At 45.0% G+C, this 72,089-nt stretch overlaps 1 pseudogene; it reads right to left on the minus strand.

Moving 5' to 3' along the window:
- Positions 1 to 22,461: 22,461 nt before the first annotated feature.
- LOC123101279 (zinc finger protein 36-like) lies at positions 22,462 to 54,124 on the minus strand (annotated as a pseudogene).
- Positions 54,125 to 72,089: the final 17,965 nt, after the last annotated feature.

Raw genomic sequence — 72,089 nt, forward strand, 5'->3', positions numbered from 1 at the left:
AGCACTGGGCTGCAACTAAGCCCCCGAGTGGGAATCTGGCTCACCACTCGGTAGGGTTTTCATATACTTAGGCGAGTACTTGGACTGCACCTAAGCCCCCGAGTGGGAATCTGGCTCACCACTCGGTAGGGTTTTCATATACTTAGGCGAGTACTTGGACTGCAGCTAAGCCCCCGAGTGGGAGGTTTGCTCTCCACTCGGTAGGATTTTTATATACTTAGGCGAGCACTGGGCTGCAGCTAAGCCTCCGAGTGGGAATCTGGCTCACCACTCGGTAGGGTTTTCATATACTTAGGCGAGTACTTGGACTGCAGCTAAGCCCCCGAGTGGGAGGTTTGCTCTCCACTCGGTAGGATTTTTATATACTTAGGCGAGCACTGGGCTGCAGCTAAGCCTCCGAGTGGGAATCTGGCTCACCACTCGGTAGGGTTTTCATATACTTAGGCGAGCACTGGGCTGCAGCTAAGCCCCCGAGTGGGAGTCTGGCTCGCCACTCGGTAGGATTTTTTTTGCAAACTTAGGCGAAACGGATTCGCAGCTAAGCCGCCCACTGGGGGATTTCGTACGCAAACAAAAGTGACAGCAATTACAGGAAGAACTGGGACATTCTTGTCTTTGATAAAAATAAACTACAGAAGTTCTTCTTATTACACCTCATCCGAGTGAGAATTCAAGTGTAAAATGGGCGGAGTAGTTCCGCATTCCAAGCTCGTGGCTCGTCGATCCGGCGATCAACATTGTAGAGATGATATGCTCCATTGTGGAGGACTCTGGTGACGATGAAGGGGCCTTCCCAAGTAGGAGCAAGTTTGTGTGGTTTCTGTTGATCCACTCGGAGGACCAAATCTCCTTCTTGGAAGGCTCGGCTCTTCACATTTCTGGCATGGAATCGACGCAAGTCTTGCTGATAGATGGTCAATCTGATCATAGCCATTTCCCTCTCATCCTCTAGGAGGTCGACTGCGTCTTGCCGGGCTTGCTCTGCTTCGTCTTCGTTATAAAGCTCGACTCTGGGGGCGTTGTGAAGTAGATCACTCGGTAGGACGGCTTCGGCTCCGTAAACCAGAAAGAATGGCGTTCTTCCAGTCGACTGGTTCGGGGTGGTCCTCAGTCCCCACAAAACTGACGGAAGCTCGTCGACCCAAGCACCTGCTGCGTGCTTGAGATCACGCATCAGTCGAGGCTTCAGTCCTTTGAGAATCAGACCATTTGCTCTTTCAGCTTGTCCATTCGACTGGGGATGCGCGACCGACGCGTAGTCGACTCGTGTGCCTTGAGAGGCGCAAAAAGCTCTGAACTTGTCTGAATATCAACTCTCTGATGAAACTGATAGCAGTGCTAGCATCAAGATTTTTGATAGGCTTGGCTTCAATCCATTTGTGAACTTGTCGACTGCCACAAGCACATGTGTGAATCCGCTCCTGCCTGTTCTTAGTGGACCAACCATGTCCAGTCGCCAAACAGCGAAGGGCCAGATGAGTGGAATGGTCCTCAGAGCTGATGCTAGCTTGTGCGACATGTTGGAGTAGAACTGGCAGCCTTCACACTTGCTTTTTTCTTGTGCGACATGTTGGGAATGGCTTCTCTCTTGGAGCCTATCTTTGCCAGATCATCAGCTGCTTGATTTTTCAGTCGGGGGATGTGATGAAGCTCTAACCCCTCGAATTTCTTTTCTAGCTTTCTTACTGCGTTGCAGTAGCCAGTCATAGCTGGGCTTCTGACGTCCCACTCCTTCATCACCTGATTAACCACCAAATCTGAGTCGCCATAGACCATGAGGCGCCGGACGCCGAGTGAAATGGCCATGCGCAACCCATACAAGAGTGCTTCATATTCTGCTTCATTATTGGAGGAATCAAAGTGAATCTGGAGAACATATCTGAGCTTATCTCCTCGGGGGGATACCAATACTACCCCAGCACCAGAACCATTCAGCATCTTAGATCCATCGAAGAACATGGTCCAGTGCTCCGAGTGAACTTGAGTCGGAAGCTGCTGTTCAATCCACTCAGCGACGAAATCTGCAATTGCTTGGGACTTGATAGCCTTCTTTGCTTCAAACTTGATATCTAGGGGAAGGAGTTCAATCGCCCACTTCGCCACTCGACCAGTTGCATCTCTATTGTGCAAAATCTCTGACAGTGGAGCGTCGCTGACGACTGTAATGGAATGGTCAGAGAAGTAGTGTGCAACCTTCTTTGTGGTCATGTAAATCCCATATACAAGCTTCTGGTAATGGGGATATCTTTGCTTTGAAGGAGTCAAAACTTCAGACACATAATATACTGGGCGTTGAACTCTGAAGGACTTTCCTTCTTCTTCCCGCTCGACTGTAAGTACTGTACTGACAACTTGTCCCGTGGCCGCAATGTAAAGCAGCAGAGGCTCTTTACTGATTGGGGCAGCAAGCACCGGGAAGTAGTGTGCAACCTTCTTTGTGGTCATGTAAATCCCATATACAAGCTTCTGGTAATGGGGATATCTTTGCTTCGAAGGAGTCAAAACTTCAGACACATAATATATTGGGCGTTGAACTCTGAAGGCCTTTCCTTCTTCTTCCCGCTCGACCGTAAGTACTGTACAGACAACTTGTCCCGTGGCCGCAATGTAAAGCAGCAGAGGCTCTTTACTGATTGGGGCAGCAAGCACCGGCTGGGTTGAAAGCAGAGCTTTGAGCTCTGCAAACGCTGCATCAGCTTCTGGAGTCCACTCAAACTTGTCAGACTTCTTCATCAGTCGGTAAAGAGGCAACGCCTTTTCATCGAGACGAGAAATGAATCGACTTAGAGCGGCCAAGCAACCTGTAAGCTTCTGGACATCGTGCACACGCACAGGGCGCTTCATCCGGAATATGTTTCCAACTTTCTCGGGATTGGCGTCGATTCCTTGTTCGGAAACGAGAAAACCAAGTAACTTTCCACCTGGAACTCCGAATGTGCACTTTGATGGATTGAGCTTGATATCATATCCTCTGAGGTTAGCAAAGGTTTCGGCAAGGTCAGTCAGCAGGTCGGAACCTTTCCGTGACTTAACCACAATATCATCCATGTATGCTTCTATGTTCCGACTGATCTGAGTGAGAAAACACTTCTGAATCATCCTCATGAACGTGGCTCCAGCATTCTTGAGGCCAAAGGGCATGCTGACATAACAGAAGCACCCGAATGGGGTGATGAAAGCCGTTTTGATCTCGTCGGGTCCATACAGACGGATCTGATGGTACCCTGAATAAGCATCTAGAAAAGACAAATGCTCACACCCCGCGGTCGAGTCGACTACCTGGTCGATGCGGGGGAGAGGGAAATGATCTTTCGGGCAGGCCCGATTGATATGTTTAAAGTCAATGCACATGCGAAGTGACTTGTCCTTCTTGGGGACCATGACAACATTGGCGAGCCACTCGGAGTGGTAAATCTCTCGGATGAACTCCGCTGCTAAGAGCCGAGCCACCTCCTCGCCAATAGCTTTCCTCTTCTGGACGGCGGACCGTCGAAGATGTTCTTTCACAGGCTTGAACTTCGGGTCGACTCGTAGACGGTGCTTAGCCAGCCCCCTGGGAACTCCAGGCATGTCAGAAGGCTTCCATGCGAAGATGTCCCAGTTCTCACGGAGGAACTGGATGAGCGCTTCTTCCTATTTGGAGTCGAGCGCTGTTGAGATGTGAGTCGGAGTAGCATTGGGGTCGGTCGGGTGAATGTGAACTGGCTTAGTTTCACCGGACGACTGAAAAGCTGATTCTGAAGCAGGCTTCTTGGCTCGCAGCAATTCACTCGGATCAGCAGTCTTCTGGTACTCTTGCAGCTCGACTACTGACATCTGAGCATCAGCGATCTTTGATCCTTTCTGAAAACACTCCTCTGCTTTCTTCCGATTGCCTGTAACGGTGATCATACCTCTGGGGCCGGGCATCTTCAACTTGAGATACACATAGCACGGTCGAGCCATGAAGCGTGCATAAGCTGGCCGGCCCAGAATAGCTTGATAAGCACTTTGGAAGTCCACAACCTCAAATGTCAACTTTTCCTTGCGGTAATTCTTTGAATCACCGAAAACCACATCGAGAGCAATCTAGCCGAGTGACTCGGCTTTCTTTCCAGGAATGACTCCATGGAAACTCATGTTGCTGGCACTGAGCCTGGACATCGGAATGCCCATCCCTTTCAATGTTTCTGCATACAGTATGTTCGGGCCGCTGCCACCATCCATCAGGACTTTGGTCAGTCGAGTGCCTTCGACAACTGGATCGACCACCAGAGCTTGCCTCCCAGGGGTGGCAATGTGCGCAGGGTGGTCGGACTGGTCAAACGTGATGGCAGTCTGAGACCACTTCAGGTAGCTGGGTGTTGCCAGGGCAACCATATTCACTTCACGGTTAATGACTTTCAGTCGACTTTTGCTTTCGACATCAGCAAAGATCATCAAGGTGGAATTGACTTGGGGGTATCCATCGTCACTATCTTCTTTGTCCTCAACTCTGTCTGACTCTTTTTCCTTGTCTTTGGACTGCTTGCCCTGAAACTGCTGGATCAGGAGCCGGCACTGTCGAGTGGTATGCTTTGGGTAAATAAGATTACCCTCTTCATCTTTCTTGGTGTGGATGTGACATGGCAGATCCAAAACATCATTTCCATCTTGATCCTTGTCTTTCTTGGGGTTCCAAGGCCCCTTGGATTTTCCCTTGAATTTTCCCTGGGTTACGCCAGGGCCTCCCCAGGAGCGGCTGGCTCGGCCTTCCGCTTCTGCTTTCGACTGGAATTGCCTCTGGTTTCCTGGGTGACTGCTTTTTGCTTGCCACTCTGGAGTCGATCTTCATCTTCTCCATTAGCGTATTTGGTGGCAATTTCCATCATCCGATTCAGAGACATTTCTCCGGTCCGACCGAACTTCAGGTTCAACTCTCTGTTCTTGACGCCTTCTTTAAAGGCACAAACTGCTTGGTGATCTGGTACATTCTCAACTGTGTGATGCAAAGTGATCCACCTCTGGATGTAATCCCTCAGAGTTTCACTCGGTTTCTGCACGCAAGACCGCAATTCTGTAAGGCCTCCCAGTCGCTTGCATGTTCCTTCAAAGGTCATGACAAACACTCGAGAGAGATCCTCCCAAGTGTAGATGCTGCTGGATGCTAACTGATTCAGCCACGCTCTGGCTGAGCCCTCTAACAGGAGAGGCAAATGCTTCATAGCCACCTCATCATTACCGCCACCAATCTGGACAGCCACTCGGTAGTCTTCGAGCCAAGTGTCAGGCTTAGACTCGCCGGTGAACTTGCTGACTCCATTCGCCTACCGGAAGTTGGGAAGAATCACTGCGGCCCTGATGGCTCGACTGAAACACTCTGGCCTCGAAACACATACTCTGCTGCTGGCAGGCGCATCCCTGTCGTGGCCTTCTCGGTGAGCTCTATTCCTGTCAACCAGACCCTGAACGAGGATGGGTCTCGCATCAAAGCCTGGGTCCCTGGGGTCGACTGGAACTCTCCGCCCAACACTATGAGGGTGTCTGTCATCCTGCTGTCGAGGCGCATATGACCCACTCCTCGGGGGAGGGGTTGGCACTCGACGTCGATCGAACCGGTGATCATACTGCTCATTTCTTCTGTACTGATCATGCCGGTCTCCGCGTCCTTCACGCCTTGGGGGCGATCTTGGGCTGTGAGCCGACTGGACTGTATCCGTTGCAATGGATCGACTGTGGATCCTATTCCGCGACTGAGAAACAACGGAATTCTGGTTTCCCGCTGCCCGGAGCAACGCTCTGATTTGCAACAAGCCCCTGCCAGCCTCCGACTGGGAGGGCTGAATCGATTCTGCTATACGGGCCGCGACCGCCAAATTCTAAACTGGGGTTCGATATACCTGCGTAGGCGGGAAGAGCTGACGTCGACTGGACTCGGGAGCTCGCTGATGCGCTTGCTCGTCGAGTACTCGCTGCAGATTCTCCAGTCGAGTGCGCTTGGCCAAGTTAGCCAAGCGTGCGTCCTCCAAGGCCCGGGCCTCGGGGGTTTCTCCGACGATAGGAGTGTGGAGTGCATCCATGTTCCGGCGGCAAAGCTCCTCTCACTGCAATGACGTGAGAGGTTCGGGGAGATACTCATCGTGGGGATGCGACGGGTCGCCTCCACCCGTGCCTCCATCGGTGCGAGGGAACCCGGGAGGACTGTGTGTTCCATCGACCGCCAGAACCTTAGGCGCCGGGTCGCTGCTGTCGCACTCGGATGCGGTCTCCGCGGAGCCAGTCGACAGGTCGAACAGGCCGTAGAGGGATTCGTCGGGCTCGATTGCCGCGACTTGTGGGGCTGCCGACTTGCGGGCCACGGCATGCCTCACCCACCTCTGAAGTCTCGACCGGCCGGAGCGCTTGCGCCGGTGGGAGACAGGGCGGGAAGATGACACGGGAGCCGACCGATACTGGGTCGACGGCTGCCGCAGGAGGACGCCACGAACACATGCGCGGAAGTGCGTCGCACCACGGACGGGGAGGGCGTCGATGTCGAGTGGAGCCTCCTGAAGCCAAGCGGAGTTGTCGGCGATGAACGTGAGTGCGCCGAGACGGATCTCGTGGTCCTCCACCAAATCTCCGCACGAAAACATGATCAAAGGGATCGGAAAAATCGCAACTTCTCCAACTAGGCGCTAAGACTCCTGCCCCACGGTGGGCGACAACTGTCGTGGTTCTAACTCTGACAGTGAGGTAGGGGGGTATGTATGGAGAGGCGAGGTCTCAGCTATGGAGAAGTTGTAAATACACCAGGATGTATGAGTTCAGGCCCTTCGCGGAGGAAGTAACAGCCCTACGTCTTGGTGCCCGGAGGCGGTCGACTGGATTATGTGTGTATGAATTACAGGGGTGCCAACCCCTGCTACTGAGGAGGGGGGTGGCTTATATAGAGTTCGCTAGACCCCTTCGGTCCTCAGTAACACAGGGTTAAAATACATTAAGACTGGGCGTTACTGGTAACGTCCCTATTAAAGTGCTATGATGACCATAAAGACTACTTAATGGCCGACCATTTGCTCGTGGAGTGACTTTAGATCTCCTGTCAGTCGAGTGGTTGGCTTCGTAGTCGAGTGGTAGCTTCCTAGTCGAGTGTCTTGAATCCGTTGAGTGGGATACCTTCAAGTCGATTGAAAGGTCACTTCTTCCAGGGATGTCCTTGGGTAGGGCTCTTAGGACAGGTCCATGCCCCTACCCTAGGTACATAGCTTCATCAATACCCTCGAAGTCACTTCTATCTTTGCTTGCTAGTTGCTCGCTCTTCTGCTATGCCTATGCTGCGATACCTACCACTTTCTTATCTTGCCTCCCATATTGTTAAGCCAAGCCTCTAACCCACCTTGTCCTAGCAAACCGTTGTTTGGCTATGTTACCGCTTTGCTCAGCCCCTCTTATAGCGTTGTTAGTTGTAGGTGAAGATGAAGTTTGTTCCTTGTTGGAACATGGAGATGTTGTTCCTTGTTGGAACATGTTTACTTGTTGGGATATCACAATACCTTTTATTTAATTAATGCATCTATATACTTGATAAAGGGTGGAAGGCTCGGCCTTATGCCTGGTGTTTTGTTCCACTCTTGCCGCCCTAGTTTCCGTCATATCGGTGTTATGTTCCCGGATTTTGCGTTCCTTACGCGGTTGGGTTATAATGGGAACCCCTTGACAGTTCGCCTTGAATAAAACTCCTCCAGCATGGCCCAACATTGGTTTTACCATTCGCCACCTAGCCTTTTCTTTCCCTTGGGTTTTGCAGACTCAAGGGTCATCTTTATTTTAAACCCCTGGGCCAGTGCTCCTCTGAGTGTTGGTCCAAACTGAGCGATGTCTGGAGCTACCAGGTGCAACTCTGAGCTGGCCCACCCGACGTCTGGCTCATCCGCTGTGCCCTGAGAACGAGATATGTGCAGCTCCTATCGGGATTTGTCGGCACACCTGGGTGGCTTTGCTGGTCTTGTTTTACCATTATCGAAATGTCTTGTAACTGGGATTCCGAGCCTGATCGGGTCTTCCCGCTAGAAGGAATATCCTTCGTTGACCGTGAGAGCTTGTTATGGGCTAAGTTGGGACTCCCCTACAGGGTTTTGAACTTTCGAAAGCCGTGCCCGTGGTTATGGGCAGATGGGAATTTGTTAATGTCCGGTTGTAGAAAACCTGAAGTTGACCTTAATTAAAATACATCAACCGCGTTTGTAACCGTGATGGTCTCTTCCCGACGGGGTCCGGGAAGTGAACACGGTGTTGGAGTTATGCTTGACGTAGGTTGTTCTAGGATCACTTCTTGGTCATAGTTTCACGATCGTGCTTTGCCTTCTCTTCTCGCTTTATTTTGCGTATGTTAGCCACCATATATGCTAGTCACTTGCTGCAGCTTCACATCATACCTTTACCTTACCCATAAGATTAAATAGTCTTGACCGCGAGGGTGTGAGATTGCTGAGTCCCCGTGACTCACAGATACTTCCAAAACCAGCTTGCAGGTGCCGAGGTTACTGTGCAGCTGACACAACCAAGCTAAAGGAGGAGCTCAATGCAGATCTTGTCCTTTGTGTTGTTTCGTTCTAGTTGATCAGTAGTGGAGCCCAGTTGGGGTCGATCGGGGATCTGTGTAGCATTGGGGTAGTCTTATTTTATTTTGGTTCCGTAGTCGGACCTTGATTGTATCTGGTTGATGTAATGCTTTATTCATGTAATTGTGTGAAGTGGCGATTGTAAGACAACTATGTAATTGTTGTTGAGTCTACAAAAATGTTTTGAGTCATTTAGGAATTATATATCAAAGAGTTTAGGAATTCTTTTTACTCCCCAGTCCCTTGATCGCTCTGGTAAGGCATCCTGACATAGAGTTTTGACTCTTCTCTTCTCAAATTTCACTAAATTTTTTTAGGATCACGCGGGTATCTTGGAATCGTTCCGATCGATTTGTGATGAGAACATTGTTCTTGGTGCCTCCTGTCATTTAGGGGTTGTGGCAGTGTCCCGGGAAGTTGAGCTCTGAGGTGTTGTCATCACAATTTTATCGTTGTAGTTCTGGAATACCTGAGATAGTTTCGCCGACATCGAAAATCTCTTTTATGCAGTTGTTGGTGAGATAACCTCGACGCCACCCAGTATTGGGGCAGGAGTTCGGGAGTATTGCCATAACTCATATAACGGATGCTTTTCGAAGGTTGAGGTAGATGATTTCCGAAGGTTTCTTGGTTATGTGTTGAAGGATGGATACAGCTGGATGTAGGATTTGCTAGTTTTGAGTGAGATATTATGCTTCCCCTGTATCCCCAACACCTGATTGCATAACCGGAAAATTTCGGGAGTTTATAAGTAGGAATTCAAGTAGCTCTTAGGATATCTTTTTGATAGATGTATGATATGAAATTGGGGTTCTACGTCCAGTGGTTCGCCTATTCACGGTTGGTTTTACAGTGGTCTCGTTGTGTCTTAAGAGTCCTTGGCTATGTCGACTCGGGGACGCTTCGTATGTCATGTGCACTGCCTTGTACATGATGGTGCTGTACGATCGAGCCCGTGCAGGCCCCACCACGAAAACTTCAGACGAAATCTCTATCATATGTTTGTTCCGGCTTATTCTGCAAGCCAATCCTTTGTTTTGTTTTGAGTTATGGTATTCGAGTTGCTTCGAAGTCAAGTGTTGATTCCATATTTTTCCTAAACGGTGTTCTCATATTTCTATGTGAATACTAATCCTTCTCGATCATCGAGTTTGTCATGTCAATCCTTTTCACCGGTGTGCTTCTCTTTAAGTGGATCCAATCATTTCAACATCCACAAGATCAAGTATCAGTTTCTTCTGAACGGTGTTTGTTTCATCCGTCTCCAAGTTGCCTCTGTTTTTTTCCCGCCCTCCCACCCTTGTTTCTTCAAGGACTCAGATTTCTTAATCAAGTATCTTTTTATTGATGAGAAGTCTCTCCATTCTTTTCCGTCATTATTCATATCCGGTGATTCTCAAGAAGATTCTAACAGAGCTTCAAGTTCATCATTATTCGTTCTCTTTATTCTCCGGTGGATTCAATTCAAGCTTTGGTATTGAGTATAGTCCTTTCATTTTGGCCAATGCTTTTCTCATGTCGGTGCACCTCTTTATCATTCACTTCGCACTATTCTTTTGTTCCGGAGTGCTAAAGATATCTCAGAAGATTCGTGTTTCCACTCTTAATCCGTTCAAGCTATTTTGAGGATGTTATCTCATTCAAGCCTTTTAATTCAACCGGTGCAATCTATCTTCTAATCATTCTAACGGTGTTTTCTCTTGAGTGGTCCCTAACCCACAGGTTTTTTTCCCTAGGATCTTACCTGACTCTTCTATTTTCCCGGAGCTACCATCAAATTCTTTTCGAAGTTTGACGTAAGAATGAATTATCATCACTCTTATGTTTTTCTCCAAGATCGTCCACATTCTTTTCATTGTTGGCTCAACCTCTTCGCTTTTGATTCTTCCGGAGTGGCTCGACAATTCATGGTGGTGTTTCTCGTCGTCATTCTCGGATTTTGAAGACTGAAGAAGTGTTTTCCTCTAAATCTTGCTTCGTTCTCTTGAAGATTCATGGCTCTAGCTTGTTGCCATCCTCTCATAATTCTCTTCGGTTGTGAGATTTATTTTCACCTATCAGGAGCTATTCAAGAGTCTTCTCAGTTTGATTATCCGGAGTCCATCATTTCAGGTTTATTCATTCTCAGCTTTCAATTATCATTCTCCAATCTTACCGGTGCATCGTTCAAGTGATCTTTAATCGGTCCATGATCTATTCGCTTCACTTGGATCTAAATTCTCTCAAGCATCTTTGTTCATTTTATAATTCTTCCCGATGTTTCTTTATCTTCTCTTCGTTCATTTTCAATTCTTACGGTGGTTTCATCAAGATTCTTCTTCCTTCGTTATCATATCAATTCTTTCGTTCTTTCAAATCCTACCGGTGGATCATTGAAGGCCTCTTCAAGTTTGCGCAATATATATCTTAATCCTTTCTAAGAGAGTAATTAGTATGCCAAATCCATTGTTTGTCATCAATTTAATTGGTGAAGGATACGCATAACATAATTCTTATTCTTGTTTCATCCAAGTGATTAATTCCTTATTCCGGTGCCTCCTCAAAAGTCTTGATCTCAATTATTCATCTTTCTTTTCCAGGGTTCCAAGCTCTCTCAATTTATTTCATCGCGTAGATCCATCTAATCATTGCAAGGATTCACCTTGGGTTTTCAACTTCTCTTTCTTTTCATTCCTTTGTTTACCAGAGTTCTTCATGGAGGTTCTACATGATGGTTCATCAAGGATTTAATTCCTTCTCTAAGTTTTTCATCGAGATTCTCTTCTAAGAAGCTCAAGCTTTCTTCTTCTTGCAATCTGGAGTGCATTTGTTCTTTCTTATCTTCTTGAGATGGTATTATGTCATTCTTGATAAGTCGAGTTCATGTTTCATGATTCATAGGTTGTTAAGAATGGGATATATTAAATCCATCAACCTCTTTGTTGGAGATATCTTGGGTTATATTTCACCTAAAGCTTTCCCTAAAGATTGTTGTTATTTACGGTGCTTATAAATGATCCAAGTTCTTCTTTATCCTCCCGGTGAGATATTTTCTCGTCTCCTTGGTCATACCAATCCAATTCTTTTCCCGTGAGTGGCAGGTTGTCACCTCATAATTTGAGATGTATTCCATCAGACCATATCAAGCTTACTCTTTTCGTTGTTGGTTTTCCAACAACTCCGTTCGACACTTCTCCTAAGGATGCCTTTTCAAGCTCATTTGAGATAGAAGATCTTGTTTCCCTTCGTTCATTCCATTCCATTCTTTCTTTTGTTCCGGAGGCATTGTGATGTTGCTCTCTTCAACCCATCTTCTTATTTTGTCAGGATCGTGTTCTTTTCTTGGTTTATCCATTTAACCAGAGTGTTGTGTCCTCTGCTCAAGTTCTTTCCATGTTATCAAGTTTCATATCACTTTCCAACCGGAGTGCTGTCCGAATTCGTTCTTCCTTGTTACTCTTCCCTACCGGAGTGCTTTCAACTTTGTTCTTCTTTGTTGCATTCTTTCTTTCAATTTGTTCAACCTCTCAAGGTTCGTGGTTTCACTCGTTTGTCAAAGGAGCAACTTAGTTTTACCTCTTCTTTTTCTCTTCCGTTTTTCCCTCCGGTGCCATTCTAGATCTCGGGACGAGATCCTCTCGTAGTGGTGGAGTGTTGTGACGCCCCAAGACCGTTGCGCCAGGTGTCTTCCAGTTATTCGCTGTTGCCATGTCATTCGTTTGCGTGTTGCATCTTGTCATGTCATCATGTGCATTGCATCATCATGTTTTCAAAACTTGCATCCGTCCGGGTTTCCCCAGTTCCGTCCGTTGTCCGTTTTGAGCCCAACCACACTTGCACGCGCCCGCGGCATGTCCGAAATAATATTTTATAAGTGGCCGCAAAATGTTCTCGGAATGGGATGAAAGTTGGCGTGTGGTCTTATTATAGTGTAGATAGACCACCTGTCAAGTTTCATCGCATTCGGAGTTTGTTTGATAGCCCAACGGATAACTATAGCGACATTATAGTCGGTCTAATGTTGGACGTTTTCGGTCTCCGGAAACAGTCGCCGGGCCTCTCTGTCTTCTCTTCTCTCAGCTCGAGCCCTTATGCACAGTCCACTACCTACCGCCAGGCCCAACCTAACCCCTCTCGTCAGCCCGCGGACCTCCCCTCGCACGCGGCCGAAAGTTGTCCCGAACCCGACCCGGGCAGTCGTCACCGTTGGATCCGGATCATCCCCAAACGTCTACAAAATGTCTCCGTTTTGTTAATTGTACTCCCTAGCTATTTTATTCGCGATCGTCCGATTTTGATCGGAGGGACGAGTTAGCCCCTAACCAAAATTCATCGGTATAAATATCAGTCTAAACCCTAGCCCCTACCGGTCCAATACACCCATTCCCATCCCGCCGCCGCCAGCCAACCACCTCTTTCATGTCTTACTTGGGATCCCCTCCCACCAACCAGATCTCCCACCACCTCCCTCGTTCTGCGCGCCGCCCAAATCGCTGCAGCCTCGATCTCGAGCTCTTCGATTCGAAGCCACCAGAGAACCCCGCCGCCTTGATCGAGAGCCTCCTCCTCCCTCTTCGATCCAGAGGAGTGGAGCTCCTCTGTGCCCTCACCTGCGCCCCTTCCTCCTTCCCCGTGCTTTCCCCTCTCTCTTCATCGCTCCCTTGTCTCTATTCATCAACAGGAGACCCATGGGCGCCCGAACCACTTGAAGCTCCAAGCCCCGCCGCTGCTGCTTCCGTTTCGCCTGTCTCGCGCCCAATTCCCTCGCGGCTCTGTCGGAAGCTGCTCCATCGCCGCGCCAAGTCCCTTTGTAGGAGCCGCGCCTGTCCACTGCTGCTCCTCTTCGTCGCCCCACCAAGTTCGGACGCCATGGCCGCCGGAGTTCCTCCACGCCGGCCTGCTACCTCACTCCCCTGCCGTCTTCGGCACCGTGCCGGCGAGCGCCACCGTCGGAGCTTCTCCGTCCACCGCCCGCACCTACAAGGACCCCGTCGCCGGCGACCAATACCAGCGCCAAGGCCGTGCCCGGATTGTTTCTCCTTCTCTGCTATATTCTTCTCTGAATGTCTCCTCCTTGTTTTTTTCTTCCACAGGGAACCGCTGCCGCACAGGGCATCGCCTTCTTCTTCGAGCAGTGCCATCGCCGGAGTTTCTCATCGCCGGAAACCAGTGCCCCGACCCTTGTACTTCCCGAATCCGCCGCGCCCACTGGTCCCAGCCCCTCTAACGCGCCTCTGCTTCCATCCCCGTCGTCGCCAGCTGCGTCGAGTAGTAGCAACGAGCAGGTCGGCTCGCATTGACCAATCAAGGCAAGCACCAGGCCGAGCCTACTTCTTTGTCGGCCCAGCGCACCCCTCCTCACCAAGCCAACCTTCTTCCACTGAATCGGGCCAAAGCCCATGGGTGAGGCCTCCCCAGCGCCTCCTTTTTTTTATTGCTGTTTGGGCTAGAAAGACTCGGCCCGAGACACATTTTTTTCGCTGAACGTTTTTTTCTATTTAACCAGTGCATGGCATATTTACAAAACTGCCCCTATGTTAAACTACTAAGAACTTTTGAACCATGCATCCAAGTAAAACATGTTATATATGTAAAATGCTCAGAATTTTATCTACTTTCATAATCTGCCATTTTCATCTATGTTTAAAATGTTCAAACTGCTATTTGCATTAATTTTCTTAAATAACTTTTTAAAATGATTTATTTCATAACTATTTAACCGTAACTCAGAATTTAATAAACTTTATATGTAAATGGGGTAGATTTTTGCCTAGTTTAACTTGGTGGCATCTCTTTGCATGTTTAACAACTATAAAATATGGTTTAGGGCAGAACAGCACCAAACCTAATATATGCATATGGGGATTTACCGGAATTGTTGTTCGTTGCTTCCGGCCTCATTTAAACTTGACTAGATAGGTAGTTTTACTTTGCTTCACCCTGCTATCAACATTTAATCTTGTTGGGTACATAAACGAGATCGAACTAAGTAACTCGAATGTGGTGTTCCGTCAATATGCATCCTGTTGCATATTGAGCTCCACTTAATTTGTAGGATTGCTTGTGCATTTTGCCATGCCATGCCATGCCTCTTTAAACCGGACATGCATCATACTTGATTGTGCATCATGCCATGATTATGTAGTGGTTGTTTACTATGTTGTTTGCTTCTTTCCGGTGTTTCTTCTTCGGGTTGGTTCCGATAACGTCACATTTGTGAGGAACCGTTCGACTACGTCCGTTTGTCTTCTTCATGGACTCGTTCTTCTTCCTTGCGGGATCTCAGGCAAGATGACCATACCCTCGAAATCACTTATATCTTTGCTTGCTAGTTGCTCGCTCTTTTGCTATGCCTATGCTGCGATACCTACCACTTGGTTATCTTGCCTCCCATATTGTTAAGCCAAGCCTCTAACCCACCTTGTCTTAGCAAACCGTTGTTTGGCTATGTTACCGCTTTGCTCAGCCCCTCTTATAGCGTTGTTAGTAGCAGGTGAAGATGAAGTTTGTTCCTTGTTGGAACATGGAGATGTTGTTCCTTGTTGGGATATCACAATACCTTTTATTTAATTAATGCATCTATATACTTGGTAAAGGGTGGAAGGCTCGGCCTTATGCCTGGTGTTTTGTTCCACTCTTGCCACCCTAGTTTCTGTCATATCAGTGTTATGTTCCTGGATTTTGCGTTCCTCACGCGGTTGGGTTATAATGGGAACCCCTTGACAGTTCGCCTTGAATAAAACTCCTCCAGCATGGCCCAACATTGGTTTTACCATTCGCCACCTAGCCTTTTCTTTCCCTTGGGTTCTGCAGACTCAAGGGTCATCTTTATTTTAAACCCTCGGGTCAGTGCTCCTCTGAGTGTTGGTCCAAACTGAGCGATGTCCGGAGCTACCAGGGGCAACTCTGGGCTGGCCCACCTGAGGTCTGGCTCATCCGGCGTGCCCTGAGAACGAGATATGTGCAGCTCCTATCGGGATTTGTCGGCACACCTGGGTGGCTTTGCTGGTCTTGTTTTACCATTGTCGAAATGTCTTGTAACCGGGATTTCGAGCCTGATCGGGTCGTCCCACTAGAAGGAATATCCTTCGTTGACCATGAGAGCTTGTTATGGGCTAAGTTGGGACTCCCCTGTAGGGTTTTGAACTTTCGAAAGTCGTGCCCGCGGTTATGGGCAGATGGGAATTTGTTAATGTCTGGTTGTAGAAAACCTCAAGTTGACCTTAATTAAAATACATCAACCGCGGTTGTAACCGTGATGGTCTCTTCCCGGCGGGGTCCGGGAAGTGAACACGGTGTTGGAGTTATGCTTGACGTAGGTTGTTCTAGGATCACTTCTTGATCATAGTTTCACGATCGTGCTTTGCCTTCTCTTCTCGCTCTCTTTTGCGTATGTTAGCCACCATATATGCTAGTCGCTTGCTGCAGCTTCACATCATACCTTTACCTTACCCATAAGCTTAAATAGTCTTGATCGCGAGGGTGTGAGATTGCTGAGTCCCCGTGACTCACAGATACTTCCAAAACCAGCTTGTAGGTGCCGAGGTTACCGTGCAGCTGACGCAACCAAGCTAAAGGAGGAGCTCAATGCAGATCTTGTCCTTTGTGTTGTTTCGTTCTAGTTGATCAGTAGTGGAGCCCAGTTGGGGTCGATCGGGGATCTGTGTAGCATTGGGTTAGTCTTCTTTTATTTTGGTTCCATAGTCGGACCTTGATTGTATCTGGTTGATGTAATGCTTTATTCATGTAATTGTGTGAAGTGGCGATTGTAAGCCAACTATGTATCTCTTTCCCTTATATATTACATGGGTTATTTGAAGATTACCTCACTTGCGACATTGCTTTCAATGCGGTTATGCCTCTAAGTCGTGCTTCGACACGTGGGAGATATAGCCGCATCGAGGGCGTTATAGCCTTGGCCGCCTACTCATCCTCCACCTTGGCCGCCTACTCATCATGTGTCGGTCATTGGTATAGATTGCCATCATGATACTTGTATTGGGGGCTGGGGCTCATGTATTACTCCTAGGCAAGTTTAAAACTTCATGTACATTGACAATGAATAAGTTCAAGTATATTAATAATTAGAAGTTCAGGTATATGGAATCTGATGCTTGTTGTGTGCATACGAGGGCCAGTTCATCTATGTGTTTGTTGTTTGTCTGAAGCACATGTAAATTTAGTGTCATTGCTCAAATGCAGGATCAATTTTGTTGGTGTATGAATTTTCCATGACAATCTAGCAGAAAAATGAGTGAAGGGCACGCGTTTCTGAAAAAAATGTGTATGTTCAAAATGGGAGGCACAGTACATACGGATGTTGTCCATCATCATTGATTGATTAAATCACATGCGCGCACACACAAACATCATTGATAGAGCCTTTTTCTAATTCCCTCATACACGACGACCGTACAATGATAGAATAAAAATCAGTTCAAAAATATATATGCTGGAGGTTTGTTGGAATGAAAGAAAACATTAGTTCAATTTTTCTATACCATCGCTTTTGTTGCTATATGTTGTAATCACTTGTTTTCTTGATGCCATCAGGTGTTTGCTTAAATGCTTCAGTCCAACAAAAAGCTCCACAAAAGTTCATAGTTTGTTTTCAGAAAAGCTCCATGGTATTTCTTCGGCTGCAACATGTACATGCATCCCTAAAAAATGGGGAGCATGCCCCCAGTTGCACGCTGCTGCCCCCATGCGATGCATTTTTCTTCTTGGAGCCAAGCTATTGTTGCTAATGCATCTGGATTTGATAAACAAGATAGGAATAAAAGGGTCGGGTGAAGAGAGAGCAAGTAGAGGAGAAAAATTGTGGGAGCCAGGCTTCTTGAAATATTGCATCCGAGCTGATTCTGGCTACCTCACGAGTTAACAACTAACTTATTTTTGTGTGGTTTGTGCAGTCCTATAGGTGTTTATGTTCATGCCTACAAGCGATCTGTTGTGAAGTTAGGCAAGATGAAGCTGGGACAAGTCTGAATCGTGTGGCAGCGCCTCTTGTGATTACTACTACAAAGTAGAAAGGATCTCCGTAAGTTACTCCCTCTGTCTCATAATGTAAGACATTTTTTGACACTACACTAGAGTCAAAAAACGTCTTACATTATGGGACGGAGGGAGTAGTTAATAGCACCATGTCGTGCCTCTTGTGTTGCAAGACTACTAGTTCTTCAACTAAAAAATATATACGCTGCACTTCATCTTTACAGAGCCAAATCCCAGTGCGCCCAGCCGCTGCTCGTGAACCCCGCCTCCATCAGCTCCACTTCACCAGAGCCGTCAGTCCACAGGAATAGGGGTAGCGGATCCCCTATAGCGGCCAAATCCCGGTGCGACCAGCCGCTGCTCGTGAACCCCGCCTCCATCAGCTTCACTTCACCGGAGTCGTCAGTTCGCAGGAGTAGGGGTAGCAGGTTCACCCAACGTTCGACACCTTCTTCCACTCCAAAAATCCTATTTTTTGAGTTAAGTTCTTCGTCACATGTTTCACTAGCTAGAAATGCATGGTGTTCTGAAATTGCTTGCGGACCACTAGCTGAAATTGCTTGACAAACAGAGGAAACGTTGTATCTCCATCTACTATTTTTCAGATATTCATCATATGCACGAGCACGACTATATTTGCATGTTATGATCTAGTGGGCAGCATTAACGTTTTGGTAGTCCTTCTGCAGGGCCCAAACCCACTATCATGCGAGAAAAAGAAAGCACAACCCCAACCATCAACTGCTCAATCATCAGGTAATTAATCAGAAGTAAAACATACGTGTCTAATCCAATGTTGCGAAAGCAAGCTTGGAGTTGCCTAACTTATCTTTAGGTGTAGAACTGATAATAAGATGGAGAAGAGATAATTCAACAAAAAAATTAGATAGGGCAGTGAAGTCCATTTGCGCATTCTGATTTTTTGTAGCTCCAGACATCAATTGTATTGAGGCATGGATGGCTCTACACCTGAAGCACATATATCTGACAAGCATGATCACATGTTACCTTTAGGGTATGATGGCCGATGGAGGCGAAGCGAAAGACGGTTAGGAAGCGCAAGAGAATTGGAAAAGATAGCAGGTCCATGTGTATTTAATAGCAAGTCCATGTATTACTACATGAGAAGTACTGCTAGTGAGACTTCACTGCCCCATTTCAACAAACTTGTATACGCAATCCTGGTTTGACAAAGTACTCTACTGCTGGTTTCAGTTCCCTCACTGGATTTGCAGGCTCACGACCATCCTCTAACACCCTGTCCGTGCCACCGATTTAAAGGAGATCCATGAGCGTGTACTTCTCCTGGTATACAATTTCGTTCCTCCCTATATTGCAGTCATGTTGGTTAGTAAACTTGTATGGACGAAAAAGAATTGTGCCAGGAAGTTCATATCTTAAATCTAGATAAGTTCGAAAAACAAACCACGACCAGTTTGGAAAAGAACCACCCTTGTGCCACAGGCAGTTCACCTCCGGCACCACAGTCCATTCACCGCCGTCACCACAGTCCGTTCACTGGTCACACAGGGGCCGTTCAATGACGCAATGGTGAGGTCTGGCCTTTCCCCTTCCTCTTTTTATGTAGCCTCCGAGTCGAAGTTCACCTCCATGTGCTCCTCCACTCGTAGCTCCCAGCCTACCCTCGAGCAAGTTCGTACCGTGCACGAGATTAGTTCAACCTGTGCACTTGGTACATTTGTGGGAATGTCTGAGCAAAAAGAGAAACCATATATTTTTGTGCAACATTTTGACCCTACATCCCATGAGTTCCTGATTTATTTATTTTGTGCAACAGTTTGACCTTGACGCTTGTGGCAGTCCCACAAGGACGAGTGTGGTCTACGGTCGAGCAGTTGGTTCCCAAGCGAGTTCCTGGCTGAAGGTGGGCTTCCATGTTGAGGTGTGGAATGCAATGTACATGGAGATCCTAATGGAGTACGATGATGGCGATGTGGAACAGGTGGACCTCATGGAGTTTGGCTGGGCTGGCGGCGGTCGGCGGTGGACACAGGTGCATGAGTTGTGGGGCTCCATCTGCCGCTCGACCAGCGCTTACTCCCACTCTGTTCACTGGTTTTGTTTTCATTGTCACGCCTATTCCTCGTCAACCTGCAGCAGCAGGAGACACGAGATCACCTCCGACACCGCTAGTCACATGAAGGTCGCCAAAATGGTATATTCTACATAAAAATAGGTGTTTGCTTATATGTATTCTCTATTGTTGAATTATAGCACAAACATTTGCTGAAATGGGGTGCTCAGGACGTCTATTTTAATTCCTGAAACACAAACTAGGTGCTCTCAGTTTCAGTACGTGAACAATCATCAGCTCGTGAAAAAATACATATAACATGCCTTGTTGTGTGGGATTTGGGGGCTTCCTAGTCTGGCTAGAGTTTTCAAGTATAACAAGTGTGATAGTGGCAATTTTCAAAAACTTTAATAGTTCAAGTACATAACAAAACATAAGTCCACTCTGTAAAAACAATAGTAGACGTAGAAAGTTCAGTTTTCCTATATGTGTAATGCAGATGTGTTCTTTTGTGGTGAGGATTTTGGCACTATACAATGGAAACAATTTAAAAGTACTCAAGTCCAACTTGCAAACCCGTAGCAGTCCTATAGTGCAACATGCATCAAATTCACAAACAGTAAACCTGACTTGAAGCAAATTCGCATCTGGTTGTTTATTTTCTAGCTCATCGTTTCTAATATAAGCCAATGCTTCTATTCTAATCTAGTTGTTTATTTTGTATCTCACGTTTTCTAATATAATGTTAAAAAGTCCACTAGATGAAAAATTCGCTATGTTAGCTAGATCAGCACGAGTGCTCATTAGTAAGACAAAAGTAGCAGTACTGATCATTACGACTTACACAAATACTAGTACTGGTCAGTACTATATACAACCAAGCTTCACTATGGATATTACTGACCATAGGAATTTATTAGAATAATTTAATGTTTTTGTAGCTCACCTCTAATTTGTTTCAATCTACTGCTCTTTTCTCTCACTATTTTGTTTCTCTTTGTACTGTAGCACGAGAGAGGTTTGGACGGACGCTGATCACTAGCACACTATGACGCCGCCGATCACTAGAACGAAGGACACCAACAGGTTGAGGATGAAGTACATGACGTAGACAATGAGAACGATCGAAAAATGAAATATGTACACATAGCACTAATTGCAAATTCAAATTTTTTGTTAGATGATTTGATTGCTACTTCTTAAAGAAAGTGTACATAACAGTTAGATGTTTCTGCAAGAAAGGAAAATTTGTATGAATTAAAAACATTGATCAGTATGAATAAAAAACAATGATCAGTTTGATAGTGCTCTCTCCTGCCTATTTCGGTTGATGCCATGAATAGTGAAAAAATTGTATGGGAATGTTTAATTATTACTAGCATGTAAGTTCAAAAAATAAAACATAGTCAGTTTGTCTATGAAATTTGAGGAAGTCCGTCAATGGAACCAAGGAAATTATGCTCAAACAAAAAACACAACACATTTATTTGGGTAAAAAATTATTTTAGTTCAGCTACGCAAACCATGCAGGTTCGATAATGATGATACCATAAGTTCGGACAAGGAAATAAATATGAATTTAAAACCAAAAACATTCACTTCTGTAAGTTCAAGTGCTCATCCATACACGGTAATTCAAGTTGGTAAAAGTTCAAGTGGCAAAACAAAAGAAGTCCAGAACATCATTGCAAGAAATGTGAGTTAAAAAGAAACAAAACAATTTTCTTTTATAAAAATGTCATCAGTTTAACGATACAAATGATGCAAGTTCGGGGACGATGATATTGTAAACCGTTGAAAGGCATGTCATGCTACTGGCAGACGCCTTGGCTGAGTACCACTTCCCCTCCTACTTGCTCATGAGCGGCCACATTACACCCTAAGAGAGGACGACGCCGAAGAGGAGGGAGAGGTTGACGAGGTGCGAGCAGATCATCCCGGTGCCAACATACGTTAGGCTGAAGTCGAAGAAAAATTTGGCGACAGAATCATTGAGGATTTAAAATGCTTAACTCTCTCATGCATTTTCATTTTAACCACCGAAACTTAAAAATTGTTTAGCGAGAGAAAAAAAGAAGAAGTCATATAGGCGTCACGTTTACTTCCAGGCTTTTAGCCCGGAGGTGGGGAAATGGAGGAAGCCGCAGACGCCGCCGTCGGTGTAGAACTACTAGAAGAAGCTCCAGAAGAAGCTGATCCCAAAGTACTTGAGGAATCCCACGGACCTGCTGCCTGTTGCGATAAAGGTTGAAAGAAATTCTAAATCAGTCCGGGCCATCCGTTTCTAAAGCATTTTTACACAGTTAAAACATGATTTGATTCATCGTAGCTGGGAATAAGAAGATGTCCTTTTCACGCAAAGGAAATGAAAAATAAAAAGGGTCGGACCTTGCATTCTTATCTCCTTGAGGTGTGTGGAACCGTTTATGAGGATGGCAGTGGCAGTCCCACTTGGATAGATTAGCTTGTAGTTGATCATCAGTACCTAAAAGTGTTTAGTTTCACCACCAAATCGTCAATTAAATTGAAGACCGATTGCGACTACGAAATCAATTGTAAATATCTTTCTCATCAAGAACAAAAAAATGCAGACTAGCTAGGTTCAGTCAGTGACCGCAACCCTGGTGCTACAGTCTTGCGAGCAATGCCAAAGTTTCAGTTATTCTGATAGTACAGCAGCAACCCAGGAAAATCGGGAAGCGCGGCTCACCATGGACACAGAGAGATCAGAGAAGGGCGTTGGAGCATGGAAATGGAATTAAGCCCATAGTTTTAATTTCTTTGTGTCCTTATAAATACAACAAATCAACAAATCATGGTGATACCTAATCGAATTCAACAAATGAACAAATCAATCAAGGGGTGGTTGACCATTGGCCATCTCTCCTTCTTTTATAGCAAAAGACTCAGCTTCTTGGTGGGGAGAGGGCTCTGCACCTCCTCGTCCTCGTCCCACCTCTTCACCCCTATGTTCTCCGGCATCGACAACAGGTTTAGGTCGAAGTTCCTCAGCACGGCAGAGGATGCCGACACGGAGACGGACATGGACATGGAAACAGAGGTGCCATCCCAGTAGTGGCAGTGCTTGTGCCCTCTGAGCGCCTGCTCGGTCGTGAAGCCCCGCTCACAGACGAGCACTGATGCAGGCCGCCACTACTCTCGCCCGAGGACGCCACCGCGCTCGCCTCTGACCCACCGCCCATGGACGCCTGTGTGGCAATGCAGTACTCTCTGGTGGGCGGCGGCTTGCGGTGGCTAGACTTGTGCCCGTCGATCGTCTGGTACGATGCAAACTCCTTCCCGCAGACCGCGCAGCTGAACCGCAGCTCCTAAGCCCGGGTAGGGGACGGGTTCCACACGCTCGCCTGCTGCTCCTTGATGGTGGCGGCGAGCGCGGTGAGGCAGATGGCGAGGTAGTTGTCCTTGTTGAGCGCCGGCGTGGCGGTGGGAACCAGGGAAAGGGAGAGGGAGAGGTCGGTCTAGTCTGCCGCCCGCGAGGCCGCCATGCCGGACATGGAGTCGGCGCCCACGAAGGCCCTCAGGGCGAGCAGCTAGAGCTCCTCGACGGCGGCGGCAACTGTGGCGACTGCATTGCGGGGATGAAAATGCCATGAGTCTGGTAACATAGGTCCAAACCGAGTGCATCAGTTCATAAAGAAGGCGATCAGTTCGACAAAAATGAGAGCATCAGTTTGTAAGTGCATCTAGTGCCCCTTAGTGATTTTGGTGTATTGAAGACTTATCGGTTAAGGGACTAATGCGTTTGTGAGTGTACACAGGTCTATAAGTCCATGAGGAGTTTGATATTTACAGAGAAAGTCGACCCCTAAAATGAAGTTCTTTGACTGAAGGCTTTGGTATTCTGAAGACTTTCTGAAGACTTTGAAAGTGAAGAAATTGGTGTGACCTTGAAGACTTGGTATTCTTTCGAGGAACATGAAGCGTGAAGACTTTTGTTTTCGTAGTTTCATTTTCTCTTTCTTGAGTCATAGGAAACACCATATTGTTAAAGGGGGTCGAGGAAATACTAAGGAAAAATTTCCATGTGATGCTCAACTCAAAATCCTACACCTACCAATCCCTTCGAGTGAAGCCATTGGAAATCTCATACAGTTCAATCAATTTCTTCAGTGACAGAGACGAAGTTCTTCTGGTCTCTAAGGAATTTGTCCTGACTGAGGAGTTAGGAATTCGCCAGTGTGGATTACCTACACAGTGAGGAACATGATAGCCCTGAGGATTTTGCTACTCAAAATTCTGACCGTTGCCGTGCTATGCGCCAGCTATCCCAAAATATCAATCCACCTAATGGTCATATAATTGAAGGGCATTTATGTCTTATCATGTTGGGCTGCTCCCTAGGCTATAAATAGCCGCCCCCTACAACCACTAGCTGGTTGGCTGCTCCGAGAGAAACTGACACTTGTCATTTGAGAGCAACCCATCCTCCGAGGACTTTGAGAGAAAATCATCAAGTGAGGAAAAACCCAAACCCAAACACCTACAAACCCCAAGTGATTGAGCATCACTGAAGAGATTGATCCTGCGTGGATCCGACGCTTGTTACCTTTGAAGACTGTGCTTCTTCCTGACGGTTAGGCGTCATGGTCTAGAGCATCCAAGAGGAATTGTGGATCGCCGAGTGACCAAGTTTGTGAAGGTTCGGAAGTCACCTGAAGACTTACCACGAGTGATTGGACGAGGTCTATGTGACCTTAGTTCAAGGAGAATATGGTGAGGACTGGGTGTCCTGAGCTGCGTGTTCAGGACTGGGTGTCCGGGACTGTGTGTCCTCGAGTTTAAATACTCAGCCGCTCCAACCATACGTACAACTGAGAGAGCAGTTGGAACTGGTCTACCAAATCATTGTCTTCATCTAGCTTACTGGTTCTATTTCCTCAACTCTTTCATTTCCTCATAACTGTGTTGTGTGCTTGTTCATATCTATGCTTGAAGACTTTGACTAAAGACTTTCTCAATTTCCTCAGTTCAATTTCTTCAGTCTGTTTGTCTTCATCCTGTGTTATCATGTGCTTACGCTTCCTATACTTTGTGCCTGTCTTCATTTCATCATGATGACCATGCTTGTATTCTGTCATGTTTACTCTTGAGTACTTATTCCGTTGCTAGTAGTTCTTCGCTAAGGAATTTCCACACCGGCAAATTCCTTAGTGAAGAATTTCATAAAAATCTCCTATTCACCCCCCTCTAGTCGATATAACACACTTTCAATTGGTATCAGAGCAAGGTACTCCCTTGTTCTGTGTGATTTTGGTTTAACCGCCTGGAGTTTTAGTTATGTCGACTGCAGGTATGAAGAAAGTGACATGCCCCATCTTTGACGGTCACGAGTATCCCAAGTGGAAGGCCATGATGAAGAAGCGCCTCATGGCGATGAACATCGAGCTGTGGACCGTCACTGAGAGTGGTCTGACCGATCTATGCAAGATGGCGGACATTGATGATATTCGCAAGTACACTCGACTTGACATCATGGTGAAGGATATCATCTGTTCCTGCCTATCCAGAGATGAATTGAGGCGCATTATGCATCTTTGCAATGCGAAGCTTATCTGGGACCGAATCTCTGACGTCTATGAAGGTCATCAAACTTGTCATGATCCCTAGTTTGAGGATTTCAAGGAATCACTCAAAACGATGACTTTTGAACCCGAACCATTATCTTCTGCACCATGCCTCATGGCAAAAGGTGCCAAAGTAACCGAATGTTCCTCATCCGAGTCTAGTGATGACGAATCTGATGATGATTTTGAACCTAGCTATACAAAGCTTGTTTATATTGCCACTAAACAACAAAAGGCCTTAGAAAAGGTTCAAAACATGCTAGACAAAAGTGATGATATGTTGGGTGAAGAAATGGATCGCACTGAAACTTTGACTGAAAATCTTTAGAGACTTCAGTCCAAGCTTGACAAACTTCAAACTCATCATAACACTCTCTTATCGGATCATGAGAAGCTTTCTTATGAATTTCTTCAAAGAAAGCAAGACCATGAGAATGTAAGAGTGAGTTATGAAGATTTTTAGAAGGAGCGCGATTCATTACTTGCTCAACAAATCGGCGCTTCTCAGGAAGAATTTGTTCCTCCATGCTTGAAGTGCATTGAACGTGAATCTGCTAATTCTTCACCTGAATGTTCAAATGCTGCTAATGTTTCAAATTCTTCACATGCCTCTGCTATCACTAATTCCTCATCTGAGGACATTGCTAGTATCACTGACGATGCAGGGCTGAAGGAATTGTACATGACAGGCATGTACAAAAGCCTCAAAGGGCATCAGACTCTTTGTGATGTGCTTAAAAAGCAGATCCTCAACAGGAACCCTAGGAAAGAGGGTATTGCCTTTGAGAGGAAACTCAATGCTGATGGTACATATTGGAAGCCTGAGCAGTACCCCAAAACTACATGGGTTGCTGCAAAGGGACTTCCAGTTGATCCATCTAACTTATCTGGATTTGCATGTGAATCTCCTCATTCTGATGATGAGTCATTTGACTGCAACTCTAAAATGTTCAAAAATTAGAATGGTGAAGTATTTGCTAGATATGTTGGCACTAATTGCAGGAATGGCTCCCCTATGAAGAAAATCTGGGTTCCCAAAAGATGCCTTGAAAATCTTCAGGTGAATGTCATCATGACGCCACCTGTGAAGAATAGGAACCCAGATCAAATTCTTCATATGGACCAAATTCTTCATATGGATCCAAGTCCTCATACGGACCAAACTCCTCACATGGATCATATTCCTCATATGGATCAAAGTCCTCATATGAACATCATCATGCTAACCTGTATGTTTCGCAGGGAAGATCTAAGGATTATGGATATGTGCATTATTCTTCAAATCATTATGTCCATAAGTCCTCGAAGAATTTCTCTTCTTACTCTTATGCTTACTCTAACCCATCTTATGTGAAACGAAATGGACTGGCTTCTATGCCATCCTTCTCGTATGGAGCTCGCAGAATGATGAACTCTTTGCCACCCCTTCAGATGTGGGTGGTGAAGAAAAGGAACTAATCTCTTCTGCAGGGTTGGGTCTCCAAACGTACGTAATCGTCTGAAGAATTTGTTGGAGACCTGAGTATGCTTGAAAGGACGCAAGCTATTCATGAAGAAATGAATTTTCATTTCTCACGTCCTCATACTGCTTTATCTGTTCTATTATCAGATGAAATTGAGTATATCTTCACAAATTCTTCAAGAAGACAGCCTGTGAACTCCTCACTTATAAGAAACCGAATGTAAGTTATTTCGAAGTCTTCGGTGCTAAATGTTGGATTAGAGATCCTCATCACAACTCAAAATTTGCACCGAAAGCACATGAAGGTTTTATGCTTGGTTACAGAAAGGACTCGCACACCTACAGAGTCTTCAACAACGTTCTTCACAAGGTTGTCGAAACTGTAGATGTGCGGTTCGACGAAACTAATGGCTCGCAAAGAGAGCACCTACCTACTGTGATAGATGAACCAGCACCCGAGGAAACAATCAAGTTCAAGGCTACTGAGGATGTCATTCCTACTGAAGAATCTACTGAAGAATTCATTCCAGAACATGAAGAATGTCGAGCTAATGCGCCTGAAGAAAATGCTGAAGAAAATGGTGCTGAAGAAAACGCTGATCAAATTCTTCAACGGCAACCAACTCATCCTCGTATTGCAAAAGAAGTGCAAGTTGAAAAGATCACCAATGACATCAAAGCGCCAGGTCCTCTCACACGCTCAAAAGCTTCACATTTATCTAACTTTTGTGGTCACTATGCTTTTGTCTCTATTACAAAGCCCACTAAGGTAGATGAAGCATTTCTGGAGCCTGAGTGGATTTAGGCCATGCAAGAAGAATTACATCAGTTCGAGCTCAACAATGTCTGGGAACTGGTCAAACGTCCAGATCCTCGCAAGCACAATATCATTGGCACAAAGTGGATCTACCGCAACAAGCAAGATGAAAACGGCCTTGTGGTGAGGAATAAGGCACGGCTCGTAGCTCAAGGCTACACACAGGTTGAAGGAATTGATTTCGATGAAACTTTTGCACCTGTTGCTAGACTTGAGGCTATTCGCATATTACTTGCTTATGCTAACCATCATGATATCACTTTATATCAAATGGATGTGAAAAGTGCATTCCTCAATGGTAAGCTTGAGGAACAAGTATATGTTGCTCAACCCCCAGGTTTTGAAGATCCAAAGAATCCTGACAAAGTCTTCAGACTCAACAAGGCCCTCTATGGCCTCAAGCAGGCCCCACGGGCATGGTATGGTACTTTGAAGGAATTCCTCTTGACGAAAGGCTTCAAACCCGGTTCACTCAACCCTACTCTTTTCACTAAATCTTATGATGGTGAATTGTTTGTGTGCCAAATATATGTTGATGATATTATCTTTGGCTGTACTGACCAACGTTATAGTGATGAATTTGCCTATATGATGAGTGAAGAATATCAAATGTCTATGATGGGAGAGCTGAAATTCTTCTTAGGTCTTCAAATTCGTCAACAACGCAATGGCATATTCATATCTCAGGAGAAATACCTCAAGGATGTACTGAGGAAATTAGGCATGCAAGATTGCAAAGGCGTCAAAATTCCTATGCCCACAAATGGCCATCTGTGCACTGATGAAAATGGTATCGACTTCGATCATAAGGTATACCGCTCCATGATTGGCTCTTTATTGTACTTATCTGCATCTAGGCCAAATATAATTCTTAGTGTTTGCATGTGTGCCCGATTTCAAGCTGCACCGAAGGAATCACACCATAAGGCTGTGAAGCATATTCTTCGATATCTAGCTCACACACAAACACTTGGATTATGGTACCCCAAGGGCCCGGCTTTTGATCTCATTGGATATTCTGACTCTGACTATGCTGGTGATCGTGTGGACCGCAAGTCAACATCTGGTACATGTCATTTCCTCGGACGATCTTTGGTCTGTTGGTCCTCGAAGAAACAGAACTGCGTATCACTATCTACTGCTGAAGCTGAGTATATTGCCGCTGGTTCTTGCTGTGCTCAATTGCTATGGATGAAGCAAACTCTCAAGGACTACGACGTCAACATGAAGAATGTGCCTCTCTACTGGGACAATGAGAGTGCCATCAAGATTGCTCACAACCCAGTTCAACACTCGAAGACAAAGCACATTCAGATTCGTCATCATTTTCTTCGTGATCATGTGTTGGAGCGCGACATTTCTATTAAGCATGTGAAGACTGGAGAACAGCTAGCCGATATCTTCACAAAGCCCTTGGATGAGAAGAGATTTAGCAAGTTGCGGTGTGAGCTAAATATACTAGAATCTTCGAATGTTCTTTGAAAAGGACACTCATCCTAACACTTATGCAAAATTGATGACTTAGATGTGCAACACATGAAGAAACGTTTTTCTTCAATCAATGAAGAATAACACTCTTAGTGTGAAGAAATTAATGAAGAATTTGATTCTCAGAACCCTACGATAATTGTACGCGGTGTCTAAAATCATCATTCTTATACGGTGGGTCACGCCACCACCAAAAGTTGAAATTCCTCAATTGTTCATATTCTTCAACTTTGCATTGTCTTCACTATTTTCGACGTCTTTCTTCATTGACTATATATATATATGTGAGTTTATGTCCTCTACAACACTCACTTATTGCTAATTCTTCAAGTTGGTTTTTCTGCTAAGTGAATGTGATCGGACCCTTCCCCTCTATGCTATACTCAACCCAATATGTTCACAAATTCTTCATGTACATTCTATTTGAAACTAGTTCAAAATCTTCACTGTGTCCTTGACAGCTGAAGAAATTGCGAACGGAACTTTAAAAACTATCTTATCTAAATTTTCGGCTTTGCCGCTCAAACCGTTCCGCATCGCACGATATACTTATCCACTCACCCACGATCTAACACGATCTCCACCTCTCACTACGTGGGTGACACATGTCATGCAAATGAGAAAGGTCAGGGGCACGTTCGTCCAATTTCTTCAGGCGAGCAGTTTTTCACCGTGGCTATAAATACCCCTCCTTCCCTTCCTGACTTTCTTTACTCTGCTCGATCTCTCTCCAGCTCGAGCTTCTCAAACCCTAGCGCTGCTGCTACTTCATCGCCGCCGGTGAGGAAGAGCTTCACTGCCTCGACCTCATCGCCGACGTACTCGCGCCGACCGCGGAAATCTTCACTTCGCCGCCGCCGTAGCCGTCTTCCTCCGCCAAGTTAGGGCGTGGAAGATCTGCACAGACGAACTTCACATCTCCTCACTCCAGTTCATCGTGTTCTTCGTGCAGGGTAATTAAAAGTTACTTTTACTGCCCTCGTTGATTCGAATGATTATCTACAAAATCTTCAAAGTTGTTTTTCTTCATATCTTCACACACTGAAACACCTCACATATTATCCGTTCTTGATTCGTTTCTCTAAGCCATGTTTTTCTTCAAGATTCCTCAAATGTGTGGATTTTTAATCTACACATCTCTGGAACCTAAGACAAAGAACGCTTAGTGAAATTCTTCAAGACTCATCTGGTCAAATTCCTCAAACTTGTTCTTTTTACAAAACCTTCTGAGAATGCATATGACCTCTCCAAATTCCTCACAACTATACTCTGTTCACAGGTACTCATGTCAGCTGCTGAATCACTAGGTTCTCATCAACTTAACTCATTTGCAGCGTTCCTCGAAGAAAAGTTGCATTCTTCTTCAGAGAATTCGATTGTTCAAATTCATCAACTGAAGAAAATGGCTGATGGTAAAAGGCCACAGAAAGGAGGAAAGAAGCCTGAGGTCATGACTGCCTTTGAAATCCCTGCGGACATATACAAAGACTACTGCACTCCTGATGAGGCCAAGTTTGGAAAAGAGGACAAAAATCAGCGCAAGGTGCGCATACAGAGGATAGAAAGGAGATGGGCAAGAGAATGGAGGGAGTACAGATATGTAACTCCAAAGTACATGAAGAAATTCGCACTCAATCCTCCATGCCCAAGAGCTCCATTGGCACCTGGCCAAATAGCAGATCCCACCAGCCTCAAGCGCGGTGAGGACTATCCTGATGAATGGGCCAAGCGCCAAGCCAAGTTGGCTAAGCAAGCCAGAGAAGCAGTGAGGAAATTCAATGAAGACTCTGCTGCTGCTGCCTCTACTGAGGCCTCTGCTGTCAAGCCGAAGAAGGCTATGTCAAAGAAGCCTGCACGCAAGCCAAGTGCTTCTCCAACAGTGCCCTCAATGCCAAGTTCCTCACCAATGCCCTCACGGCCAGAATCCTCAAAGACCTCACGGCAAATTCCTCATGCTGCTCCTGTTCCTCAAAAGTCCTCAGCTCCTCCGCCAAAGTCCTCGGTAGCTCCGACTAAATCCTCAGCACCTGTGCATCTCGCCTCATGCCAAAGGATTGCAAGCATCTCCATTGCTTCAGGTGTCTCAGCTAGTACCTCGGCTGCACCAAGTTCCTCAGCTGGCCCCTCACTACTGAAGACGAAGGCCACTGCTGGACGAGGTCCTCGCCCAAGTCCTCAGAAAAGGCAAGTCGCTTTCCAAATGCCGTCTGATGAAGACGAAGCTAATGATGATGAACTTGCAGAAATCATCAGAGAGAGGCAAGTCAGGGCCTCTAGAGCCAAGGGAACAAATGTATCACTGCTTTTGGATCCCAAGTTGATCCTCGAGTACATTGATGCATGGCACAAGGACCCCAACACTCCCATGCCTGATTTCAAACTAATTCCTGGTCAAAGTCACATGCTGACGCATTTCATACAAGAAGAGAAATGGAAATTTGAACAGGGGAGGAGAGTGAAGAAAGCGCAGTACAAGAAAGAGCGTTTTCTGAAGCAAAACGTGCTGAAGCTTTCACCTGAAGAACTTGTCGCTCTCCAATCAGAAATCAAGAAACTGAGTGACGAATTTGATCGCTATTATGCTGACTGGCTGGGAGCCAAAGTCAGATTTGTGAAGATAACAGAACAGTTCACCACAAATGTTGCAGCCCCAACGCAACAAGAAATTCCTCAGGCTGAAGCATCTGCTCAGCCGACTGAAGAACATGCCAGCACCGCTGATGAAAATCAGGCTGCTGAAGAAAATGTGAGTTCTAGGGCTGATGACTGCATTCCAGCCACTGAAGAAATTGCCAGGGCACCCACTAGTGGTGCGCCTGAAGAAAATAAAGAAATCAGGGCAACTGCATCAATTGTGCCTAAATAAAATCAACCAGATTCCTTAGCTGCTCCTGCGCCAACTTCAACTCCAATCCTTTCATCTACATCAGATGTGAAGAAGACCAAGGCTGCAGAGCATGCTGCAGTGAAGAAAAGGAAAGCATTAGCTACTTTAGATTCTTCAGCTGCGAAGAAGATGAAGCCTATGACAAGTTCATTTGCAAATCCCATTGATGCTGTTCCCATCTCTACCAGGCCATCAAATGACCTTGTTCCTTTTGATGAAGAATATGTGATCCCCAGCGGATCTGATGAAGAAACTCCTTCTGCTGCTTCGTCAGAGCAGATTGATGAAGATATTGAAGTGGATGCGATCCCTTCAACACCTGTCATCTCCTCGCCCATGCCTCAGTTCACAGCTGAAGAGGCTGGCGTTGAAGAAATGGAAGATGAAGATGTGGATGTTGGCTGCTCCACACCAGTAATGAGTGATGAATTCTGGGAAAGTCAGCATCCAAACTCTCCAATGTTCACACCGCTGCAGCAAATACCTCAGTCGCCTGCACCAACTGTTCAAATGGGCTCTGAAGAAACTCACCCCACTGCATCTGTACATGAGGAAATTCCAGCCACTAGCGCTGAAGAAAATGCAGCTGTTGAACAACTAAAGACGCAGACTGCCACTGAGAAGGAACCAGAAATTCCTCAGCCTGAAGAACATGCGATTGAGATTCCTGAGGTCGTGATGCAACTCACTGACACTCCTCTACCAAAGCCAAATGATCCATTCTCACGCAAGCAAAAGTTCAAGGCTGATGATTTCTTCGGCGAGCACGTATTCTTCGAAGATTACAACCCATATAACTTTGCTCGCATTAGGAAGAGGCGTTTCTGGACTGCTAGTCAAGCCAATTTATATTCCTCAGTGCTTTTCAACAAAGAGAAAATCTTCTACCATGAGCACATTCCTCACGTGGATATGGAATCTCTGCCGTGCTTCGCACCAGTCCTCAGTGTTCTTCATGATGCTGGACTGCTAAACTTTTGCTCTGACATCTGCGATTGGAATGAAGAACTGATTCTTCAATTCTATGCAACGCTGCACATCACAGGTGATGCTGAAGATGTGAATTCATGGGTGCTAGACTGGATGCCTGAAAACACTCACTACACTGCACCAGCCTCTGAATTGCTTCCTGCTCTACCACTCAGTCCTCCCCTTGAAGAAGCTCGCTGCATCTACAGTGAACCTAAGCTCACACATCATTACATGCAGGTGCTGATGAAACCTTTGAAGTCAGGTCAAGCACCAAGAACCAAATTCCTCGTGAAGGAATTGCTTTATGTGCCAAGAACTGTCTATCGTATTCTTACGAGGACAATCAGTCCTATCAAAGGCCACGACTCATCTGATGAGGAAATTGTTGGCATCATGAAGAATCTGGTATTCAACATCGTTCATGGCATTCCTGTCAATTATCACGATTTCTTCATGAGGACTATGGCAAATGTTGCACTGTCTCTGTTTGAGCTGAAGCCTTATGCACCTTGGATTATGAGATTCCTCGGGACAAGGTCTTCACTCAACTACAAAGCTGATTTCCAGAATCACCTCAACTACTTGCCCCCAATTGAAGTCCTCAAGCAGACATATTCCTCAGTTGATGGAAAGGGCAAGCCACCAGCTATAATAGATGAAGGCATTCGTCCATTGGATGGTCAATTTCGCAAAGCTGCTTCTTATTCCACCAATGATAACTCTGCCACACATGACTCTGCCAATGCACCGAAGTCCACTCCTCAAGCCACTGCTCCGCGCGTGATGACTGATCGTGAACTTCTGCTTAGCCTTCACCAGAAGGTGGATTGAAATCACAAATGGGTTAAGCGTCAGTTTGGTTCACTTCTTCACAACATGACTGCCACACACAATGCAGTGAAGAAAAACCATTACTACCTCCATCAAGTCTTCGGTCGCACCTGGGCAATCCTGTCACATCTGTATGGTGAAGACGATCTGAAGCAAATGGGTCTCAGAGAAGATTTTGACTGGTCTGCACCTCCACCGAAGAAATTGAAGAAGGTCAAGGTTCCTTCTCTGGTGGCCAGCTCATATTCTTCATCGCGCGACGCTGATGAACATGAAGACTTGGACGACACTGCGGAAGGCCCTACTACAACAAACGACCCCAACAACGCTGGCGCTCCTTCATCAACTTCATATTCTTCAGGGGTGTTAGTCCTCATATTCGATCCTTTTGGTCATTTGATGACAAAGGGGGAGAATTTTGAGTTAGTCTTCAAGCGGGTCTTTCTATATGGGCGTGTTTTTGTTAAGTTACAACTCTCGTTCTTCTGAGACTTTATTGGATCGAGTTGTAAACTTAAACCCGATGGTGCTCTGATACTTTTGATATGTTTTTCTGCATGATTATTCCTCATATATGCTAATGCACGCATGCTGAATTACATCAGTCACCATATTTCATCATGCATTTCAAATTCTTCATTGTGATATGTCAAATGCGTGTATGAATTACAAGATATAGGGGGAGATCTCCATGATTCAACTCTTCAAGTGTGTATTGCTTCAAAAGCAAATTCCTCACTATGCACATCTTTAGGGGGAGTTCTTCTATATCTTGCAATCAAATTCCTCAGTAACAGTACTAACACTTCATATGTTTATCCCTGTTGAAAACTTAACCCATATTGTCATCAATCACCAAAAAGAGGGAGATTGTAAGTGCATCTAGTGCCCCTTAGTGATTTTGGTGTATTGAAGACTTATAGGTTAAGGGACTAATGCGTTTGTGAGTGTACACAGGTCTATAAGTCCATGAGGAGTTTGATATTTACAGAGAAAGTCGACCCCTAAAAATGAAGTTCTTCGACTGAAGACTTTGGTATTCTGAAGACTTTCTGAAGACTTTGAAAGTGAAGAAATTGGTGTGACCTTGAAGACCTGGTATTCTTTCGAGGAACATGAAGCGTGAAGACTTTTGTTTTCGTAGTTTCATTTTCTCTTTCTTGAGTCATAGGAAACACCGTACTGTTAAAGGGGGTCGAGAAAATACTAAGGAAAAATTTCCATGTGATGCTCAACTCAAAATCCTACACCTACCAATCCCTTCGAGTGAAGCCATTGGAAATCTCATATAGTTCAGTCAATTTCTTCAGTGACAGAGACGAAGTTCTTCTGGTCTCTGAGGAATTTGTCCTGACTGAGGAGTTAGGAATTCGCCAGTGTGGATTGCCTACACAGTGAGGAACATGATAGGCCTGAGGATTTTGCTACTCAAAATTCCGACCGTTGCTGTGCTATGAGCCAGCTGTCCCAAAATATCTATCCACCTAACGGTCATATCATTTAAGGGCATTTATGTCTTATCATGTCGGGCTGCTCCCTAGGCTATAAATAGCCGCCCCCTACAACCACTAGCTGGTTGGCTGCTCTGAGAGAAACTGACACTTGTCATTTGAGAGCAACCCATCCTCCGAGGACTTTGAGAGAAAATCATCAAGTGAGGAAAAACCCAAACCCAAACACCTACAAACCCCAAGTGATTGAGCATCACTGAAGTGATTGATCCTGCGTGGATCCGACGCTTGTTACCTTTGAAGTCTGTGCTTCTTCCGGACGGTTAGGCGTCATGGTCTAGAGCATCCAAGAGGAATTGTGGATCGCCGAGTGACCAAGTTTGGGAAGGTTCGGAAGTCACCTGAAGACTTGCCACGAGTGATTGGACGAGGTCTGTGTGACCTTAGTTCAAGGAGAATACGGTGAGGACTGGGTGTCCTGAGCTGCGTGTTCTGGACTGGGTGTCCTGGACTATGTGTCCTCGAGTTTAAATACTCAGCCGCTCCAACCAGACGTACAACTAAGACAACAGTTGGAACTGGTCTACCAAATCATTGTCTTCATCAAGCTTACTAGTTCTATTTCCTCCACTCTTTCATTTCCTCATAAATGTGTTGTGTGCTTGTTCATATCTGTGCTTGAATACTTTGACTGAAGACTTTCTCAATTTCCTCAGTTCAATTTCTTCAGTCTGTTTGTCTTCATCCTGTGTTATCCTATGCTTACGCTTCCTGTACTCTGTGCCTGTCTTCATTTCATCATGATGACAATTCTTGTATTCTGTCATGTTTACTCTTGAGTACTTATTCCTCTGCTAGTAGTTCTTCGCTAAGGAATTTCCTCATCAGCAAATTTCTCAGTGAAGAATTTCATAAAAATCGCCTATTCACCCCCCCTCTAGTCGATATAATGCACTTCCATAGTTCAACCCCTCGAATTCATCAGTTCAAGAAGGGTAACAGAATAATAGTAACAAAATAGCCCAGATGTATATATATATAGAAAGGGACAATACTACTATCCTTTTTCCACCCTTGTTCTTCAAAGTAGCACCATGATCTTCATGATAGAGAGTCTCCTATGTTATCACTTTCATATACTAGTGGGAATTTTCCATTATAGAACTTGGCTTGTATATTCCAATAATGGGCTTCTTCAAAATGCCCTAGGTCTTCGTGAGCAATTGAGTTGGATGCACACCCACCTAGTTCTTTTTGTTGAGCTTTCATATACTTATAGCTCTAGTGCATCCGTTGCATGGCAATCCCTACTCACTCACATTGATATCTATTAATGGGCATCTCCATAGCCCGTTGATACGCCTAGTTGATGTGAGACTATCTTCTCCCCTTTTGTCTTCTCCACAACCACCATTCTATTCCACATATAGTGCTATGTCCATGGCTCACGCTCATGTATTGCGTGAAGATTGAAAAATTTTGAGAACACCAAAAGTATGAAACAATTGCTTGGCTTGTTATCGGGTTTGTTCATGATTTAAATACTTTGTGTGGTGAAGATGGAGCATAGCCAAACTATATGATTTTGTAGGGATAACTTTCTTTAGACATGTTATTTTGAAGAGACATAATTGCTTAGTTAGTATGCTTGAAGTATTATTATGTCTATGTCAATATTGAACTTTTGTCTTGAATCTTTCGGATCTGAATATTCATACCACAATTAAGAGAATTACATGGAAATTATGCCAAGTAGCATTCCACATCAAAAATTATGTTTTTATCATTTACCTACTCGAGGATGAGCAGGAATTAAGCTTGGGGATGCTTGATACGTCTCCAACGTATCTATAATTTTTGATTGTTCCATGCTATATTATATCCTGTTTTGGACATTATTGGGCTTTATTATACACTTTTATATTATTTTTAGGACTAACCTATTAACCGGAGGCCCAGCCCAGAATTGTTGTTTTTTGCCTATTTCAGAGTTTGACAGAAAAAGAATATCAAACGGAGTCCAAACGGAATGAAACCTTCGGGAACATGATTTTCGGAATGAACATGATCCAGAGGACTTGGACCCTACGTCAAGAAAGCAACTAGGAGGGCACGAGGTAGGGGGCGCGCATACCCCCACCTAGGCGTGCCCTCCACCCTCGTGGGGCCCACGTTGACCCACCGACGTACTTCTTCCTCCTATATATACCTACGTACCCCCAAACTACCACATAGGGAGCCAAAAACCTAATTCCACCATCGTAACTTTATGTATCCGTGAGATCCCATCTTGGGGCCTTTTTCGGAGCTCCGCCGGAGGGGGCATCGATCATGGAGGGCTTATACATCAACACCATAGCCTCTTCGCTGAAGTGTGAGTAGTTTACTTCATACCTTCGGGTCCATAGTTATTAGCTAGATGGCTTCTTCTCTCTTTTTGGATATCAATACAAAGTTCTCCCCCTCTCTTGTGGAGATCTATTCGATGTAATCCTCTTTTGCAGTGTGTTTGTTGAGACCGATGAATTGTGGGTTTATGATCAAGTTTATCTATGAACAATATTTGAATCTTCTCCGAATTCTTTTATGTATGATTGGTTATCTTTGCAAGTCTCTTTGAATTATCAGTTTGGTTTGGCCTACTAGATTGATCTTTCTTGCAATGGGATAAGTGCTTAGCTTTGGGTTCAATCTTGCAGTGTCCTTTCCAAGTGACAGTAGGGGCAGCAAGGCACGTATTGTATTGTTGCCATCGAGGATAACTAGATGGGTTTTATTTCATCTTGCATGATTTTATCCCTCTACATCATGTCATCTTGCTTAAAGTGTCACTCTGTTGTTTTGAACTTAATACTCTAGATGCATGCTGGATAGCGGACGATGTGTGGAGTAATAGTAGTAGATGCAGGCAGGAGTCGGTCTACTTGTCTCGGACGTGATGTCTATATACATGATCATACCTATATATTCTCATAACTATGCTCATTTCTGTCAATTGCTCCACAGTAATTTGTTTACCCACCGTAATACTTATGCTCTCGAGAGAAGCCACTAGTGAAACCTATGGCCCCGGGTCTATTTTCCATCATATTAATCTTTTGTCAACAAGCTATTTCATTTTCTATTTATTTTGCTTTCTTTACTTTGCATCTTTATCATAAAAATACCAAAAATATTATATTATCATATCTATCAGATCTCACTTTCGTAAGTGACCGTGAAGGGATTGACAACCCCTTTATTGCGTTGCTTGCGAGGATTTTATTTGTTTGTGCAGGTGTGAGGGACTCATGCGTGGCCTCCTACTAGATTGATACCTTGGTTCCCAAAAACTGAGGAAAATACTTACGCTACTTTGCTGCATCACCCTTTCCTCTTCAAGGGAAAACCAATGCAGTGCTCAAGAGGTAGCAGCGCGTGGTTCAGCAACTCGCCGCTCCAGTTCAGCTCGATGAGGAGTAGCGAGTTGCTCCAAGCCGGCACAGCGGCGAGCACACCGGTACGGGCATCGTCGCTGTCGTGTCGTAGCGCGCCTCGCGTGCCTGCGGCAGTGCCATGCAGGCAGAGATAGAAGCCGAGTGCGTGGAGAGCGACGAGTCAGTGGCCAGCTTCGCTGTGTCCATCGCTATTATCGAGGAGAAGTAGAATACGGGAGGCTGCCGCCACTTGGGTCCCATGAAGGCCACCGCCGAGGCGACGACTGCGCATTCAGGTGATTTCTTTGCTTCTTTGTCTCTTCCGAGGACCTTCGTCGACCCCGCAAAGTGTCTGCCGGACATGAGGAAGACAAAGGGATCCGCGGGTGGCCATTTAGATTATGTACTCCCTCTCCAGCTGGCAGGAAATTTTTGTTCGAAGAATTGATAAATTGTATGTATCTATAACTAAAATAAGTCTAGAAACTAGAATTCTAGGACAAGTATTTCCGGACGAAGGGAGTATTAATTATACCAAGAGAGCCGGATTGGCACCGCTTAGTTCATGTAAATGTAATGAAATCCATCATGTGTATATGAAGATCCGGCTTTTTTATACAAAATCCTTCATGCTTATATGAAATCAGTCCGTGTTTGCACGAATTTCATCTGGTTGGTTAGAGTTGTGAAAATGTATGCTGTTGGCGTTTGATGTCGTCCTCCGCGGAAGGAAGTGGGAGGAAATTTGCCGGCTGCCGTTGGAGATGCTCTTATGCTGGAAATAATAGAGCGACATCCAATCCATTTGAGTTAATTGCGTGTATGATTTTCCCTCTATAAAAAGTTAATTGCATGTATAGTGTACACGTGACTTGCAGGGTGGCTACATCTTCGTACAGAAAGTTAAAAAGAAACAAGTCCATCCTTAATCTTGTATTCTAAGTACTCTATGGGTTCCACTGTCAGTACAGTAGCGAAAGAAGTATATATTAAATAAGTAACATATAATATAAAAATCTAAAGTTAAAGACAGAATTCGAACTCATGTCATCACATTGCGAGCATCCGACGCTAACCGGTCCAGCACATTTTTGTTGTAGACCATGCTGGAGATATATCTCCATGTCTACTCTTATACTCCATCTGTTCCTAAATATTTATCTTTTTCAGATTTCAAATAGACTACCACATATGGATGTGTATGTAGACATATTTTAGAGTGTAGATTCACTCATTTTGCTCCATATGTAGTCACTTGTTGAAATCTCTAAAAAGATAAATATTTAGGAACGGAGGGAGTAGAAAACAGAGTTGGTGATGATGGTGTGCGTGCCATCCTGCAATATAGGCCGTTGGATTCATATCTAACGGATAGGAAGAAAACTATGGCAATTTTGCAAAAATATACCCACACCCCTCTCCATGTTCGCAAATACGGCCTTCCCTCGTTCATTCTTTTCTCTCACAAGATAAACTACTCATAGAAATGCATCTTGATGTTCCGTGCAATGCACGGGCATCTAGCTAGTTTCTTTTAAAATAGTTACCGCGATAATTGGGTTGAAGTGATATATTTTATGTCTGCCCCAAATGATTTCAGATTCACTAGTAGTAACAAAGAAAAGGTTACTTTGTTAATTAACAGAAAATAGGGTGAAAACTATCACATGAGGCCGGTAAAAATGAGGCACACTGGGTTCAGTGTCATTGTTACTACAGCTGTGCGCGCGCGAGAAGTCTACATATCGAGGGGGCTACTGAGCGAGGCACAGAGACACAATGTTCGAGAGAGAAACCAATTGACAGATTACGATTAGATCGAGTTGTCACCCTTCTGCTGTCATTGTTGGGGTGGGGGGAGGGGGAGGGAGAGAAAGATGTATCGAGAGTGTGCGCGGTAGGCATAAAGGCACAACTAGCAAGTGTGTGTGTATGTGTGTGTGTGTGTTTGAAAGAGGAGTACATACATTACTATCAAGATCGAGGTGCCGCCCTACTCCTTAGGTGTCGGGTAGTGTGTGTGTGTGAGAGAGAAGCCATTCGATAGATTAGTATCAAGATCAAGGTGTCACCCTACTCCTTCGGTGTTGGGAAGTGTGTGTGTGTGTGTGTGGTTGTGTGGGTGTGGGTGTGTGTGTGTCGGGGGGGGGGGGGGCAGTGACACTCACATATCCCTACTCTGATAAAAAACAGAGTTGGTGATGATGGTGTTCCTTCAATCCTGCAATATAGGCCATCCGATTTATACCCGACGGATACGAAGGAAACTGTGGCAATTTTGCAAAAATATACCCACACCCTCTCCACATTTTCAAATAAGGCATTCCCTCGTTCATCCTTTTCTCCCACAAGATAAACTACTCATACAAATGCATCTTGATGTTCGGTGCAACGCATGGGCATCTTGCTAATATGGAGAAGGAGTTTTTGTGACACATATCTGGCTATATTAAGGGATAGGTAGATAGCATTTGTACGAAGCATACTTAAAGCATCACGAAGATAAACAAAATTGTGTGCATGCAAGTGCAGGAAAAAATGAAGCGAGAAACAATGTGTGTGTGCACGCGCGCGCGTGTGTGTGTGAGAGAGAGAGGGAGAGAGAGAGAGAGAGCGAAATCTCAAAACAAAAGGTGCTCTGCTGGAATCCCATTGTATGTATTCATATGGTTTCGGAACTCGAGTTAACCTTAGGCATATGTGTGAGAGACATTATTATACTTTGAGACATTAGTGGATGTGGGTGGGCGGAATTAAAGGGGTGGGCGTGTTCAACAGAGAGAGCGTGCGTGTTTCTGTGTGAGAGACTTGTAGGACGCGGTAGAAAGACGAATTCTAACCTTGACGGACACGTGTGTGATTCCGATGCCCACAGGGAAATGAGATATGTATGCGTGTGAGAGAGATTGCACAATTCATTCACGTATCACTATCTACGATCGTGGACGTGCATCGCTTGAACATAAATCAATATCTACTTCGTATCATGGCCAAAGGTACAATATCGATTCAACGCTACAAAGATTTAACACTCACGTTTCACATTTTTCTATTTAAATAAACCTTTTCAGTTGTGCATGCCAAAGTTACAGTGATGTTTCTTCAAACAACCAATGTAGCTATCATGTACATGCACCATTGTTACTCTTGCATTCAAAATCATTAGTCTTGGATGATTTAAGGTTCTATTATGAAGTAATATATGTAATATTCATATATGAATTCAATGGGTACACAATTTATGAAATGGAGGCTATGTAATCATATGAGGTAACACTTTTAAGTAGCGGACTACAATATCCATTTCTTTTTGTGCACCTCTACACTAACACGTCAATGCATTATCTTTAAAGTAAATAACCAATTGCACTAAATTATCTATTTACACGAGAACTACATAGGATGAGCGTTTGATCGCTTTTTTTGTGAATGCGCCACTACACCCGTACGATTGGCTGCGCCCGTGTGAACGTCCAAGTTATCTGTGCATCATCCTGAGTTATTGTCTTTTTTTCTGGGGTGGACTTCACACCATTTATTAACTGCTGACGCATGCCCCGTGTACACAGTCTCGCATGACCTTCCCGCTAGCACGGTCCAAAATTAGTTGAAACTGGATACGAACGATCCCGCGGGCGGCAAAATCTCCCGCCTCCTTCTAAAGTTTCCGCCACCTTAGTCTTTAGCATGCGAAATTCCCCTTTTCTCCTTGGTGCACGGAAACCAACAATTACAATACCGCCGTCATCTACATAATAGGTCGGGGCTGATTTGGTAACTTCCGATTCCCCCCACTACACGGCACCCCCATTTCCTCTCCCCTCCCGCAAAAATGACTAACTCCACAGCACCAGAGCATCTCACATCACGCCGTCCGTACTTCATCGACCTTTCTCCCCTCCCCTCTTCAAACCCTGGACTGCTCATCTACCGGCGTACCAGAGCCCATCCACTGCCAGCGGCGTCCACCTCGCCGGATCTGCTTCTGCGGCCGCATCTAACCTTCCCACCTCCCCTAGAAACAAGTAGACTGCTCATCCACCACTATACCACAGCCCAGTCTGTGTCGACCTTATCCATGGTGCCAGATCTGCTTCGTCGTTACTCTCGTCAACTGCAGCGCATCAGCAGCGGCTCATTCATACTCCCCACCGGAGACACTTCGTCCACCCCCCGGAGCCGCCCCACCGATGCCCTCGTCGACGGCCTCTGATCCTCTTCGCCGACACCTTCCTCAACCCTACCGGAGCCGCTTCACCGACACCATCTGGAGTAGCTTCGCCTATACCATTTTCAACTCTACCGGGGCTGCTTTGCCAACTCACAAGTCCACGGACTCAGATCCGCTTCCTCGCACCCTCATCCAACCTACCGGAGCAGCTTCTGACGCCCCGTCCACGGCCGCAGATCCGCATCATCGACACCATCCTTAACGCAACCACCGGAGCAGCTTCGCCTATGCCCTCGTCCACGGCCACAGATCCGCTTCGCCCACACCGTAGTCCACCCTACCGGAGCAGCTTCACCTACGCCCTACTCCACAGTTCTAGATCTCCTTACCGGACCCCGACAGCCAGCGCAGAGTCATCACCCTTGACGTTTCTAACCTGATTCCCACTGTCTGGCAAGATGCCAAGCACCCACCACGGCCTAGGTACTTGTCACCTTTAAACCCGTCCAGCATCACCTGCCCGATGTACTTCAAATATACTAACAGGTCGCTGTTACCTGTTATGCAGCTGGCAAAAACTACAAGGACGATGTTTCTTCTGGATCTAACAGCTTGGCCAACCAAGATCCTGGACCGAGGCATTGCTATGATCTAGTAAGCGTGTCTCTCTCTCTCTTGTATTGTTCTGTGCCTGCCAGCGTGCTTTGCTAGGATTTTCGACCAGTAATCGCTTTGTGCAGACAATGATATCTACTACTGGCTGCTAAATTAGATATGTAGATGCCATACATGATACTACCTCGTACCTCCGTTCCTAAATATAAGTCTTTCTAGAGATTCCACTATAGGCTACATACGGAGCAAAATGAGTGAATCTACACTCGAAAATGCATCTATATACATCTGTATGTGGTCCATACTAGAATCTCTACATAGACATATATTTAGGAACAGAGGCAGTACATTACACAAAATCGTAGGTGGCATGTAGGAATTCTAGTACACTACATTAGGCTCCCTTAGAGTGCTTGCTAGTCCAGCACACAGAGTCATGGCTAGTTTATGCTACACACACAATCATTAATTGGTGGTTTAAATATGCGCAAGGGATATGTATTATCATGTAGGGATATCTGAAATTAACCGTGTCAACTTGCGGATAGGGTTACACAATGAAAAAGTACAAGATGCATGTGGCAATTTCATGGAACATCGCAAAAAAAGGAGAGCCAGTGATGAGCCTATACAGTGTTCTATGGTACGCCACTCCTACAATGCAATCATCGTGACATGTTATTTGTATGTCAGTTCTATTGGCCAAGTTTCTTAGGGACAGTTATTACATGTTATCCTAAGAAAATAAGCACCTGTGAATATAAGCTCCATTTAATAAGCCAACCAGTTCTTTTCATTGTGTTTTCAGCTTATCTTTGGTATGATCAGTGAAAAGTCTAGATTGCATTATATTTTTTCATTTTGCTGCCCATATGAAAATTAATTTGACTTGCAAACATCACAAATTGAACCCAGTGCAGTAATTAATATGATAGGAAAACATACCTTCACTATTTGCTCAAAATGCAAATACAAAGATACCATCTACTTGGCACAATCTACTTTGGTCAATGTTTTCCATAGAGATCCCATTGCCTAATTTAAACAAAAAACGCATGGACCACATTTAAATGAAGAACAATAATTTATTGAAATTCAATGGTCCAAGTGGCTGGTTATTATCATATAGCAGCACCACCTGAAAGCATCATATAGCAGCAGCAGCTCATAGCAACTCATCATATAGCAGCAACAGCAGTGTGCAATTCATCATATACCAGCAGCAGCTCATAGCAATTCATCATATAGCAGCAGCAGGAGCAGCTCATAGCAATTCATCATATAGCAGCAGCATGAGCAGCTCATAGCAATTCATCATATAGCAGCAACAGGAGCAGCTCATAGCAATTCATCATATAGCACCAGCAGGAGCAGCTCATAGCAATTCATCGTACAGCAGCAGCAGGAGCAGCTTATAGCAACTCATCACATAGCAGCAGCAGCTCATAGCAATTCATCATATAGCAGCAGCAGCTCATAGCAATTCATCATATAGCAGCAGCAACTCATTGTAATTCATCATATAGCAGCAGCAGGAGCAGCTCATAGCAATGCATCATATAGCAGCAGCAGAAGCAGCTCATAGCAGTTCATCGTATAGTGGATCAGAATGAAAATTTGGCAAAAAATCAGAGGAGATCCTCACCTTGTTGGATGAGCTCGTCCTTCAACAACACCTCAAGGCCACGTCCTGGGAGGTGGGGAGGGTGAATAAGGTGCCTTCTGTCGTAGTGTGGCATCAACCGTAGTTGTGCAGCGCCTGCCGGAGTAGTGCGTTGGACGAACCACAGTGGAGCAGCTGCTGGAGACCATGAGAATGAGGGGCGGCACCAGAGGGAGGAGCAGCCAGGGAGATTTGCCCCTACCTGCCGGCCATATAGCCTAGCTGGACAGAGCATCGTCGAAGACCAGGCCAGATGGGACTAGTGGCGATGGCTTGCTGGAGGAACCCTAGTGTTGCAGGCAGGGTATCGAGGTAGAGGGAAAGGGGAGAGGAGATGCAAGCGGGCAGGGCAATGAATGCTTGCGTGTTTGTTTTTACTTGAGGGTGAGGTGTGACGCGGGTGTCACCAGTTGCATTTTGAGTGTAATATAGGCAGACAACATAGTCATTTCACTATTCCCCTTCCCTTCAATTTTTAGTGAGGTTCTACCCGAAACACCCCCCTCCAAAGCGAAATTAGTTAAGCCCAAGCCCATAACTCAAAAATGACTTCTTTACATCTTTTATGGCTTATTTTGACAATAAGCCCTGAAAAGGCGGAATAGAACTGGCCCTTGACCTGCAATTCAATTGTGCGTGGAATGATGAATCACTCCTGCCTGCTATAGTGTACATTTAGGCATCATCATACATGGCATAACCTAATACATGTGCATTCCATTGTAGAATCTGGAATATGCAATGTTTATGTTAGTTCATACGTTGCACATGATGTTTAAATGCCCCTTAAATCTGGTCAGTCAAGTGATGGTCTTTAAGCCTCATTTTTTGCTTCTTTTCTTGATATGTAAGATTTGCTCACACATCTGTTCAATTGCTTGTTTGCATCAGCCAGCCATACTAGGACTGTTTGCTTTGATTACTTGTTGTTCTTGACCTAACACTCTAACAGATCTTGTCAACGATTTAAACACTAAGGGCTGCTGTAGTGGAGCCTTTTCTAACTCATAGGTGGCATAAAGGTTTGGTTGTACACTAAAGTAGGCTCTCCAAGAGTACCTGGAGATCCAGTTCGAAGGTATGACTAGTTTTTACATAGTGCAGACATAGCAAATGCTCGTTTCATTGTGTGCAAGTGCAAGAGATGTGGCATGTTTCATTATGTAGTGTTGTTTTGTTATAATCTCATCCTTTTGTGTTCACAGACTGGAAAGTATGCATATTTATCTTCCAAGGAGACAAGTAACTAGTTTGTGTCACCTTGCGGAGGAGGTGCAATGAAGATAAGATTGAGGATTTACAAGTACAAGTTGTTAGGAAGGAGCCCTGCAAGAGAAGTAGGAGCTGTGCTGAGCCTCTTCAACCTGTTAAGGTAAGCCACTGTATCCAACTCAACAGTTCAATTCATTGTTTGTTTCAGGCATAGTTAATTTGCTCTTTTTAATTGCTTTATTTGTCCTCAGTAATGAGATGCCCAAAGAATGATGCCTGATGTTGGGTACTTGTATAACTATTAGTTGACATAATTAAAGGCCTTACCATTTAATTACTCTGCCGAAGTGTGCCTGAAGCTTTGAAGTCTATTAACCAACTATTATTGAATGTGGCTCACAATCTAGTTTATACTAGGCTAATGATTGCATAGTTTTGCTTGCTGTAGTATGTTTGTATGGAACCCTCTGCTGTTCATTATTCTTCCTAAGACATTAATTGAGCTACATAATGGCCAACTGCTTGCTTACTTCTACGCAACGTGTTGTCTAAATTTGTAACTTGTCTGTGTTTTGGATTGGGCCTCAACATCATGCTCCTCTGGTGAGCTAAGAGAGATTTCTGTATGCAGGCTACACAAACTACCTTTTTTATAATTTTTAAAATATCACCTGCTTATGCTTCATGATGTGTAACATTATTGTTAGTCCTGTTTTGCCATGTACAAAATAGTTTGTCTTACACGCTTCACTGTTGTAACTATATTTTTGCCCTAGTCATGTGTACTTACAGAAACATTTCAGGATGAAGTGACCTCAACACAAAGATCTGCGAGCAGTGCGGCATGGCCATTACCGAATGATTGTGGATTGGAATTGTAATGTGCTGATGTTCTCGAGCATCAACTAGAGGTGGCAAGACAACGTGTACATGATTCTGAACGTACAATCAACAAGTTGAGACTGGACATGCATGTATTAGATGCAGGAGTCAAAAAATGAAACAAGACACTGAGGTAACAACAAATGAATTGGAGATTTTGCAGACTGGAATTTGTGCTATCTAAATCCGGCCAATCCTATTTTCTGAAGAGATTATAGTTCAAATGGTTTATGTCGCGTCCATGATGTATGAGATGTATTTGCCTAGTGTATGTAATTTGATGTTCGTGTATGCTTTATTATCACTGGTGCCAAACCATAATGCCCAGTGGGTATAACCGGCTATAATTTCTTTATTGTATAGTGTAGGATTATTCTACGTTTCTATGCCTTAGTCTCTTTATTGTATAGTGTATGTTTCTTAGAGGTGATAGTATAGAGTAGGATAATTCTTTGAATATGCTATGTCGTTCAAACGGGGGCCAACTCGCCCAAACGTTGTAGTGACCATGGCCGTCCACAGGCCGTATGATCCATGGGCCACCTACGTGACGGACGATCCATGGCCTTCTATGGGCTGTTGGATCTATGGGCCTTCTATGGGCCGTCGGATCCATGGGCCTTCTATGGGCCGTCGGATCAATGGGCCTTCTATGGGCCGTCGGGTCAATGGGCCTTCTACGTCCCGTAGGATCCATGGGCCGTCTATGGGTCATCTCATCTATGGGCCTTGTACGGGCCGTATAAGGGGTCATAAACGGGCTAGAGTTGGAATCGTCCGTTCATGGGCCAACCATAACGGGTCATCATTAATCGGCCGTATTAGATGACGCTATGAAAACGGCCCAACGTATTAATGGGCCACAAACGGGCCGACTGTAACCATGGGCTAAATTGGCCCACAAGCAGAAAATGACAGTAACGGGCCGAAAGTAAACGAATGCTGGAAATGAGCCCAAGAATAAATGGGCCCTGAGAAGGCTGAAAGATAACATGGGCTGGAAACGGCCCAACGGAATAATGGGCTGTTAATGGGTATAAAGTGTACACTGTTCATTACGGGCCAGTTTTACCACGTGCCGTTAATGGGCCGAGGGTTACTAAGGGCCTCATATGGGCCGAAAGACGTCATGGGCCATACATGGGCCGGAAGTTAAAACAGGCTGGAATTATATTGGACGGCCCAAATGACGCTACTGGGCCTAATTCGGATAGGCCATAAACGGGCCCTGGGTTAGCGGGCTGTAAATGGGCTATATGCGAACAGGCCGTTAACAGGCTTGCCATGGGCTGGCCCGCCACCTTTTGACCAAGTCAAATGGGCCAGCCTTTTCACAGGAATGGGCCTCTGTTGGGTCGTGCCACGTGTCGACGTATCATAGGCGCTTTGGGTCCAATGAGTGGATGACATATGTCCCAACGGCGAGCCGACACGTGTTCCCTCCAGCAAATGATGATTTTACACGTGGAAAATCCCCATTGGTCGGGGCTGTTAATGTGTTATTGGATCCAAAACTGGACCCGATAGCTTAACGGCGTTCCATTATGGTGGATGCCACGTGTCGGTCACCCTTAACGAAAGCACTTCTGTGACGTGCGATTTATCGTCATGGAAGTGGACACTTCTGTGATGATAATTTTTGTAATGTCATGGAACACTTCTACGACAGCACATGTATGACTATCTTGATTCTGTCATAAAATTGTCATGGATGTACATGCATGACAGAAAACGTGACCTACTGTGACAAACACATATCATCACGGAAGTGAATTTTTTTTGTAGTGGTAGTATGACTCGTTGTTCAAATTCCTACTGACCACAAAAGGTCCTTCCCAAGATGGGGATAACTTGTGTGCATCAGTTTGATCCTGGATGAGCCGGAGCTCCAAGTCACCTTCTTGAAAGGTTCTAGGTCCTATTGGTAAATCGCCAAACAAGCTGCTACTAAGTCACGATTTTCATCTAACAGGTCATGTGCATCCTGACGGGCTTGTTCGTTATCAGCTTCAACATAAGCCGCCATGCGGGGCGAGTCATGACGAATGTCACTAGGTAAGACTGCCTTTGCTCCGTAAACCATGAAGAAAGGCGTATAACCCATAGACCTGTTAGGGGTAGTATTGATGCTCCTTATCACAGAGGGCAACTCCTCCACCCAACAACCTAGCGCCCGTTGTAAAGGAACCATAAGCCGGGGCTTGAGACCTTTCAAGATTTCCTGATTGTCTCTTTCAGCTTGACCATTGGATTGGGGGTGATCTACTGATGAAATATCAAGCCGGATATGCTCACGTTGGCAGAATTCCTCCGTAGCACCCTTGGACATATTAGTACCATTGTCATTTATAATGCTGTGTGGAAAGCCAAAATGAAAGATCACCTTTTTCATGAATTGAACCGCCGTGGCTGCATCACACTTACTAACCAGCTCTGCCTCAACCCACTTTGTGAATTTGTCAACTGCCACCAAAAGGTGTGTCTTTTATCTTTGGATCTTTTGAAAGGTCCAACCATGTCGAGCCCTCAGACTGCAAACGGCCAAGTAATTGGAATCATCTGCAATTCTTGAGCCGGCACGTGTGCCCGTCGTGAGAATTTCTGACAACCATCACACCTACTGACCAGATCCTCCGCATCAGCATGAGCCGTCAGCCAGTAAAAACTATGACGGAAGGCTTTGGCTACAAGAGACTTTGAACCGGCATGATGGCCACAATCTCCTTCATGGATTTCATGAAGAATTTCTTGACCTTCCTCAGGAGAGACACAGCGTTGAAACGCCCCTGTGACACTGCGATGATGCAACTCACCATTGGCAATTTTCATTGATTTAGACCGCCGAGTTATCTTTCTAGCCAAGGTTTCATCCTTAGGCAACTCGCCCTGGGTCATATAAGCCAAATATGGCACTATCCAATCTGGGATGACGTGAAGAGCCGCCACCAGTTGTGCTTCCGAGTCTGGAACAGCCAATTCTTCCTCCGTAGGCAACTTGATAGAAGGGTTATGCAGAACATCTAAGAAAGTGTTAAGTGGAACCGTCTTATGCTGAGACCCCAGTCGGCTTAAAGCATCAGTCGCTTCATTCTTTCTGCGATCAATGTGTTCCACTTGGTAACCCTTGAAGTGTCTAGCAATGGCATCAACTTCACGGCGATAAGCCGCCATGAGAGGATCTTTGGAATCCCACTTGCCTAATACTTGTTGAGCCACCAAATCCGAGTCGCCAAATCACCTTACCTGGCTGAAGCTCATCTCCTTAGCCATCCGAAGACCAAGGAGCCAGGCCTCATACTTAGCTGCATTGTTAGTACAGGGAAACATCAACCGTAGCACATAACAAAATTTGTGACCTCGAGGGGAAGCTAATACAACTCCAGCCCCCGAGCCCTCTAATTGCCTGGACCCATCAAAATGAATAGTCCAATATGTGTTATCCGGCTTCTCTTCAGGCATCTGCAGCTCTGTCCAATCGTTGATGAAATACACTAGTGCTTGAGATTTGATAGTAGTGCATGGCACATACTAAGTCATGAGGCCTAAGCTCAATGGCCCACTTGGCGACTCGTCCTGTGGCTTCTCTATTTTGAATTATATCTCCTAAAGGAGCAGAACTAACCACAGTGATGAGATGACCCTGAAAATATTGCTTAAGCTTCCTGCTCGCCATGAACACCCCATAAACTAGTTTCTGCCAATGTGGATATCTCTGCTTGGACTCAATAAGCACCTCACTGACGTAGTAAACCGGCCGTTGAACCAGATATTCCTTGCCAGCCTCTTTTTGCTCTACTACAATGGCCACACTAACATCACTTGTGTTAGCAGCCACATATAACAATAATGGCTCCTTATCAAAAGGAGCAGCAAGGACCAGCGGCTCAGCGAGATGTCTCTTCAGTTCTTCAAAGGTGGCGTTAGTAGCATCATTCCAGACAAAATCGTCTGTATTCTTCATCATTTGATACAGCGGTATGGCCTTCTCACCTAACCGGCTTATGAACCAGCTTAAAGCAGCAATACGACCCGCCAAACGCTGAACATCATTGATGCACGCTGGCTTAGCCAAAGAAGTGATTGCTTTGATCTTCTCCGGGTTAGCCTCGATGCCTATGGTAGAAACTAGAAAACCCAAAATCTTTCCTGCTGGTACTCCAAAAATGCACTTGGCTGGGTTAAGCATCATCTTGTAGACCCGGAGGTTATCAAAGGTTTCCTTCAGATCATCTATCAATGTCTCCTTCTCTCTAGACTTCACCAAAATATCGTCCACATAAGCATGAACATTGCGCCCAATCTGATTGTGAAGATAGTTCTGCACGCATCGTTGATAAGTCGCCTGGGCACTCTTAAACCCAAAAGGCATAGACACATAGTAGAAGGCTCCAAATGGAGTAATAAAAGCCGTCTTCTCCTGGTCCTTAACGGCCATCTTGATCTGATGATAACCAGAATAAGCATCCAAAAAGCTCAAACGCTCAAAACCCGCCGTAGCATTAATGATTTGATCAATATGAGGAAGAGCAAAAGGATCAGCCGGACAAGCCTTGTTTAAGTCCGTGTAATCCACACACATACGCCAGGTGCCGTTCTTTTTAAGCACGAGCACCGGGTTAGCCAACCACTCTGGATGAAAAACTTCAATAATGAACCCCGCCGCCAAGAGCCGGGCCGCTTCTTCACCAATGGCCTTGCGCCTCTCCTCATTGAACCGCCGAAGAAACTGTTTGACTGGCTTAAATTTTGGATCAATATTGAGAGTGTGCTCAGCGAGTTCTCTCGGTACACCCGGCATGTCAGAAGGTTTCCATGCAAAGATGTCCCGGTTCTCACGAATGAACTTGACGAGCGCGCTTTCCTATTTGGGATCTAGATTAGCACTGATACTAAACTTCTTAGATGAGTCACTTGGAACAAAATCGACAAGCTTGGTGTCATCAGCCGACTTAAACTTCAGCACGTTTCATGTTATGTAGTTGGCTTTTTCAAAGATGTCATGTCCGCCGAGTCAACATTGTCCTTGTAGAACTTCAACTCCTCTGTTGCACAAACAGATTTAGCGTAAGCAGCATCGCCTTCCTCACATTCCAAGTCTATCTTCCGGCTCCCATGCACTATGATGGTGCCCTTATGACCCGGCATTTTAAGCTGCAAATAAACATAACATGGCCATGCTATGAACTTGGCATAAGCCGGTCGTCCAAATAGGGCGTGATACGGGCTCTTGATTTTGACCACCTCAAAAGTTAACTTCTCGGCCCTAGAATCATGCTCATCTCCAAAGGCTACTTCTAGTTCAATCTTACCCACTTGGTACGCTGACTTACCATGCACCACTCCATGGAAAACAGTGTTGGATGTCTTAAGATTTTTGTAAGTCAACCCCATGCGACGGAAAGTCTCATAATAGAGGATATTGATGGTACTGCCTCCGTCCATGAGTGCTTTAGTGAATTTATATCCACCAACCTGAGGTGCCACCACCAAAGCCAGGTGACCCGGATTGTCAACCCGGGGAGGGTGGTCTTCCCTACTCCATAGAATAGGATGCTCAGACCATCGCAAATAACGGGGGACTGCCGACTCAACAGCGTTCACAGCCCTCTTATGAAGCTTCTGGTCCCGTCTGCACAAACTGGTGGTGAACACATGATACTTCCCACTATTCAATTGCTTTGGATTGGTCTGATATCCAGATTGCTACTGTTGCTAACCTCCCTAGCCAGATTGCTAATTATAGCTACCTTGGTTTCCTTAAGAGCCTTGAAAATTGGAATTTGAACCGCCGCCTGGGCCATCAAAACCGCCGCCACCTGAGCTGCTGCCTGGCCCATGATTGGTATTGAACATGTTAGAGTTCTTGAAATCCTTCATGATCGTACAGTCCTTCCGTAGGTGAGTGGCCGATTTCTGCTGAGTACTGTGCCTTGGACAGGTGATGTGGACCAGATCATGACCAAGGCATCCAAGAGTGAGGTTAATGCTATCACAAATGCTAAACCATTAGAGAATCCAAAGGAATACAAGGGCTAAACCATTATCTTAGTTGGGAAGCTTCTGGTGCCTATTTTGGGAGAAATGACACATCAGATTTCCAGCTGCAACTTCCCACCTAAGCCTAATTAATTCTGGAAGTCTCTAGCACTTTATAGAGGCCAGAAAAGATGGTCTTTGAAGTCATCTTTCATTAAAAAAACGGTGCATCATTTGAGGTCTTGAGTCAATAGTTGTGCAAGTTTCCATGCAAGCTGTCCAGGAATTTATTACAGCGCGAGGCTCAACAAGTTTTCTCCTGCTACAGCTTGGGGCTCATGAATTTGCACTTCATTTTATGTTGTTTTCACACCTAACTAGTGGGTGCTTCTAGTATAAATACTCCCCAGCTGTTCCATGTGAAGGGGGGATGAGATTTCTGAGTTTATGTTTGTAGACAGCCGGTGAGGTTGTGTTGTGCTGTGAGCACTAGTATCGTTGAGTGTTAGCTCATGTGTGTGGATAGGAGGGCCTGTCCTCAATTCATATAGGATCCTTGTGATTCCCTCTTGTGATTCTTCATAGGTTCACAAGCTTCATGGTTTGGGTTGCATCCTTGTAAACCAAGCTAGTTATCTCCTGCAATTTATCTGAGAGTGTTTCCTCTTGTTCTTGCCACTTGAGAGAAACAAAGTTTGCTGAAACAAGTTTCGAGTGAGTTTGTTGCTGCTCCTTGTGAGTTCTTTGGCATCATGAAAGATCATTTCCGAGGCATCCCCTATCATCTTGGCATCAGAGCTTTTGGTTGTTCGCGGTGCTATTTTCTCTCTTGCTAATTTTGTTCTTGAGAAGCTTCCATGGGTTCGAGGAGATCCAGCAGTGTTGATGGTGTGCATGGAGGTAGGCACCTCGTGGAGGAGGAGCTGCCACTTCCCGTGTACGATCCAAGCTTGCAGCCCGCCTATGTGTTGGCATTGGAGGAGAGGCGCATATCGGTCGTGGAGACCAACCTTAGCCGGAGAATCGACTCCCTCACCGAGGAACTTCGTCGAGATAGGCTTGCTGCACGGGGTCGACATCAACAAATCCCCGAACAGCAGGGCCAACGCCACCTTGAGGAGGGGCATGGAGAGCACAACTACGTCTACTCAGGTGATGCTCATAGCTACTAAGCTGCACCACCTCGGCGTGCTCGCTATGACCAGCAAGGTGCTATTTGGGCGCCACCGTCGCCACCATGAGATGGGCTTGCTGCACGGGGTCGACATCGACAACTCCCCATACAGCAGGACCACCATGGAGAGCATTGGAGCGACCACTCCAATGATGCTCGAAACTACTATGAGCCTCGACCACGACATGTTCATCATGATCGTCATGGAGAAGGCCAAGAAGGCTTTGCCATGGGAGGAAGAGGTCATGGGCGTGCTCATCGTGACAATGAAGATGATGGGATTGGTAAATTCAAACTTACCATACCATCAATGGGAAAACAGAGCCCGATGATTATTTGGAGTGGGAGATGTGTGTGGGTCAGATTTTTGACAGCCATCGCTATACGGAGGAGAAGAAGGTACGATATGCATCCATTAAGTTTACTGGATATGCTTTGATTTGGTGGAACCAATTGTGTTGTGCTGGAGGTCGTTCGGAGACATGGGTGCAAATGAAAAAGCTGTTGCAGAGACAGTTTGTTCCTGAACATTTCACAAGAACCTTGTATAATCGACTCCAACGGTTGTGCCAAGGTAATTCTAGTGTTGATGAGTACTATAAAGAGATGGAGATTTTGATGATTAGGACAGCAGTGAATGAGCCAGAGGAGGCCACAATGTCAAGATTCTTTCATGGACTGAATGAAGATGTGCAAGAAAGGATAGAGATGGTTACATATCAAGATTTGCAAGAACTTGTACATCAAGCTATTCGTGTAGAATAGCAGCTGAAGCGTCGCCAAAATCGTAGCCAAACCTATACATCAAGCAGTTGGAGAGGTTCAGTTCAGCAAGAAGTAGACGGAAGTGTTGCTGCAGATTTTCGCTCACACAACAAGATGACTACAAAAGAAGCTAATGCATCAAAGGTTGAATCTTCCAATACTCCTGCCACTCGCATTAGTAATATTCAGTGCCATACATGCAAGGGTAGAGGTCACTTCAAGAAGGATTGTCCTAATTTGAAGAAGGTTTTACTCACAAATGATGGATATGTCACCGATGACTCAAGTGACAAATCTGAATCTGAGAAGAAAGATGCAAACTGTTGTACTTTTGAGACCGGAGCACCTCTGAGTTCGGATGGAGGAGATGGTGTTAATATCATGGTTCACAAAGTGGCTCATGATGATGCACCTATTGTTGAGAAGGTCCAGCGACAAAATGTGTTCCAATCCATTTGCAAGATCAAGGACAAAAACTGCAAGGTGGTCATCGATGGAGGCAGCTACAACAACATCATTAGTAGTGATCTTGTGCATGCTCTTGGGATATCAACATGGAGGAAGCCCCAGCCATATTATGTGAAGTGGCTGAATGGTGTTGATAAGCTGAAGATTACGCATCGTGGTAGGGTGCAATTTTTAGTGGGAAGTCATCGACAACAAGATTCTTTCATGGACTGAATGAAGATGTGCAAGAAAGGATAGAGATGGTTACACATCAAGATTTGCAAGAACTTGTGCATCAAGCTACTCGTGTAGAATAGCAGCTGAAGCATCGCCAAAATCGCAGCCAAACCTATACATCAAGCACTTGGAGAGGTTCAGTTCAGCGAGAAGTAGACGGAAGTGTTGCTGCAGATTTTCGCTCACACAACAAGATGCTACAAAAGAAGCTAATGCATCAAAGGTTGAATCTTCCAGTACTCCTGCCACTCGCATTAGTAATATTCAGTGCCATACATGCAAGGGTAGAGGTCACTTCAAGAAGGATTGTCCTAATCTGAAGAAGGTTTTACTCACAAATGGTGGATATGTCACCGATGACTCAAGTGACAAATCTGAATCTGAGAAGAAAGATGCAAATTGTTGTACTTTTGAGACCGGAGCACCTCTGAGTTCAGATGGAGGAAATGGTGTTAATATCATGGTTCACAAAGTGGCTCATGATGATGCTCCTATTGTTGAGAAGGTCCAGCGACAAAATGTGTTCCAATCCATTTGCAAGATCAAGGACAAAAATTGCAAGGTGGTCATCGATGGAGGCAGTTACAACAACATCATTAGTAGTGATATTGTGCATGCTCTTGGGATATCAACATGGAGGAAGCCCCAGCCATATTATGTGAAGTGGCTGAATGGTGTTGGTAAGCTGAAGATTATGCATCGTGGTAGGGTGCAATTTTCAGTGGGAAGTTATGTGGACAAAGTGGTATGTGATGTGGTGCCAATGCAAGCTTGTCATCTTCTTTTGGGAAGACCGTGGCAGTTTGATCATGATGCTACTCACCATGGGAGGTCTAACAAGTATTCTTTCATGCATCAAGGAGTGAACTATGTCTTGGAACCTATGGTGGATCAAGTACTCAAGGTTGAGCGATTCCCACAAGTGAAGAAGCCCAAAAAGAATACCTCAAAACCGAGGACGGTTTTGTTTGAAGGAAGGGAGGATGATGTGGACCAGATCATGACCAAGGCATCCAAGAGTGAGGCTAATGCTAGCACAAATGCTGAACCATTAGAGCATCCAAAGGAAGACAAGGGCAAAACCATTATCTTAGTTGGGAAGCTTCCGGTGCTTATTTTGGGAGAAATGACACATCAGGTTTCCAGCTGCAACTTCCAACCTAAACCTAATTAATTCTGGAAGTCTCTAGCACTTTATAGAGGCCAGAAAAGATGGTCTTTGAAGTCAGATTTCATTCAAAAAATGGTGCATCATTTGAGGTCTTGAGTCAATAGTTGTGCAAGTTTCCATGCAAGCTGTCCAGGAATTTATTACAGCGCGAGGCTCAACAAGTTTGCTCCTGCTATAGCTTGGGGCTCACGAATTTGCACTTCATTTTGTGTTGTTTTCACACCTAACTAGTGGGTGCTTCTAGTATAAATACTCCCCAACTGTTCCATGTGAAGGGGGGATGAGATTTCTGAGTTTATGTTTGTAGACAGCCGGTGAGGTTGTGTTGCTGTGAGCACTAGTATCGTTGAGTGTTAGCTCGTGTGTGTGGATAGGAGGGCCTGTCCTCAATTCATATAGGATCCTTGTGGTTCCATCTTGTGATTCTTCATAGGTTCACAAGCTTCATGGTTTGGGTTGCATCCTTGTAAACCAAGCTAGTTATCCGTTGCAATTTATCTGAGAGTGTTTCCTCTTATTCTTGCCACTTGAGAGAAACAAAGTTTGTTGAAACAAGTTTCGAGTGAGTTTGTTGCTGCTCCTTGTGAGTTCTTTGGCACCGTGAAAAATCATTTCCGAGGCGTCCCGTATCAAAAGGGCTCGTTTAACAGCTACTCAAGAGTGGGACCTGACCCGCCGGACCGAGGAGGTGATCTCCCCTTACGTCGCTGATTGTTGCCCTGTGCATTGGTGTTAGCCACAAACTCCGAGCTGCCATCAGCCTTACGCTTATTATTGCCTCCTTGATTCGCGGGGTTATGCTGATGACCCTTGGCATTGCTGTTCTTCTTCCCTTTCCCTGTCTTCTCATCATCAGACTCGGGATCCTGGGTACTATCAGAATTGGCCTACTTGACTAGAGCCGCCATTAGCTGGCCCATGTCATTACAATCGCGCTTGAGCCGTCCCAGCTTTTGTTTCAGAGGTGTAAAATGGCAATTTTTCTCCAACATTAAGAATGCAGAGCCGGCATCCATCTTATCAGATGAATGTATTATGGCTTTGACCCGGCGCACCCAATGGGTCGTGGACTCACCCTCCTCTTGTTTACAATTAGTCAAATCCACAATTGACATTGGCTGCTTGCATGTGTCTTTGAAATTCTGAATAAACCGGGCTTTTAATTCTGCCCATGAACCGATGGAATTGGGTGGCAGCCCCTTCAACCAAGTGCGAGCCGTTCCATCCAACATCATGGTGAAGTACTTAGCCATTGCCGCGTCACTGACCTCCAGTAGCTCCATGGCCATCTCATAGCTTTCAATCCATGCCTCTGGCTGTAAATCGGCCGTGTAGTTAGGCACCTTTCGAGGCCCCTTGAAATCCTTGGGCAAACGCTCATTATGCAGAGCCGGTACCAAGCAAGGGACACCTCTAGTCCTTGTGGCCACGCCTGCCTCAATAGAGGTTGTCGGATGAACTGGAAAAGACTGATGAGCCGCCCGCTGAGCCGCCTGCTCAGCTACTTGTTGAGCTACCCGCTCAACCTCTTGGCGGATCCTGTCCTGGTCAACCAAGTTAGGAGCTCCATCACGTGTCGGGTCATGCCCGCACGGCTGGTCGCTGCGCCGGGCATTGCTTGAAACGGCTGCTGAATCTATGTGCCTGCTATAACTCGGGCTCCGGCTTGGGTGAGGGGTCGAATGAATCTTGTCTCGACTATAAGAATATGCCTCCTGCTGCGCCAGAGCCATCTGAAGAAGTTCTCCGACCCTTCAGATTTCAATCACCGTCGGAGAGTCACCCTTCGCTGGGAGAGCCGCCAATCGCGTTGCCGCGGCGATCATGTTCTCCAAAGGGTTAGAATAGTGACCCGGTGGTGTTGGTACATAAGTAGGTGGAGCACTATTCATGCGAGGACGTTCCATCACCCGTGGCTGAACCGGTGCCCCAGCCCTGGGCGTTGCCACCCGGTTTACCTCCGGCGGGTTACTGGGGCCTGCACCGGGTGTGCGGAAGAGGTTTCTAGGATCATAGGTCAGAGGCGGACGGGACTAAGCCTTCTGGTGTCTTCTCCTCATGACCTGATTTGATGCATTCAGATCCATCGTAAGCTGGAAAGCCTTTGATTGAATCTGTTGAGCTCGAGCGTCCAAAGCCGCCCGCTCCGCGGCCATCTTGACATCCTCCACTGCTAGGTTTTCCTTGGCTTGTGCTACCTCCTCACATAACCGTGCCACTTCTGCATTGTGCTGAGCCTGATCCATCGGGTTAACCACGGCAGTTAACAGGGCTGTCATCCTATCCATGAGATCCATCAGTACCCGAGCCGGCGGGCGCGCAGGGCCTCCTGCCTCGGCCGCCGCTGACCCGGAGGTTATCGCTGCCGCAGCCGTAGAGTTTTGAACGGGCTGCGCGATACATCTCCGTCGTATCTACTTTTCCAAACACTTTTGCCCTTGTTTTGGACTCTAACTTGCATGATTTGAATGGAACTAACCCGAACTGACATTGTTTTCAGCAGAATTACCATGGTGTTATTTATGTGCAGAAACAAACATTCTCGGAATAACCTGAAACTTCACGGAGCAACTTTTTGGAAAATATAAAAAATACCTACAAAAGATGTAGGCTAGGGGGCCCACCACGTGTCCACGAGGGTGGGGGCACGCCTGCCCCCCTAGGGCGTGCCCCCTAACTCGTGGGCCCCCTAGAGCTCCTCCGACTCCAAATCCAACTCTATATATTGTGTTTCGGGGAGAAAAAAAATCAGAGAGAAGAATTCATCGCGTTTTACGATATGGAGCCACCGCCAAGCCCTAAAACCTCTCGGGAGGGCTGATCTGGAGTCCGTTCGGGGCTCCGGAGAGGGGAATCCGTCACCATCGTCATCATCAACCATCCTCCATCACCAATTTCATGATGCTCACCGCTGTGCGTGAGTAATTCCATTGTAGGCTTGCTGGATGGTGATGGGTTGGATGGGATCTATCATGTAATCGAGTTAGTTTTGTTAGGGTTTGATCCCTAGTATCCACTATGTTCTGAGATTGATGTTTCTATGACTTTGCTATGTTTAATGCTTGTCACTAGGGCCCGAGTGCCATGATTTCAGATCTGAACCTATTATGTTTTCGTCAATATATGAGTGTTCTTGATCCTATCTTGCAAGTCTATAGTCACCTATTATGTGTTATGATCCGTTAACCCCGAAGTGACAATAATCGGGATACTTACCGGCGATGACTGTAGTTTGAGGTGTTCATGTATTCACTATGTGTTAATGCTTTGTTTTGGTACTCTATTAAAAGGAGGCCTTAATATCCCTTAGTTTCCATAAGGACCCTGCTGCTACGGGAGGGTAGGACAAAAGATGTCATGCAAGTTCTTTTCCATAAGCACGTATGACTATATTCGGAATACATGCCTACATTACATTGATGAACTGGAGCTAGTTCTGTGTCACCCTAGGTTATGACTGTTACATGATGAACCGCATCTGGCATAATTCTCCATCACCGATCCATTGCCTACGAGCTTTCCGCATATTGTTCTTCGCTTATTTATTTTCCCGTTGCTATTGCTATCATCACTACAAAATACCAAAAACATCACTTTTACTACTGTTACCTTTTGCTACCGTTACCACTACTATCATATTACTTTGCTACTAAATACTTTGCTGCAGATATTAAGTTTCCAGGTGTGGTTGAATTGACAACTCAGCTGCTAATACTTGAGAGTATTCTTTGGCTCCCCTTGTGTCGAATCAATAAATTTGGGTTGAATACTTTACCCTCGAAAACTGTTGTGATCCCCTATACTTGTGGGTTATCTAGACTATTTTTTGGCGCAGTTGCCGGGGAGCATAGCTCTATTCTTTGAGTCACTTGGGATTTATATCTGCTTATCATTATGAAGAACTTGAGAGATCCAAAAACCAAGGTTTATCCCTCAACTACGAGGGGGGGGGGGTAAAGAACTGCCATCTAGCTTTGCACTTGATTCACCTTCTGTTTTGAGTAAGCTTGCGACACCTAAACCTGCTTCTGCTATTCGTTCTGATATGTCGCATGTTATTGATGATGCCACTTCTGCTATACATGATACTTATGATGAAACTACTTCTATGCCTGATACTACTGTGCCACTTGGCGAATTTCTTGATGAACAACTTGCTAGGGATAGAGAGATTGAAAATATTGAATCTGATAATACTGATGAAATTGATGATGAAGACTTGCCTATTATTCCTGAGGGTTATGTTTTTGATAAAGAAGCTTCTTTAGCTATTTTAGCTTGCAAAGATAGATACGAACTCAAGAGGTTATTAGCTAAATGGAATAAGCAATCTCTAAATGCTAGGATGAAACCTGACCCTGCTTTTTCTACTTCACCTATCTGTGTTACTGATGAGGATTATGAATTCTCTGTTGATCCTGATATAATTACTTTGGTTGAATCTGATTCTTTTCATGGTTATGAATCTGAAACTGTTGTGGCACATCTTACTAAATTAAATGATATATCCACCCTATTCACTACTGATGAGAGAACTCGTTACTTTTATATCCTTAAAATATTTCCGTTCTCATTAAAGGGTGATGCTAAGATATGGTTTAATTCTCTTGATCCTAGTTGTGTGCGTAGTCCCCAGGATATGATTTATTACTTCTCTGCTAAATATTTACCTGCTCATAAGAAACAAGCTGCTTTAAGGGATATATATAATTTTGTGCAAATTGAAGAAGAGAGTCTCCCACAAGCTTGGGGGAGGCTTCTCCAATTACTTAATGCTTTGCCTGATCATCCTCTTAAGAAAAATGAAATACTTGATATCTTTTATAATGGACTAACCGATGCCTCCAGAGATTACCTGGATAGTTGTGCTGGTTCTGTTTTCAGGGAAAGAACACATGATGAAGCTGAAATTCTATTGAATAATATGTTGACAAATGAAAATAATTGGACACCTCCGGAGCCAATTCCTGAGCCTATTCCTAAACCAACTCCGAAGAAGAGGGGTATTCTATTTCTCAGTCCTGAAGATATGCAAGAGGCAAAGAAATCTATGAAAGAAAAAGGTATTAAAGCTGAAGATGTTAAGAATTTACCTCCTATTGAAGAAATACATGGTCTTAATTTACTGCCTGTTGAAGAAATATATGATCTTAATCCATTACCTATTAAAGAAACTCATGGTCTTGATAACCCGACACAGGTAGTAAAGGTAAATTCTCTCTATAGATATGATAAAGCTGAAATCCCATTTACTAAGTTTGCTAGCCCATGCTTAGATGAGTTTGATAAATTTATGGCTAAGCAAGAAGATTTTAATGCTTATTTTGGTAGACAATTGAAATACAATTCAAATATGCTTGAACACTTGGGTGATTATATGGCTAATGTCAAACGTGAACTTAAACTTATTAGTAAACATGCTTCTATGGTTACCACTCAAGTAGAACAAGTACTTAAAGCTCAAAATGATTTGCTCAATGAATTTAATAGTAAGAATAATGATAATGCTGTTAGAGTGGCTACTAGAACTGGTAAAATGACTCAGGAACCTTTGTATCCTGAAGGCCACCCTAAGAGAATTGAGCAAGATTCTCAGAGAAATAATGTAGATGCACCTAGTCCTTCTAAAAGGAAGAAAATGAAAAGTGATAGGACTTTGCATGCTTCTAGTAAAACTATTATTGAAACACCTGAGAATCTAAATGATATTTCTATCTCTGATGCTGAAACACAATCTGGTAATGAACCTGAAACTATTGATAATGTTAATGATAATGTTCATGATGATGCTCAACCTAGTAATGATAATGATGTAGAAATTGAACCTGCTGTTGATCTTGATAACCCACAATCAAAGAATCAACGTTATGATAAGAAAGACTTTGTTTCTAGGAAACATGGTAAAGAAAGAGAGCCATGGGTTCAGAAACCCATGCCTTTTCCTCCCAAACCATCCAAGAAAAGGATGATGAGGATTTTGAGCGCTTTGCTGAAACGATTAGACCTATCTTTTTGCGTATGCGATTAACTGATATGCTCAAAATGAATCCTTATGCTAAGTATATGAAAGAAATTGTTACAAATAAAAGAAAGATACCGGAAGCTAAAATTTCCACCATGCTTGCTAATTATACTTTTAAGGGTGGAATACCAAAGAAACTTGGAGATCCCGGTGTACCAACTATACCATGCTCCATTAAAAGAAACTATGTTAAAACTGCTTTATGTGATCTTGGAGCCGGTGTTAGTGTTATGCCTCTCTCTTTATATCATAGACTTGATTTGAATAAGTGGACACCTACTGAAATATCTTTGCAAATGGCTGATAAATCAACTGCTATACCTGTCGGCATTTGTGAAGATGTGCCTGTTGTAGGTGCAAACGTTACTATTTTAACGGACTTTGTTATTCTTGATATTCCCGAGGACGATAGTATGTCTATTATTCTTGGAAGACCTTTTTTAAACACTGCAGGGGCTGTTATTGATTGCACTAAAGGAAATGTCACTTTTCATGTCGGTACACTTTCCGAGGAAACAATCCCAAGTCCACAGTATCAATTCTATTGGAAAAATTCCATCGATTATATTTGGTTTGAATTTCCTCTTCCTACTGTCAAGAAGAAATATGATATTCTTATTATAGGGGATGTGCATATCCCTGTTGAGGTAACATAGTGTTATTCAAAATTTCTCCGGTTCCATGTTATTCGGAATGAGTTTGTTAACAAGACCTAATCAACCTTGTTAGTGGATTCCTTTTGATGAGAATGAGCTGGATGAAACTAGAAGGCACAACCTTCTGTATCCCACTTTTACTTTTTGTTATTTATTTTAAATAAAATAAAAATAGTATTTTTCTGTCTGTTATCTGATTATCCGTGCAATATAAAAATACCCCGAAAATAAAAGTTCTCCAAATGCCCTGAAATTTAAATATGATTTTTTCTAGAATATTTGAGAATATTTGGCACTGATAACACAGCAGGGGGGTCACCCACCTGCCCACGAGGGTGGAGGGCTCGCCCTACCCCCCTTGGGCGTGCCCCCTGCCTTGTGGGCCCATGGTGGCCCTCCTCCACTTATCCTTTCACCCACACATTCCTTCTTCCTCCCCCAAACACGAATAACCAGCTCAAACCCGAGTCCAAGCTCGTTTTGCTGCCATTTTCGATCTCCTTGCTCAAAGCACCTCTCACAAAACTGCTTGGGGAGATTGTTCCTTGGTATGTGACTCCTCCATTGGTCCAATTAGTTTTTGTTATAGTGCTTTATTCATTGCAAATTTTTGCTGCTTAGGTGACCCTGTTCTTGAGCTTGCATGTCAAATTTATATGGTCAAAAGTAGTTTTGATGCATGATATAGGCCCTAGGCACTTGTAGGAGTAGTTGCTATCAATATTATTGAGTTTGGTTTACCTTTATTTTGAAGTTACTAAAAAAATTCAGAATTTTTCAGAGGAAGAAATATGCTTAGGAAAATGTTCCAAGGTGGTTCTTCAAGGAAGCAAGGACCCAGGCATGCAATGTGTGATGCTGATGATGAGCCACCAAGAGACGCTCCAGTGCATCCTTGTGAAAGGCCTTCTGAGAACTTTATGGATCGAGCGGGAATTAAGGAAGAATTTAACGCATATTTGTGTAACACTGATCTTGTGAGCTTCGAGGAAGAGAAGTGCAGCCAGTATCACCAGCTCACTAGTTCTTTTGTGAGGAGGTTTGAATTTTCATATTCACGCAAAAGGAGGATATTATTACCAGAGAGGAGGTAGATGAGTACGAGAGGAGGGCGGAGGCCGCTCGTCGCGACGCTGCAGCTCAGGAGGCGATAGCCGCTGCATCTCAGTACGACCCCAACTATTATTATGGATATCCGCCAGGCCAGCCGTGGCCATAGACCAACTTAGGCCAAAAGCCTAAGCTTGGGGGAGTACGTATTTCTCACCGACATTATATTCATGTTCACACACTCATTGCCAGATGTCGGTGCTCATACTTTTTCATTGTATCATCCATGCTAGTTTATTTCCCTTTTTATGCTTTCTTCTTGTGTGTTTAATAAACCTTAAGAAAAACCCAAAAAAATTAGTTGTAGCTTTTAATTAGTTTACTTTCCATGCTTGTAGTAGTAATTAAAAAGAAAACCCAAAAAGATTTCCTGTTCTTCTTTTACTTGTTGGGAGATCTCCCATGTAAATAGTTTTATTTCTTTTCTTTTCCTTGGGGGTCGATAGGAGAAGACCTTAATTAAATTGTTGAAGTGGCTCTTGTATGCATAATTGTTGATCTGACAAAAGAGCCCATATTGCCTTGTCTTCTCCTCTTTATTGAATGCTTGTAGATTCCAGCTTAGTCCAATGCACATGCACTATTATTAATATTCACATCGTTCAGTCGTGCAAGTGAAATGCAATTATGATGATATATGATGGACTGGCTGAGATGAGAAAAGCTGGTATGAACTCGACCTCTTTTGTTTTTGTAAATATGATTAGTTCATCGTTCCTGATTCAGCCTATTATGAATAAACATGTTTGCAATGACAACTAGAGATCATAGTTTCTTGTGCCATGCTTGATTAGCTATGGTTTATAATGGTTTACCTTGCGTGCCAACATGCTATTAAAATGGTTGTGATGTGGTATTATAGGGTGGTATGCTCCTCTGAATGATTTAAGTGACTTGACTTGGCGCATGTTCACGCATGTAGTTGAAACAAAATCAACATATCCTTCATGATATTTATGTTCATGGTGGATTATATCCTACTCATGCTTGCATTCGGTGTTGATTAATTTTAATGCATGTTCATGATTGTTGTCGCTCTCTAGCTGGTCGCTTCCCAGTCTTTTGTTAGCCTTCACCTGTACTAAGTGTGAATACTGCTTGTGCATCCAATCCCTTTAAACCCCAAAGTTATTCCACATGAGTCCACTATACCTACCTATATATGGTATCTACCTGCCGTTCCAAGTAAATTTGTATGTGCCAAACTCTAAACCTTCAAATAAATATCATGTTTTGTATGCTCGAATAGCTCATGTATCAACTAGGGATGTCTGTATCTTCCATGTTAGGCGGGTTATTCTCAAGAGGAGTGGAGTCCGCTCCTCACTCACGAGAAAGTGGCTGGTCACCGGGATGCCCAGTCCCATGCTTTAAGCAAACTAAATCAAAATAATTGCAAAAAAAATACCCCTGGCACTCTTGTTAGTTGGAGGAACTCGTTGTTTCGAGCAAGCCATGGATTGATGCTTGTTGGTGGAAGGGGGAGTATAAACTTTACCATTCTGTTTGGGAACCGCCTATAATGTGCGTAGCATGGAAGATATCGCCATCTCTTGGTTATTATGTTGACAATGAAAGTATACCGCTCAAAATATTATTCACCTCTGTTTCAAAACCAAGCTCTGGCACCTCTACAAATCCCTGCTTCCCTCTGCGAATGGCATGTCTATTTACTTTTATGCTGAGTCATCATCCTCTTATTAAAAAGCATCAGTTGGAGAGCACTTCTATCATTTGCATTCATTATATTTAGTTACATTGGGTATGACTTGACTGGATCTCTTTTACCATGAATTACAATGTCTAGTCAGTCCTTGGTCTTTAAAGGTGCTCTGCATTTATGTTTTGCGGTCTCAGAAAGGCCTAGCGAGATACAATCTTGTTATATCATATTACGATTGTTTTGAGAAACTGCTATCATCCGAGATTTATTATTATTGCTTGCTAGTTGATTATGCTATTGATATGAGTAAACTTGAGACCTAAGAGTTATTGTGAATGTGGTTAGTTATAATCTTTGCTGAAAACTTGAATGCTCCCTTTACATATTTACAACAACAAGAGCAAACAGAGTTTGTAAAAGTTTTTCTTTATCACTTTCAGTTTGTCAACTGAATTGCTTGAGGACAAGCAAAGGTTTAATCTTGGGGGAGTTGATACGTCTCCGTCGTATCTACTTTTACAAACACTTTTGCCCTTGTTTTGGACTCTAACTTGCATGATTTGAATGGAACTAACCCGGACTGACGATGTTTTCAGCAGAATTACCATGGTGTTATTTATGTGCAGAAACAAACGTTCTCGGAATGACCTGAAACTTCACGGAGCAACTTTTTGGAAAATATAAAAAATACCTGCAAAAGATGAAGGCCAGGGGGCCCACCACCTGTCCACGAGGGTGGGGGCGCGCCTGCCCCCCTAGGGCGCCCCCTACCCCATGGGCCCCCTGGAGCTCCTCCGACTCCAACTCCAACTCTATATATTGTGTTTCGGGGAGAGAGAAAATCAGAGAGAAGAATTCATCGCATTTTACGATATGGAGCCGCCGCCAAGCCCTAAAACCTCTCGGGAGGGCTAATCTGGAGTCCATTCGGGGCTCCGAAGAGGGGAATCTGTCACCATCGTCATCATCAACCATCCTCCATCACCAATTTCATGATGCTCATCGCCGTGCGTGAGTAATTCCATTGTAGGCTTGCTGGACGGTGATGGGTTGGATGGGATCTATCATGTAATCGAGTTAGTTTTGTTAGGCTTTGATCCCTAGTATCCACTATGTTCTGAGATTGATGTTGCTATGACTTTGCTATGCTTAATGCTTGTCACTAGGGCCCGAGTGCCATGATTTCAGATCTGAACCTATAATGTTTTCATCAATATATGAGTGTTCTTGATCCTATCTTGCAAGTCTATAGTCACCTATTATGTTTTATGATCCGTTAACCCCGAAGTGACAATAATCGGGATACTTACCGGTGATGACCGTAGTTTGAGGAGTTCATGTATTCACTATGTGCTAATGCTTTGTTCCGGTGCTCTATTAAAAGGAGGCCTTAATATCCCTTTGTTTCCATAAGGACCTCGCTGCCACGGGAGGGTAGGACAAAAGATGTCATGCAAGTTCTTTTCCATAAGCACGTATGACTATATTCAAAATACATGCCTACATTATATTGATGAACTGGAGCTAGTTCTGTGTCACCCTAGGTTGTGACTGTTACATGATGAACCGCATCCGGCATAATTCTCCATCACCGATCCATTGCCTACGAGCTTTCCGCATATTGTTCTTTGCTTATTTATTTTCCTGTTGCTATTGCTATCATCACTACAAAATACCAAAAACATCACTTTTACTACTGTTACCTTTTGCTACCGTTACCACTACTATCATATTACTTTGCTACTAAATACTTTGCTGCAGATATTAAGTTTTCAGGTGTGGTTGAATTGACAACTCAGCTGCTAATACTTGAGAGTATTCTTTGGCTGCCCTTGTGTCGAATCAATAAATTTGGGTTGAATACTTTACCCTCAAAAACTGTTGTGATCCCCTATACTTGTGGGTTATCACTGCGTGCCAGTCATGAAGATCCCTGCCTGCTTGGCGGCTCAAAGGGGTCGGGAATACTGCTGCCATCGGAACAGCCCCCAAGCCCACAGTCTTGCAATTGAAATAATGAAACCGTCTCACCTGTGGACGATCCACCGTCAGAGCATATGGCCGTCTCACTGCCAGACACAGATCCTTCAGAAAATTCTCCTCCATGGATGCATCCCACGAAGGCACGCTTCATGGCGGGCTGAGTCCGGGCGGGTCTCGCGCGCAGAGCCATCTCGATGATGTCGGTGCAGATGTCCGGCTCAGGGCCCGGCTCACTGATCTGGCCGATGAAGACGTGTATTCCGCTGAAGGGGACCCGGTACCCATACTCAATTGAGCTGGCGTCGGGGCCCCAGCTAGCGTCGTCGATGTAGAGCTTGCCGCGATGACTCTTGGTCATCCGGTGTCACGGCCCTAGATTTGCTTGTAACTAGTTGCATGAAAGCATTCATGTCATCATGTTTAAATTTCGGAAATTTGAATTAGGGATTGATAAACCCTAGCACAAATGCAATTGAAATAGGTTCAACCAAAATATTTTCAATGACCTCAAAAATATCCTTTTAAAATGTTCATGATTTATGGAAAAAGGTGAAAGCCTCTACCAGAAATGATGCATATTTTTCCAGGACATTTTGGTCATTGAATTAAATCATTATGGTATTTGAGTTGGAGTTTAAAATTTACCATTAAATATTGGTTGCTCCAAATATTCTGAAATTTGTTGTGTGGTTTGGAAATAATTCAAATATTCCTCACAAAAATTTACAGAATTAACCAAAGTGTTTTGGTTAGTATTTTATTTGCAAAACAGTAGCAGAAATTAGAAAAACTGAAACAAATAATAAAAGAGAGGGAGAGAAGGCCACTAGGCCACCTACCTAACCTACCTGGCGGCCCAGCTGCGGCCCAGCACTGTTGGCCCAGCCCAGCAGGCGCCCCCACCGTCTTCAACCTCCTGCCAGTAGGCAGGAGGGTGTGTGGTCGCCGCACGTGGGCACGTGCCCTGGCCACCTCTCCCTCCCAGCCTGCCTGGCTCCTCCTCAACGCCCAGGAGACGCCACCCACTTCCCCGGGCCCCCCTTCCTCTCTCTTGTGTCCATCCCCTCCTCTCCCTCGCTCTCCCCCACGACGGCCGACGCGGCCATGGAAGCACTGCCGCGAACCACCACACTCCCCGACCCCCTCTCGCCTTCCCGTGTTGCGTGGAAGCTCCGCCACCGTCGCCTACGCCTCCTGGACGACCCGCGGGATGCCAGATGCACCGCACCACGACCATGGCGTCGTCTTCAACCTCTCGGCCACCGAGATCGCCGATGACCGCATGCCGTCACCAACCCTTCCCCGAGCCCGCTGAGACACGTACTGCAACCACCGTGAGCTCCTTCCCCAAACCCCCCTCTTCTCCGTCTCGTTTGCATGACGTAGAGCCATTCCCCACCGTCACCGAAGCTCGCCGCCGTTGCGCTTCGTCGCCACCGCGGCTACTGATGACATAGCTCGCGCCTGAGCGTGTCGCCGTGCTCACCGAGCTCCCAGGAGCCGAACACATCACCCAACTCCTCCTGTCGTGCTCCGCAGCCCCGTTCCGCTCGATGCCGTAGCTCCAGCCGCCGCCGAGGTTGACGCCGTGCCCAACTCCGGTCACCTTGCGCCCTCCCCCTGCCACAGTTGGATGCGCACGAGCCCCAGCTCCTCGTAGGTGGGCTCGGCCATCGTTTTGGTCGCCGGAGCAGCCATTTCGATCGTCGCCGCCGAGTATGTGTGCTCGCCGGCGTTGAACTCCGGTGAGATGACGTGGCCCGTCATTAGCTACTAATGACCCTGCTGATTAACGCCCCCTGAGTCACTGACACCTGGGCCCCACGTTTTAGTTAACCATAGTTTATTTCTCTGTTTAGCTTAAACTAACAATAGTGGCCCCACATGTCAGTGTTGACTTGCTGACGTGGCCCTTGACCCGACCCCACTTGTCTGTGACCTAGGCAGCACTGGGTCACTGACCAGTGGGCCCCACTGGTCAGGTTTGACCTAGACGGCTCCTGTTGACCTGCTGACATCAGCATGACCCAATGCTGATGCAGTAATACATTTTCTGGATTTATTAATAATCAGTAAATTCCAGAAAATATCCAAAACATTGAAAAATCATAGAAAATAATCTATAACTCAGAATGAAATAAATTATATATGAAAAATTATCAGAAAAATCCAATCTATCCACCTGTACCATTTTCATGCATGTTAGAACAACTTATGGCTGCTGTTTAGGCCAAATCATATAAATGGCATTTAAACCCTCACATATGGAGTTTGAATTTGAACCTAAGGTTCAAACCAACTCCATTTAACATGTTGCTAGTTGCATTAGCTCAAAACACAGCATATTGCATGCCATGATCATGCATCATATTGTGCATTGCATTGATTGTGTTTTCCTTCTCTGTTGCCGGTATTTGTCCCCTCTTGATGGACGTGGTTCCGACGATGAGTTCGATGACACTGACGAAGAGATATACTATCTTCGGAAGTGCCAGGCAAGCAAAACCCCCTTGTTCATTCCGATACAATCCCACTCTCTCGCTCCTACTCTCTTTTACTGCATTAGGACAACAACGATTCAACTCTTACATGCTGCGGTAGTTGAACCTCTTTCCTCTGCATGACTTGTCATTGCCACAGTAAATAGATGAAACCCACTAGCATGAGTAGGAGTTGTTTGAGCCCTGATGTGCCTACTCATTCACGCTTGTTTGTCATGCCTGCTATTGCATAGAGTTGTGTAGGGTCTGATTCATCGGGAATGATGATGAACATGTCCTACTATGTGTGAGCTAAGTGTGTGAACACGATCTGGTAAAGGTAGCGGTGAGAGGCCATGTAGGAGTACATGGTGGGTTGTCTCATTGAAACCGTTCTTAGGAACTGAGTTTTGTGTTTGTGATCCATGAACAACTACTACCACTCATTGGGATCCTTAATTGACCCTCTCGGCTTCTTAATCACCCTAGTACTCTGTCCAGGAGTTGCAACTAGTTTCTGGTGTTTGTAGGTTATGTGTTGGCGGCCGTGCGAGTGCTGACCCTAGGGGTGGGCTATGATGCGGTAGATACACCGTGGCACGGTGTACCGGGCGCCCGTTTGGTGTCTCGAGAACCCTGTTCACATCGTTTGGGGCCGTATGTGGAAACCTCGGTCGGACTCCCTGTGGATGGAACCTGGATAGGCGATAAACCTGGACTAGAGACTTGAGTGTTTAGGTAGGCCGTGGCCGACACCCTCGTTGGGCTTCCGCTTCAAGGTTGCCGAGTACATGTCGCGTAAACGACAGTAAGTGGTGGGAGCATGTGTGAAGAAGTACACCCCTGCAGGGTTATCATTATCTATTCGAATAGCCGGATTCCTCGGATATGGAAACTTGGACCCCTTGCATAGTTCATAGACAAGTGAAAGTGGATACTCTAAAACTCGCAAGATAAGTGTGAGTGCTATGGATGGCCTTCTCATAGGGAGACGGGAGCGGATCCATAATGGTGTATTGAATGGTAAATATGTGGACTCGTGTGCGCCACCTCAAAAGAGTTGCTTGCAATCGTAGTTCAGGTTAGCCACTGAGTCAAAGCTGGCTTGCTGCAGTTAAACTCCACCACACCCTTTATTGATACCGATGCATATGTAGATAGTTCTGATGTAAGTCTTGCTGGCTACATTTGTACTCACGTTTGCTTATTTTATGTTTTGCAGAGAGACGTCAGTCTCTCTAGTAGTTCCGTGTGGACTTCGACGTTTTTCTTGATACCTCAGCTACGATCTTGTGCCCTCGGCACGATCTGGTAGATAGTCAGGCTTCTTAGCCTTTTTCATTTGTAGATGTTTGTACTCAGACATGTTAAGCTTCCGCATGTG

This window comes from Triticum aestivum, chromosome 5A (assembly GCF_018294505.1).
Source record: "Triticum aestivum cultivar Chinese Spring chromosome 5A, IWGSC CS RefSeq v2.1, whole genome shotgun sequence".
NCBI classification, from domain to species: Eukaryota; Viridiplantae; Streptophyta; class Magnoliopsida; order Poales; family Poaceae; genus Triticum; species Triticum aestivum.